The 60,948-nt window shown below is 42.5% G+C and overlaps 3 protein-coding genes across 5 annotated transcripts; 2 read left to right on the forward strand and 1 right to left on the reverse strand.

Annotated features, from left to right (window-relative positions):
- Nucleotides 1-23,833: 23,833 nt before the first annotated feature.
- LOC311139310 (microtubule-associated serine/threonine-protein kinase 1-like) lies at nt 23,834-42,886 on the forward strand (the record flags this gene model as incomplete). Its single annotated transcript, XM_084174190.1, has 25 exons — nt 23,834-23,838; nt 24,020-24,117; nt 24,242-24,317; nt 24,882-24,954; nt 26,229-26,465; nt 26,903-27,112; nt 27,684-27,785; nt 30,952-31,084; nt 31,214-31,281; nt 31,694-31,770; nt 31,942-32,150; nt 32,275-32,413; nt 32,539-32,671; nt 34,864-35,029; nt 35,143-35,244; nt 35,433-35,555; nt 36,094-36,203; nt 38,851-39,011; nt 39,180-39,451; nt 39,536-39,766; nt 39,965-40,194; nt 40,383-40,505; nt 40,610-40,746; nt 40,903-41,090; nt 41,214-42,886. 25 exons carry the CDS (start codon nt 23,834-23,836, stop codon nt 42,884-42,886), a joined length of 5,076 nt encoding a protein of 1,691 aa, XP_084030316.1.
- Nucleotides 42,887-46,527: 3,641 nt separating this feature from the next.
- Nucleotides 46,528-51,715, forward strand: LOC311150007 (cysteine protease atg4da-like). 3 transcript variants are annotated; one of them, XM_084187247.1, is made up of 11 exons: nt 46,528-46,675; nt 47,541-47,788; nt 47,877-47,960; nt 48,091-48,264; nt 48,410-48,686; nt 48,801-48,868; nt 48,968-49,116; nt 49,226-49,304; nt 49,391-49,467; nt 49,733-49,852; nt 50,355-51,715. In XM_084187247.1, exons 2-11 carry the CDS (start codon nt 47,602-47,604, stop codon nt 50,538-50,540), a joined length of 1,401 nt encoding a protein of 466 aa, XP_084043373.1. In that variant the 5' UTR covers nt 46,528-46,675; nt 47,541-47,601; the 3' UTR covers nt 50,541-51,715. The 3 variants fall into 3 exon arrangements, with proteins under 3 accessions (XP_084043373.1, XP_084043371.1, XP_084043372.1); XM_084187245.1 differs by having other exon boundaries at nt 46,537-46,826; nt 47,519-47,788; XM_084187246.1 differs by having other exon boundaries at nt 46,560-46,675; nt 47,519-47,788.
- Nucleotides 51,716-52,084: 369 nt separating this feature from the next.
- Nucleotides 52,085-53,927, reverse strand: LOC311150037 (galactose-3-O-sulfotransferase 2-like; the record flags this gene model as incomplete). The annotated part of the gene is made up of 3 exons (XM_084187281.1): nt 52,085-52,994; nt 53,200-53,517; nt 53,809-53,927. The coding sequence occupies 3 exons, from the start codon at nt 53,925-53,927 to the stop codon at nt 52,085-52,087; spliced, it is 1,347 nt and encodes a 448-aa protein (XP_084043407.1).
- Nucleotides 53,928-60,948: the final 7,021 nt, after the last annotated feature.

Raw genomic sequence — 60,948 nt, forward strand, 5'->3', positions numbered from 1 at the left:
GTAAGGCAAAAAGTTTGTCTTTGAGTTTACCAGCTGTTCTTTAAGATCGTTATCAATGTCATCTATACGTCTGGCGACAGTGTCATTGGCGACAGTGTCATTGGACAGAGGGATAGTTTTTATTTTTGCAGCACTTGCGTCATCCAGCATGACAGAGACCATGTCTAATGCTACAGGCAGTATCAGCTCCTCTGCTATGGAGTGGGGTTTTCTGCACTGAGCAATTTGGTACGCCACCTTATATGATGCTAACAGTGCTCGCTGGTTTACTGAAGTAGCATTCACAAAGCGGGACGATTGTTGGCAATATTCGGCACGTTTTCGCTGAAGAAACTCAAGAGGCTTATCAGCGTGATTGGGGTGTAATGTCTTTAAGTGACGCCTTAATTTATTTGGCTTCATGCTGTCCGCTGCCAACATTTTTAGACACAGTAAACATACCGGTCTTTCCTCGTCTCCCACCGTAGTCACAGTGAAGCCAAGCGCTACATACGCTTCGTCATATTTCCTCGTCTTAGCTTTCGGGAGACTTTGTCTCATTATCTCCGTCTCTCTCCACCTTTCTTTTCATCCCTGTTAGATATGTTTCCATGGTGTCTCTTAAGGGTTTGTTATCTGCACTTCATATCTCCTGCTCTGTGCTGTGTGCTCTTGTTCGGTGCAAAAAAAACCTACTGCCTGCGGCAAAAAAAAGCATGTTCCCCGGGGTCACACGCGCCCCCCCTGGCATCGCTCCGAGCCCCCCCAGGGGGGCGCGCCCCACTATTTGAGAAGGACTGACTTAGTGTATGTAAACTTCTGACTCACTGGAATTGTGATACAGTGAATTATAAGTGAAATAATCTGTCTGTAAAAAAAATGTTGGAAAAATTACTTGTGTCATGCACAAAGTAGATGTCCTAACCGACTTACCAAAACTATAGTTTGTTAACAAGAAATGTGTGGAGTGGTTGAAAAACGAGTTTTAATGACTCCAACCTAAGTGTATGTAAACTTCAGACTTCAACTGTATGTTTTTGAATATACAACTGTACTGTATCACCTACCTGAAACTGCATGACATTCTCCTAGCTTGGATAGAAAGTTGTTGTGCATAAAACCAGTCTATTAATGCCAAAAAATACAGTCAGTCCACCCTCAAAACACTAGCTTACTAGGGATTGTTTCATTATGCAGTATAGCCTTCTATCTAAAGCTATATAGCTTACCTATTGAGCTGCTATTTAAAAATGTTTTATAAAAATTACACATCAAACAATGAGGAAAAATGTAGTTGGAAATATGAGCGCCCAATCGTTGCAAATTTGCTTTTTTTTAAAGATAAAGCAATGGTTAAAAGCCTAGGGAAAAGACTTGCTGGCACGAAAATAGGCATGAATGATCAGTTCCCGAGGGAGATTGCAGGAAGGCGCAAAGTTCTGTATCCAATCTTCAAGGAAAACAGATTAAAAGGGAAACGTGTTGCACTCGTGGTGGATAAACTATATATTGACAACCAAATGTTCAGAGACACAAAGATTACTCCATGGCTATTCTAAAAGTTGTAATAGAGAAGTTGAATAATGGAACACCCAATGCTAGCAATGATAGGGATTGTAATATTAAATAACATTTATAGTAAGTATAGTAATTTATAAAAGGATAAAACGATATAACAAGAAAAGATAACAAGCAGAATAATACATCTTTAAATACAAATAATTAGAACATGGCTTTTTTGGCAGGAGGTTGTTGTTTTGGCGGATGGTTGTTGTGGTTGGTCCTGTGTTCTCTCTGGCGTCCTTTCCCCCTTGCGGCAGATGTGTATGCGGGTGCGTTTGCACGCTCTGCCCATTTCTTCCGCAGTCAACCATGTGGTGTGCATTTTTGTGTTTGAAAAGGTGCGGCGTTAAGTGAGTGAGAGGGGAAATGGTTGCATATCCCAGAGCCGACGGGGGTCTATGAGCAGGGGTAGTGAGAGAGAGCTTTCAATTTTGTGTAGATGAGGGATATACATGTTTAAATATAGTATACATCTAATCTAATGTTTTATTGTCCTATCATGATGGAAAGATCCCTAACCCTATAACCTGGACACCCACCTGAGCGACCCATACACCAAAGAGAAGTTCCCATCTCTTTTATGAACCTGCTGTGAGTATGCAGCCTAAACAGATAAATAAATGCGGTCAGAGACCTACTTGAGCAGCACCGCCCCCTCAAGATTCTGAGCCTGCCTGGCAGGGTTGGTCCTACAAAGCCAGAGCCCCCTGATGGGAGAGCATAATATACAAGGAAATTCTCAAAGCTGCTAATGAGAACCTTGACGACCTTTTACCTAGCCGGTGGGGATTCCGGTGGGGTACGCCCACCCAGGTAGTGGCAGTGCTGGCAACACTGGCTGCAGTAACCCATGGGGAGGGGGTCACACTCGGACAATCAGAAAGGGGGTTTATCATTGTGGCCCAGGTGGCACAAAATAATCAAAGGTCTGACCGCACGGAGATGCTTGGGAAAATGGTTACAACAGGGGATCAGAGTGTTTCAGTGATCAGGAGTCTCAGGTGAAGAGGGTGGATCTGATCTCCATCACCTAGGACTTGACATAGATTAAGTAGATTAATCAAATCTCACATTGTTGTCAATTTCTGCTCAATCTGCATGCTTTCTCAATCAGCTTTAACTGTATGTGCACTCGTAAATCAGGTTCTTTCTTGAGTTGGGCTCTGGGATATAACAGCCGTTGAATATCTGATTTTATGGTGGATTGTGGAGGAGGGGGGTTGAGTGTGTTGGAGTATGTGCGTGTGTGTTTGTCCGGCATCTGTTGTGGGGGGGTGGGGATGTTGGGGGGGAGGGGGGGTGGGGTATGGGATGGACCATGGGAATTATTTGCTAGGATAATAATTGCTTGTCAATAAATTAAATGTAATACAATGGCAATCCGGGTTATATGTTAAAATCCTACGCATGAACTGCCTACATTATTACGCATATTAATTGATAATGATGGAAAATAGGATATGCATAATTTTTTTTAAATAGTTATATATATATACAGTGGGGAGAACAAGTATTTGATACACTGCCGACTTTGCAGGTTTTCCTACTTACAAAGCATGTAGAGGTCTGTAATTGTTATCATAGGTACACTTCAACTGTGAGAGACGGAATCTAAAACAAAAATCCAGAAAATCACATTGTATGATTTTTAAGTAATTAATTTGCATTTTATTGCATGACATAAGTATTTGATACATCAGAAAAGCAGAACTTGATATTTGGTACAGAAACCTTTGTTTGCATTTACAGAGATCATACGTTTCCTGTAGGTCTTGACCAGGTTTGCACACACTGCAGCAGGGATTTTGTCCCACTCCTCCATACAGACCTTCTCCAGATCCTTCAGGTTTCGGGGCTGTCGCTGGGCAATACGGACTTTCAGCTCCCTCCAAAGATTTTCTATTGGGTTCAGGTCTGGAGACTGGCTAGGCCACTCCAGGACCTTGAGATGCTTCTTACGGAGACACTCCTTAGTTGCCCTGGCTGTGTGTTTCGGGTCGTTGTCATGCTGGAAGACCCAGCCACGACCCATCTTCAATGCTCTTACTAAGGGAAGGAGGTTGTTGGCCAAGATCTCGCGATACATGGCCCCATCCATCCTCCCCTTTGCAGAAAAGCATCCCCAAAGAATGATGTTTCCACCTCCATGCTTCACAGTTGGGATGGTGTTCTTGGGGTTGTACTCATCCTTCTTCTTCCTCTAAACACGGCGAGGGGAGTTTAGACTGTAGTGTCGAGTTAACGTTGCTAATTATGCTGCGATGACAAGGAGGACCCGCTGACGCTGTATTTTCATCATAAGGTTTATTCATAACAAAGGGTTACAGCGTCGATTTACAGATACCTGCAGATACCCGGAGAATAATCGCCCCATCTCTAATATGATTATTCTGACCTCTTTTGTCCCAACTGTGGTATATATGCTATGTAATCTGATATGGGTGTTCCCCTACAGACCAATCACCTGTCTCCACACAACAGACTTCCTCTGTTCTATGGTGTTCCTCTAAAACGGCTCCCTCTAAAACAGAATAAACATCCTCTCAGGTTCCACTTGAAAACATTAGCAAAGTCATAATTCTTCATACACTACATATTCCCCCCTTCGAGACAAATTAAGTCTCGAAAACCAAAATAATAGGATTATGACAAGTAACAATTTATCTTATTGAGTATCTTTAACAATAAACCAAAAACACATTTTTCTATGGAGTGTAAATATATTTCTATGAAATATGAACAAATCTTTATGGAGTGTGAGAGCGAAAACCTGTCTGGCAGCCTTCTTTCCAAATATCCATCCATCAATCAAGACAGTAAAATTCTCTCACGGCCCCTCTGCCCCAGGCAACCACTTAAGTACTCCAGATCAATTCATAAATCTCTATCAATGCATTTGAAACTATGATGCAATTAAATACACATGAAAGCCCCAGCAAACAAAATACTATCAAAAATGTCCACACTCAGGCTGGTCGACCCATCGGACCCTACTGTGGATTCTCTCTATCCCTGCCTAGACTCCATAACCCTAAGCTTCCACGAAATAAACAAAAACATCTGAGATCCCCACATGTATCTAATAACAGCAAATATCATTCTACAAAAATTAATACAGAAAGAATATGACACAAATTATGTATTACACATGCAAATATGTCTATATATCATTGCAGACACTGGAATGTAGTCTACTACACTTCATCTCCTTAGCAGTGTCGACTTCCAATGCATCGTCGATGATGGAATCTGAACATTTCCACACCTTCCTTGTTCCATTTCCTCCAGTCCCTTCATATTCTCCTTTCACATTGTCCCTTCATATTGTCCTTGTTTGAGTATTTCAATCTCTACATATTCCCCCAAATGCTTCTGGAAGAAAAGAAAAGACCAAACAGTATCTTTTGCAAAACAACACATTCAAATTAAAACATCAATATCAAATAAAATTATAAAAATGATATATAAAATGAATCACATTCTATTCCCCCCTTTGATTCATAACAAAATACTAAAATCACACTAATTTTGAAACCTCTGAAATCTATCAATACTCCTTTGAGTCTTGACAGAAGGTTAAACCCTCTTATCGTTTCATTTGCAAAACCCTTCAAATTATAGGTAATATTATCTATGTTATCTTCCCCAATTTTACACCATACCATGGAAAAATCCCCACTTCTCTCTTAGACTTATCCTCCAATGATAGGCTTCCCAGACTATGAAACTTCTCTCTTTCAGAATCAGATTTATCTCTTTCCCCTTGCTTCCCCTCTTTTAATTTTAAAAACCTCATATGGAAGCTTCAACTTCAACAAAAACAACATCCTATCCATCCATAGGGTAAGAATATATACTCTCACCACAAACCCCTAAATATCTCTAAAATCCCCAATAGTCACATTATCATTCAAAACTTCTCTCCTTACTAAATTAAACCTCAAAAGTTACATTATATTTATCATTACTAACCTTATGTTCCTGCTTACCCCAAAGTCAACATATAATCATCACCATCTAATATTCCCCTAAACATCCTCTTTCCATCATATGTTTTCTTAGAACAAAAACAGCTTTTAGCCTTCACTGATTTCCCCTCCAATGCTTCATGAAGTGCTGTTAACTGATTTTCCTTCCTATCTAACAAATTCACATAGGTTAATTCATTTAACCAAGAACACTTAAACCTAGGCTTAAACAAATGTTTCGACAACGACATTATTTTATCCGTTAATGATTGTTGCTGATACAACAGCCATGATAAAGCATAAGATTGACACGTACTTGATAGAGGTTTAGCGACGTCTCTAAAATAGAACCCCATGTGCCTGGTGCTGGAATTCTCAACAGACATGGACCCTCAAGATTCCTCACTGATCTTACAGAATGAGTTAACTGCTGGAACCAAAGATTCCTACCTGCCCATCCATCTTTAATTTTCAAAACAGAAGAATCAAACCCATATGCCTTCCATTTAGTTTCTCTCTTCCCTAACGAGCGGTACTGATCAAATATATCTTATTGTCTGTCATTAAAATCAAAGAACTCATCCTGTACCTCCATGATAGTATCCTGCACTATTTCAGATGAATCTGCATCATTCTCTACTACCATCTGCGCTCCTATCTCAACACTATCCTTACTACCATTGACAGCACTCTCCATCCGTATCATAAACTCCTGAGTCACTCTTGCTACATCCTTTAGTTTCAGAAAAGTTGTTGTTGGTGTCTGTGTAATACTTCCTACATTTGTTATTTCCGTCGTACCATTAATCTCTTTCAAAGTTACTATTAAAATAGTTGCTTTAGTTGATGTATTAACACTCTTAACTGTTTCCAGTGGGAAATTTACAGATATCCTCTGTGTAGTATTTACTGTTGGAGTGGCTACTGTAATATACTTCTCCTGAACTCCTTTGGTGACTGTGGAAGCTTCAACAGACTTCAAATCTTCCATCATAAGCGTCACCTTACGAGTTACATAGCCTTTTAACCAATAATTCTTAGCCGGAACAAACTTTAATGCTTGCACTAAATAAGTACACATATACAGTGGGGGAAAAAAGTATTTAGTCAGTCACCAATTGTGCAAGTTCTCCCACTTAAAAAGATGAGAGAGGCCTGTAATTTTCATCATAGGTACACGTCAACTATGACAGACAAAATGAGGAAAAAAATCCTGAAAATCACACTGTAGGATTTTTTATGAATTTATTTGCAAATTATGGTGGAAAATAAGTATTTGGTCAATAACAAAAGTTTCTCAACACTTTGTTATATACCCTTTGTTGGCAATGACACAGGTCAAACGTTTTCTGTAAGTCTTCACAAGGTTTTCACACACTGTTGCTGGTATTTTGGCCCATTCCTCCATGCAGATCTCCTCTAGAGCAGTGATGTTTTGGGGCTGTCGCTGGGCAACACGGACTTTCAACTCCCTCCAAAGATTTTCTATGGGGTTGAGATCTGGAGACTGGCTAGGCCACTCCAGGACCTTGAAATGCTTCTTACGAAGGCACTCCTTCATTGTCTGTGCGGTGTGTTTGGGATCATTGTCATGCTGAAAGACCCAGCCACGTTTCATCTTCAATGCCCTTGCTGATGGAAGGAGGTTTTCACTCAAAATCTCACGATACATGGCCCCATTCATTCTTTCCTTTACACGGATCAGTCGTCCTGGTCTCTTTGCAGAAAAACAGCCCCAAAGCATGATGTTTCCACCCCCATGCTTCACAGTAGGTATGGTGTTCTTTGGATGCAACTCAGCATTCTTTGTCCTCCGAACATGACGAGTTGAGTTTTTACCAAAAAGTTCTATTTTGGTTTCATCTGACCATATGACATTCTCCCAATCCTCTTCTGGATCATCCAAATGCACTCTAGCAAACTTCAGACGGGCCTGGACATGTACTGGCTTAAGCAGGGGGACACGTCTTGCACTGCAGGATTTGAGTCCCTGGCGGCGTAGTGTGTTACTGATGGTAGGCTTTGTTACTTTGGTCCCAGCTCTCTGCAGGTCATTCACTAGGTCCCCCCGTGTGGTTCTGGGATTTTTGCTCACCGTTCTTGTGATCATTTTGACCCCACGGGGTGAGATCTTGCGTGGAGCCCCAGATCGAGGGAGATTATCAGTGGTCTTGTATGTCTTCCATTTCCTTATAATTGCTCCCACAGTTGATTTCTTCAAACCAAGCTGCTTACCTATTGCAGATTCAGTCTTCCCAGCCTGTGCAGGTCTACAATTTTGTTTCTGGTGTCCTTTGACAGCTCTTTGGTCTTGGCCATAGTGGAGTTTGGAGTGTAACTGTTTGAGGTTGTGGACAGGTGTCTTTTATACTGATAACAAGTTCAAACAGGTGCCATTAATACAGGTAACGAGTGGAGGACAGAGGAGCCTCTTAAAGAAGAAGTTACAGGTCTGTGAGAGCCAGAAATCTTGCTTGTTTGTAGGTGACCAAATACTTATTTTCCACCATAATTTGCAAATAAATTCATTAAAAATATTACAATGTGATTTTCTGGATATTTTTTTCTCAATTTGTCTGTCATAGTTGACGTGTACCTATGATGAAAATTACAGGCCTCTCTCATCTTTTTAAGTGGGAGAACTTGCACAATTGGTGGCTGACTAAATACTTTTTTCCCCCATTGTATTCTCCCTGATCTTTCCATGTAACATTACGCAAAATAAGTGAGCAATCACTCATAACCCTCTTCCACTCCATATCGTTGTACAAAATATACTTCCTTTGACTAGGTGAAACAGCTTCTACTTCTGGTCCTGATAACAACACTTCTTCTCCATAATTGTCTCTCCATGTGGGAGGAACGTCACCACCCCCACTCCATCTCTCACATCTACAAGGAAGATGAGCTGTATCACCCATCCTAACCCTAATAACAGTCTTTCCCTCTAAAATTGGTGCTGGAGCTATCGGCTCCCTTGTAATCAAATATGATATATTTATGGCTTTAATAACTGTCAATGTTGAAGGAGTTAAATTGCTTCTCACTGTTGTTATAATAGGCTGAAGTGTTGATGTCATTGTTGTTACTTCATCCATTCTCCCTAAGGCTTTGAACTCTTGACTTGTATTTCCATCTATCACCACTAGTGTCACTACATTAACTCTCAGTCCTAACTCTAATCCCTCACTTTCAAACTGTTGATTATAAAAAATACACGTATAATCACCTTGATCTTCCTGCTGGGAATTGTAAATATAGATACCGCAATCACCCTCAATCTTCATTCTTCTCTCATCATTCAGCAACGCATACTTTCTCAATGCAACTGCTCCTAACAGATCTAAACTCCTATCATATCTATCTTCCCACTTAACTCTAAATTTCCTTCACCACTGTTCTCTCTCTCTTACTACTAACATTGAAGCTTAGCTAACTGTCCTAGAGTTCCTTCAACTCTAGTTTTCTTAACTTTTTTAATCTGACTTTTTCTCCTAACTTTTAAAAACCCATTCCACTGATTCATTCACAAAATCCTTTCCCACTAATTTTAAAATGTGTGATCGGGAAGTCCCCACCTGCTTCTGACTTCTTTACACACAGACTTGGCAAACGACTGAGCATCTTTTAGCCTAATTTGACATCTTATGCACCTCTTGGTGTAGGAATGTAACCAAGAATAACAGTCACGCCCTTTTAACATTATTTTTCAGACAGATTGTCCCATAGTCCTTTGTTTTCACTTCAATTGTTGGATATTTTCCCTAATTGGTGCTACCAGCTGACACCCCCCTTCGGATCTTCTAGGCACTCCTAGAATCCTTGCTCCTTTAAGGGTTCACCTGTCCTCCAGATGATCTTCACTTGCTCCTGTATCTTCCTCTGAAATTCCCTCTTTCCAGAAATTATCTATGGATATGAACCAACTTGTACCACTAGTTGTGGCTGACACAATTGCATTTGACCTTGTTCAGTTGAAGCTGTGGCAGTGATTGTTGATTTGGTGCACACTGATTCTTCATAACCAAAGCTTTTCTTCTCCTTCTTATTCTCCCCCCAGTTGTATTTCATCAAGTTTTCTGAGAGTTTCTTGGTCCTGTTCTTTCTTGTTGTTGACATATCGGTATTCTTCAAAAGCTTATATTCTAAGTTCTGTCCTCGAAATATCATCTTCCATCATCTTCTTACTTTTGCTCTCTTTCCTTTCCTCAGTGTATACTTTTTCTTCTCCTCCAATTCTTGGGATCCTTTTCTCAGCAGTTTTTTCTTCTCTTCTGTATCTTTAGCTTCTTGAGTTGTTGTTCCAGTCCTCGTTGTCTCTTCTAAATTATTCCCCTTATCCAGGCATAATACACATCAGTCTATATCTCTTTCTATTTCTTCTTTACTAATCATTGTAGAATAAAATCCTCTTGAACATGAAGCACCTTTAATCTCCAAATCTTCATCGCTGTCTTCATCTTTGCTTTCCTCAGAGATCGAATCTCTAGTATCCTTCTTCCTCCTTCAACTTCCATCAGAGATCAAATCTCTAGTATCCTTCTTCTTTCCTCTCATGCCAACTTTCTTCTAATCACAGAGTCATATCCACCCATGATCTCTTCTCAATCACTCTGATCATCATCATCATCTTCATCTTCTTCAAGTTCCATCTTCCTTAACCTCACTCTTCTCTTCCAGACATCTCATTTTCTTCCTTACTTTTTTTGAGTTTTGGATTCATCTTTATGGTCCTTTCTGCTTATCCTCTCTCTATTATTCGTTCATCTTCATCATGTTGATGACATCAGGGTTAAGAGTCCCTTCCACTGGCCATGGTTGTTCAATGTCAGGCCAACGTTTGTTCCATTTTCCAGATAACCTTGCAATACCATTAACTAGAGGATTACTATTTTGTACTATATCAACAGGTGTAATTACCTTCATAGTCTTGATGTCCTTTTTCCCCATAACAACTGTTTTATATTCCTTTATTGTGAATTATTTTATTATTTTAGACTATATAGCTTATAGTTTTTTCTTCTTCTAATTAATTAAACAATTAATCAATAAAATTATGAATAATAATAAATATATTTTTAATTTTTTTTAATTTTAATTTTACCAATTTATTAATTAGTGGCTATCTTACCACCTCCGATCAGGAAAAGTACAGGAAAGTAGACAACTTCAGAGCAATCCAAAAAATAAAAGACCTATAATCCAGCAACACTACAGTACTCATAAACCAATTGCTTAATAAGCACCCAATGACCTCAATTTTACAGAATAATGTCAGTACTCGATTCCCAACACAACTCTAATCAAACCCACTCATGCACAAAAACTCCAATACGCAATTACATCAATTGATCAGTCTGTTGCCAAGTCCCTGTCAAATTGTCATAACATCAAATATCCTGTATGGGAAGGTAGGTTTTGTAAATATAACAGTACTGGCCTTGATTTTGACTCTTGACTTTTGATCCGTTGCAGCAGACTCTGTCGCGTCACACCCTGTCGCATGATGTACACGTCAGCACTTCCGCTCTCTCTCTCTCTCTCCTCGTTCCTCTTATCGTCTCTCATATGACAGAATAACAAAGAAACAGACAATAACTTAGTAGTTTATGCAGTCACTGAGTTATTACAAACATTCAATATTCCTCTAGTCACATTCGCGCTAAGAATTAACTCAGGAATCGTATAAATAGCTCAATAACATATTTTTATTTTATTAATTTATTTAATTATTTTTATTTTTTATCCGTCAACATCTCTCTCTCATTTATCAATTCGATAGGTCTCAAGAAAACAGTTTACTCTTCAAACAACCGCCGATTTAACAACCAGAATACACCATTAGCCTAACTCTTCTCCTCTCTCTTCGTTCGTCTGTATCTCCCCGCAGAGGAGTGTGGGCACATTTGCCCTACGTCACTCTAGACTCATAAAATCACGCGCATGCGCAGTACATTCATCACCACGATTTCACAGTGGGAAGGAGCTCTCTCCCAGCTCTCTCCACGCCAGACAACAGAAAGTTAACAGTCCCGCTATACCTCCTCTCTTTTACCCCTCATAGACAAACAATAACACTTAACAGAGCTCACAAACCATAGGGCACAAATCCTACTATTCTAAAGACAGTTCTGGAGGCTCGATCCATTCCAATGGACCCCCAAGGTAAAAATACAGCACGCAGCACGCATCATTTAGCTTGTAGCATGTATAATTTAGCATGTAGCATGAAGCATTTAGCATGTAGCATTTTTACCTCCGCCGCGTCGTAAAATTCCTTTGTTCCTTAATTTTTGCTACCACGAGGTCCGCCGGAAATCCAATGAGCGGTTACATCAAACCGTAGATTCGCAGCGGTTCTAAGTTATACACATATACCTTGGCCTTATTCCTCTCAATCTATTCTTCTTGAACTTTTATTCAAGCAAAATATCCCTATAGACACTCCCCCCTTTTTGCGTTGTTTACCAGCGCAAACAAATTTAGAACGGACTCCTATCCCACAGCACATCAGCAACGCACACACGCAAGTTCTTTAACGGTGCATTCTTTCAACGCACACACACAGACACACGAACTGACCAGAGCCCAAAGTAGCAAGAAAACTCACCCTTATCTGCCTCTGGAGCCAGAGTCAGCTCGGCGCCCATGAATGGAACGCTGAGGAAAAACGCAATTCCTTCCAAATCCTCGCCGCCATTTTGTAGTGTCGAGTTAACGTTGCTAATTATGCTGCGATGACAAGGAGGACCCGCTGACGCTGTATTTTCATCATAAGGTTTATTCATAACAAAGGGTTACAGCGTCGATTTACAGATACCTGCAGATACCCGGAGAATAATCGCCCCATCTCTAATATGATTATTCTGACCTCTTTTGTCCCAACTGTGGTATATATGCTATGTAATCTGATATGGGTGTTCCCCTACAGACCAATCACCTGTCTCCACACAACAGACTTCCTCTGTTCTATGGTGTTCCTCTAAAACGGCTCCCTCTAAAACAGAATAAACATCCTCTCAGGTTCCACTTGAAAACATTAGCAAAGTCATAATTCTTCATACACTACAAGACCAAAAAGCTCTAGTTTTGTCTCATCAGACCACATGACCTTCTCCCATTCCTCCTCTGGATCATCCAGATGGTCATTGGCAAACTTCAGATGGGCCTGGACATGCGCTGGCTTGAGCAGGGGGACCTTGCGTGCGCTGCAGGATTTTAATCCATGACGGCGTAGTGTGTTACTAATGGTTTTCTTTGAGACTGTGGTCCCAGCTCTCTTCAGGTCATTGACCAGGTCCTGCCGTGTAGTTCTGGGCTGATCCCTCACCTTCCTCATGATCATTGATGCCCTACGAGGTGAGATCTTGCATGGAGCCCCAGACCGAGGGTGATTGACCGTCATCTTGAACTTCTTCCATTTTCTAATAATTGCGCCAACAGTTGTTGCCTTCTCACCAAGCTGCTTGCCTATTGTCCTGTAGCCCATCCCAGCCTTGTGCAGGTCTACAATTTTATCCCTGATGTCCTTACACAGCTCTCTTGTCTTGGCCATTGTGGAGAGGTTGGAGTCTGTTTGATTGAGTGTGTGGACAGGTGTCTTTTATACAGGTAACGAGTTCAAACAGGTGCAGTTAATACAGGTAATGAGTGGAGAACAGGAGGGCGTCTTAAAGAAAAACTAACAGGGCTGTGAGAGCCAGAATTCTTACTGGTTGGTAGGTGATCAAATACTTATGTCATGCAATAAAAGGCTAATTAATTATTTTAAAATCATACAATGTGACTTTCTGGATTTTTGTCTTAGATTCCGTCTCTCACAGTTGAAGTGTACCTATGATAAAAATTACAGACTTCTACGTGCTTTGTAAGTAGGAAAACCTGCAAAATTGGCAGTGTATCAAATACTTGTTCTCCCCACTGTATATATATATATAGAGAGGTGACAGCATTGGAAATGCTTTTGGCGGTTAATCTGCTTCTGTTTTGTGGGTGGCACTGTGTGCTCTTTTTGATGGATGGGTCCTGGCCTCTCGGGGCCTTAGGGATCCGGAGGGACGTGGGTGGGATGCTGATCACTGGGATGACAGCTCAACTTGGGATGGGGAGGGGCTTTAGCAGGGGAATTAGTGGAGAACAATTGAAGGGTTACTCCGTAGCAATGCAAATATCACGGTACAGCTATATGGACACTCAATCATTACGGTATTTTTTATTGGTACATTTACAAATATATATAATGATAAATAGACTTGAAACTTGTATCTCATTATGGTGTATGGTGAAATAAGTATAGCCAGTTATAATTGTAATGGCTTAGCTGATAATAACAAAAGAATAACAATATTTACATGGCTCAAAGAGAAGGAATATAATATCTATTGTATACAGGAAACTCATTCAACAATTCGAGATGAAGTTGTGTGGAAAATGGAATGGGGGGGGGGGGGGGGGGGGGGGGGAATATACTTCTCCCATGGGCAAAGAAATTCAAAAGGGGTGATGATATTAATTAATAGTAATTTCGATCCAAATGTGCAAATTGTCAAAATAGATACGCAAGGTAGATGGATTATTTTAAATATGTTATTGGACCATAAACAGAAATGGCTCATTAACCTTTACGGACCAAATAATGATGATCCACAATTCTTTGACAATATATATAATAAATTATCAACCCTGCAAGCAATTCAAGACAATATTATTATGGTGGGGGATTATAATACTGTTTTAAATAGCTCAATGGACCGTAAAGGAAATCACACCACAAACAATCACCCACATGCTCTTAAGGAAATTGTGAATGTCATGGATACATTAGAACTAGTAGATATATGGAGGCTTAAATATACTGATCTAGTGAGATATACATGGCGGAGACTGAATCAAGCTAGTCGTCTTGACTTCTTTCTTATCTCATTCTCGTTGGCTACAAAAGTAAAAAAAAAAAGTGTTGATAGGGGACAGAATGCGGTCGGACCATCATATAATTGGCATATACATTACTCTTACTGAATTTCCATGTGGGCGAGGATATTGGACATTTAATCAAAGCCTATTGGATGATAATTTATTTATAATTAGAACAAAGGAATTTATAACTGACTTTTTCCGACATAACATAGGTACAGCAAATCCCCTTATTGTATGGGACACCTTTAAATGTGCCTTTAGAGGCCATGCAATTCAGTACTCATCTCAAAAACAAAAGCAATTTAGGTCAAAAGAGTTTATACTAACAAAGGAAATAGAAAGTCTAACAGAACAGATAGATGGCAATAAAAACTGTAACATAGAGGCACAGAATAAATTAGAGGAAAAACAAAAAGAAATGGAGAAACTTATTCAAGAAAGATCAAGTGTAATATATTATAAAAATAAAGCAAACTGGATGGAATATGGGGAAAAATGCACAAAATTATTTTTTAATCTTCAACATAGGAATGCTACCAAAAATAACTTAATGAAACTGGTTACAATTGACGGAGTCACCCATAATTCACCAAATGATATTTTGAAGGAGGAAACAAAGTATTTTAAGCATATGTTTTCTTTTCAGTCGCCTCCATCTCCTCTAACTGAAGCTAATTGTAGAGATTTTTTTCTATTGATAATGTCAAATTAACAGCCACACAGAAAGACTCTTGTGAAGGTGAAATTACAGAGGAGGAACTTCTGGATGCAATTAAAGACTTTAAGTCCGGGAAAACTCCAGGGTTGGATGGCATACCAATCGAGGTATACCAAACCTTTTTTGATATACTAAGAGGACCGTTATTAGCATGTTTTAACCACTCCTATGTAAATGGTAGATTATCTGACACTCAAGAAGAGGGTCTGATCTCATTATTACTGAAACAGGATACAAGTGGAAAATATAAAGATCCAGTCCATTTACAAAATTGGAGGCCCCTTACACTTCAGTGTTGTGATGCAAAAATCCTAGCAAAATGTATAGCGCATAGAATTAAAAAGGTATTGTCGGATATTATTCATTCTAATCAGACAGGTTTTTTACATGGAAGATACATTGGAGATAATATAAGGCAAGTATTGGAAACAATAGAACACTATGGAAAATATGGGAAACCAGGCCTGCTATTCATAGCAGACTTCGAAAAGGCATTTGATAAAGTTCGACTGGAATTTATATATAAATGCCTGGAGCATTTCAATTTTGGAGAATCTCTTATAAAATGGGTCAAAATCATGTATAGTAACCCTAGGTGTAAAATAGTAAATAATGGCTATTTCTCAGAAAGTTTTAAACTATCAAGAGGAGTGAAACAAGGTTGTCCACTATCGGCATATCTATTTATTGTGGCCATCGAGATGTTAGCTATTAAAATCAGATCCAATAATAATATCAGGGGATTAGAAATACAGGGCTTAAACAAAGGTTTAAACAAAGGTGTCATTGTACGCAGATGATTCATGTTTTCTTTTAGATCCACAACTAGAATCCCTCCACAGCCTCATAGAGGATCTAGATACATTTTCTAACCTCTCTGGATTAAAACCAAATTATGACAAATGTACTATATTACGTATTGGATCACTAAAAAATACAATTTTTACATTACCATGTAGTTTCCCAATAAAATGGTCTGATGGTGATGTGGATATACTCGGAATACATATCCCAAAGGAAATAAATGATCTCACTTCAATAAATTTTAATAGAAAGTTAGCAAAAATAGATAAGATCTTACTACCATGGAAAGGAAAATACCTGTCAATTTGTGGAAAAATCACCCTGATTAACTCTTTAGTATTATCCCAGTTTACCTATTTGCTTATGGTCTTGCCTACGCCTAGTAAACAGTTTTTTAAATTATATGAGAAAAATATATTCAATGTTATTTGGAATGGCAAGCCAGACAAAATTAAAAGAGCATATTTATATAATGAATATGAATTCGGAGGACAGAAATTATTAAATATTAAAGCATTAGACCTATCACTAAAAGCTTCAGTCATACAAAAGTTATACTTAAATCCGAACTGGTTCTCAAGCAAATTAGTAAGATTGTCTCACCCACTGTTCAAGAAAGGCCTTTTTCCCTTTATTCAGATTACAACCTCTCACTTTCAGTTATTTGAAAAGGAAATAATCTCCCAAATGTCACTATTTCTAAAACAAGCCATAGAAAGTTGGTTGCAATTTCAATTTAATCCTCCAGAAACGACAGAACAAATAATGCAACAAATATTGTGGTTAAATTCAAATATACTAATTGACAAAAAACCTTTATTTTTTGACAGAATGTTTAAAAAAGGTATAATCTTCGTAAATGATATCATTGGTAGGACTGGTGGAGTTATGTCGCACATGCAGCTAACAAAAACATATGGAAATGTCTGCTCTACCCAAAATTACAACCAAATAATTGCAGCCTTACCGCAAAAGTGGAAGAGGAAAGTTGAAGGGGGAGAAGGTAAGGAACTTGTCTGTCGGCCTTGCATTAAAGAACATAATTGGTTAAGGAAAACTGTGATAAATAAAAAAGTATATCAGTTTCACTTAAGGACCAAAGGATTGACAGCCGTCCCATATAGATTGCAAAATAGTTGGGAAGAGATCTTTGACGTACCGATCCCATGGCATAGTGTTTATGAACTGACACGCAAAACGACACCGGATTCAAAAATTAGAATCTTTCAATTTAAATTATTATATAAAATTCTTGCTACCAATAGAATGTTATTTATATGGGGGATACAATCTTCCCAGCTCTGCAGATTTTGCTGTGAAGAGATAGAATCATTAGATCATTTGTTTTGGTTCTGTCCATTTGTAGCTTGTTTTTGGACACAGGTCCAGGAATGGCTAAAGGATTGCAATATTTACCTGGCACTAACCTTGCAGATAGCATTACTGGGTGATCTGAAAAGTCATAGTCAATCAATCAATAATATAATAATACTTTTAGCAAAAATGTTTATTTTTAATTCACAATCTGTAGAAGCAATGAGAATAGAAAGGTTCAGAACTTTTGTAAAACATCACAGTATGGTTGAAATATATATGGCAAATAGAAATCCTATATGGATGGTGTTAAGAGATAGATGGGAGGTATTGAATAGAGTTGAAGGATGGGACTAATAACAAATAACAACAAATAATAACAAAGATAGCTAATAATGTAAGCATACTGTGTCCATAATAAGTATATAGGTTGTATGTTGGGAGCTTTTGGGAAAGAGCACAGTTAGAAAGATATGGCATTTAGAAGCAAACCGGATGGACATCATGAAAATGATCGGAGAGGTTTAGAGTAGAAGAAGTTCAGGAGCAAAAAAATAAATAAATGGATATGTATATGTGTGTATATGTATGTGTATATATATATATATATATATATATATATATATATATATGTATGTATATGTATGTATGTATGTATATATGTATATGTGTATATATATATATATATATATATATATATATGGATATAGAATTATTGTAAAATTAACTCTGTCCATAAGGTGTAGATAGTAATTATAGACCGGAAGTAGAGGCCTGGGCGTTGTTGTTCACTAATTTACTCCAAGTAGGGAAAGGATGGTGGGGTTGAAAAGTAATAAAGGGGAATATATATATATAAAAAAAACAAAAAAACATGGGGGATTGGAAGTGATGCAGACAATTACATTGATAGAAGATACAATCTATCTGCAATATTAAGCTGATCCATCCCCCCCAAAGAAAAAAAAAAAAAAAAAAAAAAAAAAAAAAGTATTGAGAAACTTTTGTTATTGACCAAATACTTATTTTCCACCATAATTTGCTAATAAATTCATAAGAAATCCTACAATGTGATTTTCTGGAATTTTTTTCCTCATTTTGTCTGTCATAGTTGACGTGTACCTATGATGAAAATTGCAGGCCTCTCTCATCTTTTTAAGTGGGAGAACTTGCACAATTGGTGGCTGACTAAATACTTTTTTTCCCCACTGTATGTTTTCTTTTCAGTCGCCTCCATCTCCTGTAACTGAAGCTAATTGTAGTGATTTTTTTTCTATTGATAATGTCAAATTAACAGCCATACAGAAAGACTCATGTGAAGGTGAAATTACAGAGGAGGAACTTCTGTATGCAATTAAAGACTTTAAGTCTGGGAAAACTCCAGGGTTGGATGGCATACCAGTCGAGGTATACCAAACCTTTTTTGATATACTAAGAGGACCGTTATTAGCATGTTTTAACCACTCCTATGTAAATGGTAGATTATCTGACACTCAAGAAGAAGGTCTGATCTCATTATTACTGAAACAGGATACAAGTGGAAAATATAAAGATCCAGTCCATTTAAAAAATTGGAGGCCCCTTACACTTCAGTGTTGTGATGCAAAAATTCTAGCAAAATGTATAGCGCATAGAATTAAAAAGGTATTGTCGGATATTATTCATTCTAATTAGACAGGTTTTTTTTACATGGAAGATACATTGGAGATAATATAAGGCAAGTATTGGAAACAATAGAAAACTATGGAAAATATGGGAAACCAGGCCTGCTATTAATAGCAGACTTCGAAAAGGCATTTGATAAAGTACGACTGGGGTTTATATATAAATGCCTGGAGCATTTCAATTTTGGAGAATCTCTTATAAAATGGGTCAAAATCATGTATAGTAACCCTAGGTGTAAAATAGTAAATAATGGCTATTTCTCAGAAAGTTTTAAACTGTCAAGAGGAGTGAAACAAGGTTGTCCACTATCGGCATATCTATTTATTGTGGCCATCGAGATGTTAGCTATTAAAATCAGATCCAATAATAATATCAGAGGATTAGAAATCCAGGGCTTAAAAACAAAGGTGTCATTGTACGCTGATGATTCATGTTTTATTTTAAATCCACAACTAGAATCCCTCCACAGCCTCATAGAGGATCTAGATACATTTTCTAACCTCTTTGGATTACAACCAAATTATGACAAATGTACTATATTACGTATTGGAGCACTAAAAAATAAAATATTTACATTACCATGTAGTTTACCAATAAAATGGTCTGATGGTGATGTGGATATCCTCGGAATACATATCCCAAAGGAAATAAATGATCTCACTTCAATACATTTTAATAGAAAGTTAGCAAAAATAGATAAGATCTTACTACCATGGAAAGGAAAATACCTGTCAATTTGTGGAAAAATCACCCTGATTAACTCTTTAGTATTATCCCAGTTTACCTATTTGCTTATGGTCTTGCCTACGCCTAGCAAACAGTTTTTTAAATTATATGAGAAAAAAAAAAATCAATTTTATTTGGAACGGCAAGCCAGACAAAATTAAAAGGGCCTATTTATATAATGAATATGAATTCGGAGGACAGAAATTATTAAATATTAAAGCATTAGACCTATCACTAAAAGCTTCAGTCATACACAAGTTATACTTAAATCCGAACTGGTTCTCAAGCAAATTAGTAAGATTGTCTCACCCAATGTTCAAGAAAGGCCTTTTTCCCTTTATTCAGATTACAACAACTCATTTTCAGTTATTTGAAAAGGAAATAATCTCCCAAATATCACTATTTCTAAAACAAGCCATAGAAAGTTGGTTGCAATTTCAATTTAATCCTCCAGAAACGACAGAACAAATAATGCAACAAATATTGTGGTTAAATTCAAATATACTAATTGACAAAAAACCTTTATTTTTTGACAGAATGTTTAAAAAAGGTATAATCTTCGTAAATGATATCATCGGTAGGACTGGTGGAGTTATGTCGCACATGCAGCTAACAAAAACATATGGAAATGTCTGCTCTACCCAAAATTACAACCAAATAATTGCAGCCTTACCGCAAAAGTGGAAGAGGAAAGTGGAAGGGGGAGAAAGTAAGGAACTTGTCTGTCGGCCTTGCATTAAAGAACATAATTGGTTAAGGAAAACTGTGATAAATAAAAAAGTATATCAGTTTCACTTAAGGACCAAAGGATTGACAGCCGTCCCATATAGATTGCAAAATAGTTGGGAAGAGATTTTTGACGTACCGATCCCATGGCATAGCGTTTATGAACTGACACGCAAAACGACACCGGATTCAAAAATTAGAATCTTTCAATTTAAATTATCTTGCTACCAATAGAATGTTATTTATATGGGGGATACAATCTTCCCAGCTCTGCAGATTTTGCTGTGAAGAGACAGAATCATTAGATCATTTGTTTTGGTTCTGTCCATTTGTAGCTTGTTTTTGGACACAGGTCCAGGAATGGCTAAAGGATTGCAATATTTACCTGGAGCTAACCTTGCAGATAGCATTACTGGGTGATCTGAAAAGTCAGTCAATCGATCAATAATATAATAATACTTTTAGCAATAATGTAAGCATACTGTGTCCATAATAAGTATATAGGTTGTATGTTGGGAGCTTTTGGGAAAGAGCACAGTTAGAAAGATATGGCATATAGAAGCAAACCGGATGGACATCATGAAAATGATCGGGAGGTTGAGAGTAGAAGAAGTTCAGGAGCAAAAACAAAAAAAAACTAATAAAATAGAATTATTGTAAAATTGACTGTGTCCATAAGGTGTAGATAGTAAGTATAGGCTGGAAGTAGAGGCCTGGGCATTGTTGTTCACTAATTTACCCCAAGTAGGGAAAGGATGGCGGGGTTGGAAAGTAATAAAGGGGAGTATATATATATAAAAAACATGGGGGATTGGAAGTTATGCAGACAATTACATTGATAGAAGTTACAATCTATCTGCAATATTAAGCTGATCTACCCCCCAAATTTTAAAATAAAAAATAAAACAAATGTCGTTGGCTTGAGGATAAATTCTGCCACTATTTATTGTTGAACTCAACGGGTTTTGTCTGGCTAATAGCCTACACAAATGGGCTGCAATATTCAAGGTAAATTAAATCCAACTTGAGAGACTCCCCTAGTCTCCTAAAGAGCTCCTTGCTGCTTCTCTCAACCTGGTCTAAGAGCATTTTGTATTATTCTGTACATAAACCCACGACATTTAGTATGATATGTTACAAATTACAATTCGTATTATATGTTATGAATTTTTAAAACGTATGATATGTTACGAATTCTAGCTAGGTGGATAACGTTAGCTAGCCTAGGGGTTAGGGTAAGGGGTTATGGTTAAGTTTATGGTTAAGTTTAGGAGTTAGGTTAAAGGGTTAAGGTTAGGGTTAGGGTTAGGGGAAGGGTTAGCGAACATGCTAAGTAGTTGCAAAGTAGCAAAAAAGTAGTGAGTAGTTGAAAAGTTGCTAATTAGCTACAATGCTAAAGTTGTTCGTGATGAGATTCAAACTCGCAACCTTCGTGTTATATGCCCACTCATCTCTTTCAATAACATGTTGAAGGAGAAGGAGTGGCTCAATTAAAGATGTTGCAGAACTGCTGTATTTTAAGCACCATTCCCTTCTACCCAGTTTCCTGGATGTTGCTAGGGCAATCAAGCTATTTTTACCAACCCTGTAAAAAAAAATCTTCCCACGCTACAGAGGGCTACATTGGTCCGCTAATAGAGGACTAGTAAAAGACCCAGTGCACCACTTTTGTGGAAAAAAAGTTTATTTTTTATTAATTCATATTAGTTATTTATTCAATTTTTTTAGGGGGTGCTGCAGCACCCTCAGCACCCCTACATCCCGCGGCTATGGCAACAGGTGTGTCTGTATAGCCTCTCCCCTGTGTGACAGAGGTAGGATGTGGAAAAACAGCAGGACTCTTCCCGCATTCATGTGCTAGACAGAACTACTGTAGGAAACTCTGACTTTTCCGACTTGCTAACTGGTTGTAGTTATACACGTGCCGCATTCAACAAATCCGCAAGTCAGACATTTTCGAGTTTCCTATTTCCGACTAGCATATGAACGCACCGTCTCTCCTCCTTTCCTGGACAGTAAAGCCAAGCCACAGTGACTGACTAGCAGTGCATACAGTACTAAAGAGGACTGGTGATGGAGCTATCTGAGTGTGTTTCAAATGGATCTGAGCTGTGGGCTATTAGAGTGTCATTTAAGAGGCATCGTGCCATTACTGAGAACACCTGTGTGTGACTCAGAGTCAGCATGTGTAGCAGGACATGGCGGAGAGTGTGTGGAGTGGAGGTTCCAATTAGGATTGAGGTTCTCCCATGGATTTGAGAGGATCCTGTTGACTACCCATTCACCCTCTCTCTCTCTCTCTCTCTCTCTCCCCCTCCTCCCTACTCTTCAACCTTATCTTGCATGAGAGGAGACGGCTGGGGATTGATGGCAAAGGAAATTGAATTTTCTTTATCGCCTTGGTCCTCCTGCAGTGAGCCCTGCATAAGCACGTGTCAACACACACACACACATACACACTAAACCACAGACAAACACACAAATACTTGCAGTAACACACTTGGAAAATAGGGGTAGGGTTGTAGAGAATCGAAGGAACATGAATGTAATAAGAAATCTTAGGTGCTGGCTTAAGGCCGGTAGCAACCACTACAGAATGTCCGTCAGAACAAGGATGAGGCGGATGTCCAGGTTAAGGGGAGTTTAATGGAAGAAGATGTCCACATTCACACACACATCACACACACATCTGACCGCTCATGGTTCAGATAACTGAGAATCATGTCCAGTGAGAACTGACATTAACTACATGGTCCTGAAAGGAAAGAGGAGAAAGAAAACTCAGGCTATAGCACTGCTATAATATGAATGACATGGCTGTATAAGCTAGCACAGGTAAGTATATAACAGCAAGGGCTATACACTACAGCAGGCATAAAGCCTAGTCACATGGCAATAGACTAAACAGCCTATTGGACTTGTACACATGAAACTCAGGCAAATGTGCTCAAGTAAACATTACAGTAATGTTGAAATGTATAGATAATATAATTACAATGAGCATGAGTGATATATATATATATATATATATATATATATAATAGTAAATAGCCTAGCACCATAAATGAGCAATGCTCATAAATGGCTAATCGCGAACAGTCATGCTAAAATGCTCATGCATTCCAATGCAAACTGCTAACGGTAGTGCTAACGCTAGCGGGAGCATGAGCTAGCTAACAAGCTCAACACACGGTAATTATACACAATAGACCACAAAACTTAGCTCCACATAATATGACACAGATCTCAAGGCACTTACATTTAGTTGCATGCACAATTAAATATCAGACATACAGGGATTCAGTCCACAGGAGGAAAAGTTCAGCAGGAGGGTAAACTGTGGAAGTACTCATCAGGATGGGGAAAGCACGTTTCTGACCACACAGTGTGCTGGGGTCATAGACTAAGTGAAACTGAAGTCCCGGGAATCAAGGCCACTGATAGGCTGAAGGAGATGTGGTGAGACTAAGCTGCCCAACTAGAACTAACCAGAAGGGATGGCTAGAATCAGCTGACTGAAGCTGGCCGTTTTAACAACACTCTCTCTTTTATGTACCACACTAAACCTTCACATAAGGTCTCCTACTAATACATAATTGTTTATAAAACTCCCTCTATTTCTCTTTCTCTGTGTTTCCAGTTGTCGTACCAGTAACAGGAAGAGTCTGATCCTGACCACCACCTCCCCCACTCTGCCCCACCGCCCACACTCTCCTCTGCCCCTCCCTGGACACCTCGGTACGTACTACAGCCAAGTCTCTCAGACTACAAACATATTACTGTAAACACGTCATTATACAGTACCTCTCCTTCCCTCTCACGCTCTGTCTGTTTCTCTATTCCCATTCCTTTATGTTTCCAGGAAGTAGCCCTCTGGACAGCCCACGCAACTTTTCTTCCAGCACCCCGGCACACTTCTCATTCGCCTCCTCCAGAAGGTAACAGCTCCCTGACACTGTGTGTGTATGCATGCGTGTTTATGCATGTGTGTGTGTGTGTGTGTGAGAGAGAGGGAGGGAGAGGTGAATACCTGTTAGATGCAGGTCTAGCACCTCCCAGTGAGAATGATCACATCTCTCAGAGTCAGTGGTGAGAGGAAGCCAAAGAGCCTGGGCAGGAGGTCTGTGTATGTGTGTATGTATACACAACAACATACACATGTGAGGTCCAATCCAGTCATCCCTTCTCTTCCCAGTCAGTCAGTCAGTCAGTCAGTCAGAGTTAGAAGAGCAGAGGCAGGAGCAGCAATAGCTTCCTGTGCTCACTGCTCTCATTTATCAAATCCCTCTCCCTGTCTGTCACTGCGGCATGCTGCAGCTCCATAGAAACACAATGGCCAGGCCACTCCACTCAGACTTCGGCTTCTCTATTCCCTCTCTCTTCGGATGGCTCCTATGACTAATACAATACGGTGGATCAGTTGTGTTATACAGAATGTGGATGTTGGGCATAAGTCTGATGCTCTCAGATTTAATACTGTACATTGTTTTTCTCCTCTGAAGGGCGGATGGTCGACGATGGTCCCTGGCATCTCTGCCCTCCTCTGGATATGGCACCAACACGCCCAGCTCCACGGTATCACAGATTTGACCCTGCTTCTACTACCCTGCTTTATCGCATCTCGTGCATCAATGGCATTATCCTAAAAAGCTCTTAGTCTTTTCTTCAAAACGTGCTTTCTTCCACTTTATCTTTCTCCTTTGTCTGACTTACCTCACTTTCTCTGTCTCCCTTTCTCTTTCTCACACTATGGCACACTCTTACGGTCTCTGTCATTGCCTCAGGGTCTTCTTCAGTTTCTCTCTCTCATTCACACACTCATAGACACACACACATACCAGCACACACCTCATCTCTACCCATATTTTCTCTCTTTGATTCTCCTCCCTCAGGTCTCGCTCTCTCTCTCTGTTTTTCTCATTTATGTAACAGAACATCAGAGGCCTGGGGACTGCTCTCGTCTGGCCAGGGAGAGAGGGAGGAACAGAGGAGGGTAGCTAGATAAGTACCAGACCGGTGGGATGAGAGAGGAGAGTAGAATAGAGGAGAAAATAGATAGTGCAAGTACACGCTGTTCAATGCTCAATTCACCACAGGCTCTATTTAGCTAAATACCCCCATTGGAAATAATATGTCAACAAACGACACATATGTATCTGAATGAGCCCAGACATGGAACTTAGTATGGAGCAGGCAGAGCTGCTTAGTACCAGTCCCACTACAGAGTTCCCTCCTCTCCCCTGGACTGAGTCTGATCATGGATATCTCTATGGTGGAGACAGATCCATTTGGGAGTGAAAACAATGCTTTTTCAATACCCTGGCAGACATATACAGAAAGCAGCATCGATAAATAACAGAACATTTATAACCATGAAATGCTGTGACAGAGATAATCTTCCCCCTCCTTCCATCCACCCTTGTCCTGATTGTTTTAAGCAGGGATGCCAATTGGGATTGATTTGGGATTGATCCTGTGGTTAGCGGTGAATGTCAAGTCCCATTGCTTTGACTCAGCAGGTAAATGAGTCTGTGTCTGAAAGAGACAAATTAATGTAGCAGCCCCTTGTACTGGGCTCACTTCATTAGTGTCTCTCTCTGTCTCTCAGAGGTGAGACAGATGGACGAGGTTAACTGTCCCCACTCCCCGGTATAGCCACTACCAGAGCCGCCAGAGCACATAACTAGCTATGGTTCTGGCCAATACAATAACTGGATTTCATGTATGAGAGAACATCACTTTTTTTTGCTGGTTTTTGATGTTCTAACTTTCATTCTCTTTTGTCTTCTGTCTAACTCCTCCACTCTTCCTCCCTTCTCTTTCTCCTCCCTCTCTTCCTCCCCCTCCAGTCCTCCAGCTCGTCTCAGGAGCGGCTGCACCAGCTGCCCTTCCAGCCCACCATGGACGAGCTGCACTTCCTGTCCAAGCACTTCGGCAGCACCGAGAGCATCGCCGACGACGACGGGGGCCGCTGCTCACCCCATATGCGCCCGCGCTCCCGCAGCCTCAGTCCTGGACGCTCCCCCTCCTGCTATGACAATGAGATCGTCATGATGAACCATGTGTACAAGGAGCGCTTCCCCAAGGTAAGACATGACACATGCACAGACGCACATGCACACACACATACGCGCACACACACCACACACACACAAAACATAATTTTCTCTCACACTTTCAAGTGCAAGTAAGGATAAGGATTGATTAGAGCAGACTGGTATCAAAAGGAAGCAGGTTATAATGTTTGCTCAGTGTGGTACGTAATGTCAGAGATAAAAAAAAAAAGAAGTTTGAAGTTTGATGTTTCAGAGGGGAAATTAGGCAAAGGCTGTCACCCTCTGATTTGTATGTCAGAAGTTCTGTCTACTTTTAAATGGGTGTAAGTGAGAATGATGGAAATACCACGGGGCAATGGAGCAGAACTTAACTATTTCAGTTTTGATTGTAAAATATGAAATAGGTAAAAGGTGAACTCTCCTAACTCTGTTTCCTGTCTCTCCCTCTCTCCTCCCCCCTCTCCCAGGCCACGGCTCAGATGGAGGAGCATCTAGCAGAGTTCATCAATGCCTTCTCCCCTGAGAGCGTGCTGCCGCTGGCCGACGGGGTCATCAGCTTCATCCACCATCAGATAGCAGAGCTGTCCAGAGACTGCCTGTCCAAGGCTCGCGAGGGCCTCATCACCACCGTCTACTTCTTTGAGCTGCAGGAGAACCTGGAGAAGCTGCTCAATGATGTGAGTCACAGAAACGCTGCAAGTATAGGCTAAGATGTCATGATAGGTGCCAATGCAGGCCAGTTCTGGGGTTACTGAGCTGCCCAGAAGCCAGTCTTATGTTGCAGTGTATTACATCAGCATAGCCCTGAGTGGAATTGTTGCATGTGAGCTACATTGTCTTCATATCAGGCTCTCCTCAGGTCTGGGTGGCCTAGCTGCAGGCTGCTGAGAGGCACATTTAGTTCCTATCATCTCATTTCAAATCGCAGCACTACGCCTTTCATTAGGATAAGAACGAGGAAAGGAGTAAAATAAGGCTATTGTGTAATAGTGCGTGTGATTTGTCTGAGCAGATAGAAGATATCAAGGAACTTCATCTGCACTCCCGGTTTGACGAGTTGATTAAATCGGTCTGATTATTCTGGATTGCCAGTATTCTGTTTGATTGGATTCGTTTTGCCTGGAATATGACTGTTCTCACATCCCACGTTGCTCCAAAGCTTGGATTTATTTAGTTTTTTTCTGTCTTTCTCTCCCTCTACATTTCCCTCTCTCGCTCTCTTCGTCCATCTATTTCTCTCTCTCTCAGGCGTATGAGCGATCAGAGAGCTCAGAGGTGGCCTTCGTCACAGAGCTGGTGAAGAAGCTCCTCATCATCATCTCTCGCCCAGCAAGGCTGCTGGAGTGCCTGGTGAGAATAGAACACATAACTCTCTTAACACAGTCACGGTCATGGTAATGGTCACCGGCGTGTTCACAGTCACATTCACGGTCCATGGCCCCACTAAGTATTTAACAGAGCATATCCCTGGCCTGGACCAAATACAAATTAATTTCCTTAAATAAATATGAGCACAAACACTCATTTGCGGTTCCATTATAAACATTTAAACAGGAGGGTTTATTACACAGTAGGGGCAAAAATACTGAGCTCCAACTAAGCACCTCGATAAAAGGCCCAATCTGCCTGGCTAGTGACTACATTTGCATTTAGATTAAAATTAAATTTGCCTCGCTACAATATTACAAATACCAGCGGCCCCCTGAAGTGCTGTCTGAGTCTCACAGACCATGACTGTGTCATTTAAAGTTTGAGCCTGTGTGTGTAGCCCAGACTGACTCAGGGTCTCTGGCAGAGCAGTAATCCTGTCCTCTGGGTGAACGCAGCCGGCAGGCCTCATAAACCAGGTTTCCATTCAACCTTTATATGCGAGTAAAGTACATTTTGGATAGAAAAATGTAATGACAGGACTGATGGAAACAGATTTTTTTTTTTTTTACTTTCCAAATGTCGACAAAACAACATATGCTTGACAAGGTGGGATCTTTTTGTGTCTGTAAAATTAATTATGCGAGAAATGACGGTGGAAAGGCTTTTATGCTCAAATATTGAAATAATAACCCATCATATCGACGTAAACTTGGAGTCACGTGATGACATGTTGTGTAGTCCTCCCACTACTACTCTTCGGGGAAGCATGCAGTTTATTAGGCTACAAATTAAATAATTGATGATGAACTTCACAGGGAGGTGAAAGTGCAAGGTGATGAGCTTGATGCTTATTCTGGTGACATGATCATCGATGCTTGACTGCCGTTTGACAAATAAAAATAATCTCGCTCTTTTGTCCATAATAATCTCATCAACTCAACTCTGGACCTCGAAGCCAGTTCCACTGCGTTTTTTCATTGTTCCCCTCTAATCAGAGACTGATTTAGACCTGGGACACCATGTGGGTGCATTTAATCAGTTAAAATAGAAAACCAGCAGGCTCCAGACCTCGTAGGTTAACAGTTGAATACCCATGATGTAGACCTATACGTGTGTTCTAGCCAACAGCGCAGATACAGTACTGTGCCAATACCAGAGTGGGCACACTGCTATATAACGATTTTTTTGTGACAAAACCATCAGTGAAGTTAAAAATGTGATGGAAACCCATTAAATGTAAAACATGTATTCGGTGCATGCATAGCTGCGGGAAGTAGGGGTGCTGAGGGTGCTGGGGCACCCCCTGAAAAAACAGAATACAAAAATAATATTGTTGTTTTATTTATTTGAAAAATATATATTCACAAAAGTAGTGCACTGGGCCTTTACTAGTCCTGTATTAGCCGACCAATATAGCTGTCTGAAGCGCGGGCAAAACAATTATACTGAACAAAAATATAAATGCAACATGCAACAATTTCATTTTTACTGAGTTACAGTTTATATAAGGAAACCAGTCAATTTAAATAAATAAATTAGGCCCTAATCTATGGATTTCACATGACTTGGCAGGGGTGCAGCCATGGGTGGGCCTGGGAGGGCATAGGCCCACCCACTTGGCAGTTAGGCCCAGCCACTGGGGAGCCAGGCCCAGCCAATCAGAATTAGTTTTTCCCCACAAAAGGGCTTTATTACAGACAGAAATACTCCTCAATTTCATCAGCTGTCCGGGTGGCTGGTCTGAGATGATCCCGCAGGTGAAGAAGCCAGATGTGGAGGTCCTGGGCTGGCATGGTTACACGTGGTCTGCGGTTGTGAGGCCGGTTGGACGTACTGCTTAATCTTTTCATATCATATCTGAGCCACTATGGTTTCTTTGTCTAGCTTCTTTCCTGTCTATCCCCATGTCTGCTTGGTCTCCTTTTCATGTCATATCGGAACCCCCTCTTTATCCAAACAGCCACCCTCCCTTGACCTGGAGCCACTATGGTTTCTTCTTGTGGCTATGTGTATCGGGTCATAGCACACAAACAAGTGAAAACATTAGTTCCATTACTACCCATATCTCCACACAGCTGCGCCCTTGGAAGATAGTAAAAGACCGGATTAACTGAAAAACTGTGGTCACTCTGAGGCTCTTTGTCCTGACCGTGTGACCAGGTTACTCAGAAGCAACAAGAAATGGAAACAATACAGGTCTATCTGTTCCTGAAGTTTATCTCCATCCCATGTCCTTGACTACACGCCAGACCAGCTGCAGGGAGCTAGAGGGAACCATCCTGTCACGTTCGTTTAAGGACGGGTCTGACCAAGGCGCAGCGTGAAATGCGTACATGTTTATTTCACCGATAAACATAAACCAAAACAACAAACGAAACGTGAAGTCCTAAGGCTACACACAAAACAAGCCTACACACGGAACAAGATCCCACAACTAACGAGTGCCAATAGGCTGCCTAAGTATGATCCCCAATCAGAGACAACGAGCGACAGCTGTCTCTGATTGGGAATCACACCCGGCCAAACATAGACATACAATCCTAGAATGACAACATAGAAAACACAACATAGAACACCACACCCTGACTCAACATACCAGAGTCCCATAAGTCAGGGCGTGACACATCCTTTTTCAGAAGCACAGCATTTGCACTAAAGAAATGTCTCTACTATTGTTAAGCATATTATAATATATGTAATGGAAAAATACCTATAGAGCCATTTCATCATAGCTCTGTTTTAACTCTTTAATTTGTTCTTAATCCATAGGCATATAGGGCATATAGGAATTTCATTCTACAACATGCATAATTCATATAATTGGTTTCTTATGTTGTCTGCCCTTAAGTGAGACAGAGTAGTTAACTAAAAATATCCAATACACCCTTGTCAGGTGGATGGATTATATTGGTAAAGAGAAATGCTCACTAACAGGAATGTAAACAAATTTCTGCACACAATTTGAGAGAAATAAGCTTTTTGTGCATATGGAAAATGTCTGGGATATTTTATTTCAGCTCATGAAACATGGGACCAGCACTTTACATGTCGCGTTTATATTTTGGTTCAGGATAGTTCTATCTTGATAAAAGTAGGGTTATACCTGTGTCAAACTGAATGTGGTCCCCCTCTTCCTGTCCCCCAGGAGTTTAATCCAGAGGAGTTCTACCACCTGATGGAGGCAGCAGAGGACCACGCCAAGGAGGGACACCTGATGAAGACGGACATCCCTCGCTACATTATCAGCCAGCTGGGACTGACCAGAGACCCTATAGAGGGTGAGCGAGAGAATGAGTCTGAGAGAAAAATAGAAAAAGGAAACCTTGACTTGTGTTGACTACTGTTGCTCTGTCACTCTATGTATTGCTGAAATGGAGCTCATATTTACTCCCTCTGTCTGTCCTCAGAAATGGTTAATCTGGACAGCTACGACAGTGAGGGACCTCTCACCCCGGAAACAGACGACTCAACAGAGGTGAGAACCTTGTCCCTACTCCACCTCTCCCCAGCCCACCCACCATCAACCCCCCTCTCTCTCTGTCCCTTTGGGTTAAGTCAAACTGTAGTCCAAGGCCCTACTGGCTGTAATAAATATGACTGCTTCCTCTACTAATTACTTGGCACAGTGGACATTAATCTACGCAATTGAGTCAATTTGCTTTAATTAGAGTCTGAAGTCAAAAGCAGGATATCCTCTAGTGCTTTGTATGCCTGCAATCAGCCATCTTCAACCATTAGGACAGGTGCCAAAATTCAGCTAAGTGGATAAGAAGTCAGGAAGACAAGGGTAGCACTGGGGGAACATAGAGAAGACGTCACTCCTGTGGGCCTGGTGTTGGAGGTCTGGCCAGTCTTGTCTTACCCTGCTGTCATGTTCTCTCCCTCAGGGCAAGATGAGAGCCATGAAGCCACCCGTAGAGGCTGACTTCCAGACCATTAAGCTGATCAGCAATGGAGCCTACGGGTGAGTGTGGGTGTGGGTGTGTTCATGCATATGAATGTTACATTAGTACATGTATATGAGCCATCTTGTTGATGTCCATTGAATGGTTTTAACAGAAAACACTGGATTTACTCAGTAAAATGTGTAAAAAATCTGATTATTAACTGTGTGTATGCATGTGTGTGTCTCCAGGGCTGTTTACCTGGTCCGTCACCTGGAGACCCGTCAGCGTTTCGCCATGAAGAAGATCAACAAGCAGAACCTGATATTGAGGAACCAGATCCAGCAGGCCTTTGTAGAGAGAGACATCCTGACCTTCGCTGAGAACCCCTTCGTTGTCTCCATGTTCTGCTCCTTCGAGACCCGCAGACACCTCTGTATGGTCATGGAGTATGTAGAGGGTAAGTTAACACAATAATATACTGGACACCATTACTTGTCTGTTTAGGACAAGAGCAGCATTTAGGACATTGCTGGTGATGGGAATGCTAGCAGTCAGTCTGATCACGTATTATCTGTTGCCAGGGGGAGACTGTGCCACCCTGCTGAAAAACATTGGGGCATTGCCTGTGGAGATGGCGCGCATGTACTTTGCAGAGACCGTCCTGGCGCTGGAGTACATCCACAACTATGGCATTGTGCACCGCGACCTCAAACCAGACAAGTAAGACCTCACTTGTGTTGGCATTGAACAATTATCAGATGGGACTCATTGGGGTGAACTCAAAGTTTGATTATATTACAAACATGAAGAGTGTTTCAGGTAACCTTTGATCTGTCTGTCCCCAGTCTTCTGATCACTTCCATGGGGCACATCAAACTGACTGACTTCGGCCTGTCTAAGATGGGTCTGATGAGCCTCACCACCAACCTGTACGAGGGACACATCGAGAAGGACACCAGGGAGTTCCTAGACAAACAGGTGTGCACTGTATATAGAGCAGAGAAACCTATAACCACCACAGTATACACAACGACTTTGCAGTAATATACACTGCTCAAAAAAATAAAGGGAACACTAAAATAACACATCCTAGATCTGAATGAATGAAATAATCTTATTAAATACTTTTTTCTTTACATAGTTGAATGTGCTGACAACAAAATCACACAAAAATGATCAATGGAAATCAAATTTATCAACCCATGGAGGTCTGGATTTGGAGTCACCCTCAAAATTAAAGTGGAAAACCACACTACAGGCTGATCCAACTTTGATGTAATGTCCTTAAAACAAGTCAAAATGAGGCTCAGTAGTGTGTGTGGCCTCCACGTGCCTGTATGACCTCCCTACAATGCCTGGGCATGCTCCTGATGAGGTGGCGGATGGTCTCCTGAGGGATCTCCTCCCAGACCTGGACTAAAGCACCCGCCAACTCCTGGACAGTCTGTGGTGCAACGTGGCATTGGTGGATGGAGCGAGACATGATGTCCCAGATGTGCTCAATTGGATTCAGGTCTGGGGAACGGGCGGGCCAGTCCATAGCATCAATGCCTTCCTCTTGCAGGAACTGCTGACACACTCCAGCCACATGAGGTCTAGCATTGTCTTGCATTAGGAGGAACCCAGGGCCAACCGCACCAGCATATGGTCTCACAAGGGGTCTGAGGATCTCATCTCGGTACCTAATGGCAGTCAGGCTACCTCTGGCGAGCACATGGAGGGCTGTGCGGCCCCCCAAAGAAATGCCACCCCACACCATGACTGACCCACCACCAAACCGGTCATGCTGGAGGATGTTGCAGGCAGCAGAACGTTCTCCACGGCGTCTCCAGACTCTGTCACATCTGTCACATGTGCTCAGTGTGAACCTGCTTTCATCTGTGAAGAGCACAGAGCACCAGTGGCGAATTTGCCAATCTTGGTGTTCTCTGGCAAATGCCAAACGTCCTGCACGGTGTTGGGCTGTAAGCACAACCCACATCTGTGGACGTCGGGCTCTCATACCACCCTCATGGAGTCTGTTTCTGACCGTTTGAGCAGACACATGCACATTTGTGGCCTGCTGGAGGTCATTTTGCAGGGCTCTGGCAGTGCTCCTCCTGCTCCTCCTTGCACAAAGGCGGAGGTAGCAGTCCTGCTGCTGGGTTGTTGCCCTCCTACGGCCTCCTCCACGTCTCCTGATGTACTGGCCTGTCTCCTGGTAGCGCCTCCATGCTCTGGACTCTACGCTGACAGACACAGCAAACCTTCTTGCCACAGCTCGCATTGATGTGCCATCCTGGATGAGCTGCACTACCTGAGCCACTTGTGTGGGTTGTAGACTCCGTCTCATGCTACCACTAGAGTGAAAGCACCGCCAGCATTCAAAAGTGACCAAAACATCAGCCAGGAAGCATAGGAACTGAGAAGTGGTCTGTGGTCACCACCTGCAAAACCAGTCCTTTATTGGGGGTGTCTTGCTAATTGCCTATAATTTCCACCTGATGTCTATTCCATTTGCACAACAGCATGTGAAATGTATTGTCAATCAGTGTTGCTTCCTAAGTGGACAGTTTGATTTCACAGAAGTGTGATTGACTTGGAGTTACATTGTGTTGTTTAAGTGTTCCCTTTATTTTTTTGAGCTGTGTATTTTAATTTCTACATTTTCCATAACCATTCAGACAGAAAGAAACTATACCTAATCACTTTTTGATTTATTTATTTCTAGACAAATTAATTAATAAATGCTGAATTTATAAATATGTGCATATAGTTGTCAAAGCATAAAGAAATGAAATGATCAACATCTAACAAAATGATAACCAAATATTCCTCAGTTATTATAATCAGCTGTCTTTTCAGATTTTTTGTTTTTTCCCACCCTTTGAATGGTACTGCTTCAATTAAATCCCCAATTATTTATTGGCTCGGCTTTCTCACAGCCACAGATCTGTTAGCATTTGATGAATACCCATCTGCACATGAAAACACAACGTCCAGAGCTTTCATATTTCATCCTGGCATTCTCGCATTGATCCCCTCAGTTTGGCAGAAACGTGTATTGGCCACACGTGTCTCCCACTCACATTCTGAGTGAGACTGGCCTTAGCATCTCACCAATAGTGTTTTATCCATAGATATGAATATAGAACCTCTCATAGGAGCTCTGTGGTTCTGTCCTCCATCAGGTGTGTGGCACGCCAGAGTACATTGCCCCGGAGGTGATCCTGAGACAGGGCTATGGGAAGCCAGTGGACTGGTGGGCTATGGGCATCATCCTCTATGAGTTTCTGGTGGGCTGTGTGCCTTTCTTTGGAGACACACCTGAGGAGCTCTTTGGACAGGTCATCACAGGTGAGAGGTTGGGGGTTAGTGGGTTCTTTGAGCAGCATCTTGCAGCCATTTTGAAGCCATATTTCTCACTTCTACATTGTCCAATGCAACTTATCTCTGTCTGTCTCTTGTAGATGACATAGTGTGGCCAGAAGGTGATGAGGCTCTTCCTACTGATGCTCAGCATCTGATCTCTACTCTACTTCAGACCAACCCACTGGTCCGACTGGGCACAGGTCTGCATACACGTCCATGTTGACAACATGCTTAACATCAAACGTATGCTGTAACAGAGATGGACCAAACTGCCTATTCATAGTGAAAATATAGATTCACTCAACAACACACATCTTATCTCTCTCTCCCTCTCTCTCTCTCCCCCTCCCCCTCTCCCTTTCATTCTCTCTCTCTCTCGCTGCCCCAGGCGGTGCATTTGAGGTGAAGCAGCACTCGTTCTTCACTGAACTGGACTGGAACAGTCTGCTGAGACAGAAGGCTGAGTTCATCCCCCACCTAGAGTCAGAGGAGGATACCAGCTACTTTGACAGTGAGTCTCTCTCTAACTGCACTGCCCCCTGGCTACATGGAGGGGAACTGTGCTGACTCGTTGCATTCTTAATGTATAGAATCACCATAAGGCAGTGGTATTTAAAATAATTCAGCGGGGACACCATTCTCTTCTCCAGAATTTCTGGGGACCCCATTTTTTTGCAACCATTTTTCGTGACCCCAGCCCACTCCACCCCTAATCTAATGACAAAACCTTCATCGGTAAATGTTGATTTTTAAATTAACAAATAACCTTCAATAACATTTGAATCTCTTATCTAAGAAACCAATACATATACTCAATAAAATTGTATTACTCAAAAGGGTTTGTTTATGTCCCATACAACAATATTTACTCTTAATTTTTTGTTCCTAAAACAATTACTGCAGTTCGGTCGCAACCCCGACATTGAATACCACTGGCATAAGGGATAGAGATAAGAACTAGCTGTGTTTGGAGCTTTGATGCACTTGTCCATGCTATTTGTCTGTTTGCATTTGTATGTGTGTAACACCCTGTCCTACTCCGTCCCCAGCCCGCTCGGACCGCTACCACCACGTCCACTCTTATGATGAGGACGACACCAATGATGATGAACCTGTCGAGATCCGCCGTTTCTCCTCCTGCTCCCCTCGCTTCAGCAAGGTCAAACTCTACACTTACTCATCCTTAAACGTACCTTAAAACTTCAATTAAACGCTGTCTCAAATAGCCGCCTGTCCCTTTTAATAGCCGGCCATCGGCACACATTTCAGCAAATAAACGGCTGTTTCAAATAAACGCTGGGTCTAAATGAGTTGTTTACAACATTACCATGAATTGTTTACGAGGTTTAATGTTTGATATGTTACATTAAATAATTCAGTAATGACTCGAAAAAAGGATGGCAATCATCAGTTTTTATCGCCAGTAAGAAACTGCTAGCCATTGGCTACTAACAGATGAGAACTGCTAGCTAACTGACAAGCACAAAAACAGTCAACAACTTCGGGAGTACAGACCCCCCAGAAATCAGCTGATCGCTCTAGTGGCGAACGTAAGAACTGCCGAACAAATGCACAGTCAAAATGGAGAATAATTATTCTGTCAATGGTTTTAATTTTTTGTTTTTTATTAGAGGCATACTAAGACAAAAGAAACGTGGCACAGTGTGTAAATGATAACACATTAGTGCAGGAAATGAAGAAATTGATTAAAATGCTGGAAGTGAATGCTGGAATTAAACAATTAACTATATACAGTGAGGGAAAAAAGTTTTTGATCCCCTGCTGATTTTGTACGTTTGCCCACTGACAAAGAAATGATCAGTCTATAATTTTAATGGTAGGTTTATTTGAACAGTGAGAGACAGAATAACAACAACAAAATCCAGAAAAACGCATGTCAAATGTTATAAATTGATTTGCATTTTAATGAGGGAAATAAGTATTTGACCCCCTCTCAATCAGAAAGATTTCTGGCTCCCAGGTGTCTTTTATACAGGTAACGAGCTGAGATTAGGAGCACACTCTTAAAAGGAGTGCTCCTAATCTCAGCTTGTTACCTGTATAAAAGACACCTGTCCACAGAAGCAATCAATCAATCAGATTCCAAACTCTCCACCATGGCCAAGACCAAAGAGCTCTCCAAGGATATCAGGGACAATATTGTAGACTTACACAAGGCTGGAATGGGCTACAAGACCATCGGCAAGCAGCTTGGTGAGAAGGTGACAACAGTTGGTGTGATTATTTGCAAATGGAAGAAACACAAAATAACTGTCAATCTCTCAAGGCAGCTGGGACCATAGTCACCAAGAAAACAATTGGTAACACACTACGCCGTGAAGGACTGAAATCCTGCAGCGCCAGCAAGGTCCCCCTGCTCAAGAAAGCACATATACAGGGCCGTCTGAAGTTTGCCAATGAACATCTGAATGATTCAGAGGAGAACTGGGTAAAAGTGTTGTGGTCAGATGAGACCAAAATGGAGCTCTTTGGCATCAACTCAACTCGCCATGTTTGGAGGAGGAGGAATGCTGTCTATGACCCAAAGAACACCATCCCCACCGTCAAACATGAGGTGAAAACATTATGCTTTGGGGGTGTTTTTCTGCTAAGGGGACAGGACAACTTCACCGCATCAAAGGGACGATGGACGGGGCCATGTACCGTCAAATCTTGGGTGAGAACCTTCCCTCAGCCAGGGCATTGAAAATGGGTCGTGGATGGGTATTCCAGCATGACAATGACCCAAAACACACGGCCAAGGCAACAAAGGAGTGGCACAAGAAGAAGCACATTAAGGTCCTGGAGTGGCCTAGCCAGTCTCCAGACCTTAATCCCATAGAAAATCTGTGGAGGGAGCTGAAGGTTCGAGTTGCCAAACGTCAGCCTCGAAACCTTAATGACTTGGAGAAGATCTGCAAAGAGGAGTGGAACAAAATCCCTCCTGAGATGTGTGCAAACCTGGTGGTCAACTACAAGAAACATCTGACCTCTGTGATTGCCAAAAAGGGGTTTTCCACCAAGTACTAAGTCATGTTTTGCATAGGGGTCAAATACTTATTTCCCTCATTAAAATGCAAATCAATTTATAACATTTTTTACATTCGTTTTTCTGGATTTTTTTGTTGTAATCTGTCTCTCACTGTTCAAGTAAACCTACCATTAAAATTATAGACTGATCATGTCTTTGTCAGTGGGCAAACGTACAAAATAAGCAGGGGATCAAATGCTTTTTTCCCTCACTGTAAATAAGCAAAAGCTGTCTGCATTAAGGAAATAGACACCTGACTCAAATAGAAGCCTGTCTCTAATAAGCACCTGTTGTGTTCAGTGATTCAAGCAAATAAATGCCCGGGCTATTAATTGAAGTTTACGGTAAAACCTATACTTCGGCCTAATCAGTTCTTCTGTCTCACCTCCCTTCTCCAACACTCCTTGCTGAACTAGATGAACTTGATGCCCCTCATTGTACCAGTCTAGGCCAAGTAAACGTGTCTTCTCTAAAGCCTGTCAATAAATCTCATAATCCTTTACACACACTGTGTTAACTGAGTCAACTGACTTTATGTGACTATCACACATGGTAGACTAAGTCATGAAAGAACCTATTTCGTAACCTTGGATTTTATTGACACATGCCTCAGATATATGTCTCTTTCTGCTCAGATCTCCCCTTCTTGACTAAACTCTGAAAGCTAATTGTGCCAATGAACCCATTTTAAAACAAAGAATCATGGGAAAATTAGTAATTTTTCCCTCTGTGGGTGCTGAAAGCTTATGCACCCTCTCTCTGTTGGGAACTACAGGTGTACAGCAGCATGGAGCACCTGTCCCAGCTGGAGCACAAGCCCCCGACAGTGACCCGGCGGGAGCACAAGGGACCCAGGGAGGACTGGGTGGCAAAGAGAGAGAGCCTGGGCAGCCTGACCTTGAGAGATAAGAGCTGGAGGACAGGATCTCCTGAGATGTGAGTATGACCATTACTGTGCTCTGACTAGTACTAGTGCCTTACCTTGCTTAACAAGTAGGAAACGTGACATTTTTGGTCCTCATTATCAAGGCTCTCATTATCATTAGTCATTGTTTGTTTTCATAAATACAATAAATCAATTCTGTGCTGTGTTGTTGTGTGTAGGAAGCGACTGTCGTGCTCAGAGTCCTCCTTCACTGAGAGTGACTCCAGTCCTCCATCTGGGGCCCGGCGACGCTTTTCTGCCCTCATGGACACTCACCGCTTCGCCTCCCCACTAGAGGCCGACCCTGACCTGCCCGTGCCCACCCGACAGCCCCCGGTCAAGGCCAGGGGCACCTCTCTGGAGGGGGCCATGGGCACCACATCCATGGGCACCACATCCAGCCAGGGGGATTTTAGGAAGGAAAGGGAGGGTAACGGGTTGACTGCTGGAGGTGAGGGCATTTGCCATTGGATAATGGATGAATCCTGGCTTGACCTACATTATATTATTCCTCCATCTTTCTGCTCTGCTCCAGACAAACTGCTGAGGCCAGCAGATGTACCAGTGGGAGCCATCCCCAGCCCCAGCAGTACTGTGACTGCTGGGGCCACAGAGCCCCAGGGGTCCCGGGCCACCAACGAACTGGTCCTGAGGAGGGTCCGCCACAGCCAGCTCTCAGCTGAGGGAGAGAAATGCAACTCGCGACCCGTGACCAAGGTCATCAAGTCTGCCTCCACCACAGCCCTGTCTGTCATCATACCTACAGGTGAGGAGCTGGAAGGCAAGAGAGTGTGAGGAGAGTGGGGCAGTCTGTTGCTAATGACAATATTAATGTTAAACAGTAAAACAGACTTGTTTGGAAAATAGTATATTTCTTATAGACTGTATATTGCTTTGACCTTCAATTGACTTATTCAGATGTTTTTTCTCACACTTTATTCCTGTGATTCTCCCCCCTCCTCAGTGGAGCAGCATGGTACGTCCCCTCTGGCCAGCCCCATGTCTCCTCGATCCATCTCCTCCGACCTGTCGTCTCGAGACTCCTCCCCCAGCCGAGACTACTCACCCACGGTCAACGTGCTGCGTTCGCCCATCACCATCCACCGCTCTGGGAAGAAATACGGTTTCACCCTCCTAGCCATTCGAGTCTACATGGGAGACAGTGATGTCTACAGCGTACACCACATGGTCTGGGTGAGACAACGAAAGAGATGCTATGTTCTCTGTTCGTTTATATGGAGAAAGCAGTGTTAAGTAAACATTACTCTATTGAAGAAGTTCTGTATCATAACAAAGCAGTGCTATAATTGCAGTGGAAAAACAGAGACTTGTCCAATAGCATGATGACTTGTTTGATTGATGTTGATCTGTATCAATCACAGCATGTGGAGGACGGAGGCCCTGCCCAGCAGGTGGGACTCTGTGCTGGTGACCTCATCACTCACGTGAACGGGGAGTCTGTCCACGGGCTGGTGCACACTGAGGTGGTGGAGCTCATTCTGAAGGTGAGAGGAGAGGAAAGAAACCAGGTGTGTTTTTCTCCTAGAGTATAGAATACAGGTGAAGCCTAACATACACTGTACGTTTTTTGTTTCCGTTGTTTCTCCAGAGTGGAAACAAAGTGACAGTGACCACCACGCCCTTTGAAAACACCTCCATCAAGATTGGTCCTGCCCGCAAGTCCAGCTACAAGTCTAAGATGGCACGGCGCAACAAGAAGACAGGGGCCAAGGAGGGACAAGAAAGGTATAAGTGGGTTTCTCTGCACAGCAGCTGTGTCGGCTACACTAGGATTTCAGATGAGCGCTGTACAAATCAATGTCAGTGACTCTGTTTTTCGAACTCTCTCTCTCTCCTCTCATCCTCCCACCTCTCTCTGTTCCCTTCCCTTCTCACTCTAAGTAAGAAGCGCAGCTCGTTGTTCAGGAAGATCACCAAGCAGTCGAACCTGCTCCACACCAGCCGCAGCCTGTCCTCTCTGAACCGCTCTCTCTCATCAGGGGACAGCCTCCCAGGCTCCCCCACCCACAGCCTCTCTTCCCGCTCCCCCACACAGAGCTACCGCTCCACCCCCGACTCCACCTACCTGGGTCAGTATGAAGGGCATTACTCTACCTACATTACTGTACAACACTCCTCTTAGCATCTGCACACTCACATAACAAAATAATACAGTTTGAATGATTGCTGTATGTCTCCTCTTCACTCCTCAGGCAACTCTTCTCAGAGCAGCTCTCCAGTCTCCAGCACCCCTAACTCCCCGGCTGCTTCCCAACACATGAGACCCAGCTCCCTGCACGGCCTCTCCCCCAAGCTGCACCGCCAGTACCGCTCAGCCCGCTGCAAGTCAGCTGGCAACATCCCCCTGTCCCCCCTGGCCCACACACCCTCCCCCACCACCTCCTCCCCCCCACCCCCGTCTGGCCACATGGTGGGTAGTTCCAACACCACCCAGGCCTTCCCAGTCAAGCTCCACTCCTCTCCCCCTGTGGCCCGTCCCAGGCCCAAAAGCGCAGAGCCCCCCCGCTCACCCTTGCTACAGCGGGTTCAGTCGTCAGAGAAACTGGGCGCGCCCATCCTGCCCTCCTCTTCATCTTCATCGTCATCTTCCTCGCCCCTTGCAGGGGGGGTGTCGATGCGTAAGCACAGCCTGGAGGTGTCACATGGGGACTACAGGAGGGAGTCTTTCAACTGCGAGCACAGCCTGCAGAGTCTGCTAGAGATGGAGGGAGAGAACGGGCCCGTTCCCCCCTCTCCCTCGTCTTCCTCCTCCCCCTCTCCCCCCACGGTTGGAGAGACAGGGTGCCTGAAGCCTGCAAGGAGGCCGGGGAGGCAGGAGTCGCCCCTGAGCCGGGACACACTGCTGACAGGGAGGGAGAGAGCTGCCCAGACTACAGCATCTGACCCTCACACTGACAGCACACCTGTTAAAGTGGAGCCCAAGACCAGCGCTGGTGAGACAGCTAAGACATTAACCCCTTTTGAGACTCTGAAGAGAAAAGCCTCCCCAGTACCAGGTGAGGCCCAGCCTAGCCCAGCGTCAACCCCCTCCACTCCAGGGGCCAAGTCCAGCCCAGCAGACAAACCTCTAAGCTCCAGTGCTCCAAGCTCTGAGACAGCCAGTGGAGGCCCTAAACCCACTGAGAAGGCCCCAGACCAGGCCACAACCCAGAGTCCGCTCTCCCAGGAGCGTAAACACCAGGCTGTCCAGACAGACACCACCCCAGTAAGCAAAAGCCAGGAGAAGAGTGAGGAGAAAGGGAGTGTGGGCCCAGACAAAGCCACTACACAGAGGGCGGGAGCTACAGAGGTGGCCAAGCCAAGTAAAGACACACAGATGAAAGAGGCCACTTTGAAAGGAAGGATGGGGGGCATTGACAAAGCCACTGAGACCAGGGTTAAAGGACCTGCTCCTCCAGTCCCAACCCAAGCACCAGCCCCAACCCCAGCCCCATCCCCTCTTGCCATAGGCCCAGGTCCAGCTTCAACAAAATCCAGAGCAGACAAGGTTTCAGTTCCGTCGAGTAGCTACCGAGAGGCCAGGGAGGAGAGGAGTCACCTGGAGGTGGTGGAGGAGAACCCCATGTCCCCCTCCTCCACCGCTGCCTCCCCCTGCTCCAGCAAGTCACGCCCTGTCTCCCCTGGTGACAAGGCAAGCTTTGTGACTCAGCTGACCAGTGTGGCCAAAAACGTGCTGGGGCCTATGAAGATGGGATCCCAGGAAGGGCCCAAGGGCGTTGAGGAGAAACGGGGAAGTTCAGCAGGAAAGTCTGAGGCTCCGTCTGGAGGTAGTCGACGGGGGACCCAGGGGACATCTCCAAGTCCTGTCGGCTCAGCTCAGCCTGAAAAGGCAAACACAAGGAATTCAGGTAAGCACCACTTCTGATCTGCGAGCGAGGGACAAACCTGGGATCTCCCAGAAAATACTTTATGATCGGAATATCATGCCACCATATCAGGCACAGAATGGGGCACCCTCAAAAAAGGGACAAAAACATGTACGCCTAAAAAACACACACCAAATATATAGAAAATACAGACCTGTAGATAAAACAAGAATATGTGGAGGAATGTGCTTTAATGCTGTTCTCAAATGTGTGTTGTATGTACAGTTGAAGTCGGAAGTTTATATACACCTTAGCTAAATACATTTAAACTCAGTTTTTCACAATTCCTGACATTTAATCCTAGTAAATCCTAGTCCTTAAGCTATTTTGCCACAACTTTGGAAGTATGCTTGGGGTCATTGTCCAATTGTAAGACCCATTTGCGACCAACCTTTAACTTCCTGACTGATGTCTTGAGATGTTGCTTCAATATATCCACATCATTTTCCTTCCTCATGATGCCATCTATTTTGTGAAGTGCACAAGACCCTCCTGCAGCAAAGCACCAGCACAGCATGATGCTGCCACCCCCATGCTTCACGGTTGGGATGGGGTTCTTCGGCTTGCAAGCAACCAACTTTTTCCTCCAAACATAACGATGGTCATTATGGCCAAACAGTTCTATTTTTGTTTCATCAGACCAGAGGACATTTCTCCAAAAAGTACGATCTTTGTCCCCATGTGCAGTTGCAAACCGTAGTCTGGCTTTTTCATGGCGGTTTTGGAGCAGTGGCTTCTTCCTTGCTGAGCGGCCTTTCTGGTTATGTCGATATAGGACTAGTTTTACTGTGGATATAGATACTTTTGTACCTGTTTCCTCCAGCATCTTCACAAGGTCCTTTGCTGTTGTTCTGGGATTGGTTTGCACTTTTCGCACCAAAGTACGTTCATCTCTAGGAGACAGAACGCGTCTCCTTCCTGAGCGGTATGACGGCTGCGTGGTCCCATGGTGTTTATACTTGCGTACTATTGTTTGTACAGATGAACGTGGTACCTTCAGGCGTTTGGAAATTGCTCCCAAGGATGAACCAGACTTGTGGAGGTCTACCATTTTTTTCTGAGGTCTTGGCTGATTTCTTTTGATTTTCCCATGATGTCAAGCAAAGAGGCACTGAGTTTGAAGGTAGGCCTTGAAATACATCCACAGGTACACCTCCAATTGAGTCAAATGATGTCAATTAGCCAATCAGAAGCTTCTAATGCCATGACATCATTTTCTGGAATTTTCCAGGCTGTTTAAAGGCACAGTCAACCTAGTGTATTTAAACTTCTGATCCACTGGAATTGTGATACAGTGAATTATAAGTGAAATAATCTGTCTGTAAACAATTGTTGGAAGAATTACTTGTGTCGTGCCAAAACTATAGTTTGTTAACAAGAAATTTGTGGAGTGGTTGAAAAACCTAAGTGTATGTAAACATCCGACTTCAACTGTATGTACTGTATGTGTAATGTATATAGTAAAAGCGTGTCTTCTTGCATGTTCCAAATTGTACATGAGAGATGAAAGAGAATATTTAAAGAGATGAGGAAAAAAATCCAACAGACCTGATGGTAGTGAACACTGTGAACATCATGTCAACAGCCCCCACACATTCCCAATGTAAACAGCATGCCTATAGGCAGGCTTCTGTCACAGTCTGTCACCACGAGGAGGATTACCCATGTCCGTCAACTCCAGTGCCATCTTTTCACTCAGTTAAAATACAAAAATAGCACCTTGTTCTTTTTCTCACACAGTACCTGGAAAAAATATTGAGAGAAGAATTGTTGCATTGGTGTAACATGCATTGGTGTAACAAATTGAGATGTGTTGCTAACTGAACTAAGATGATGACCTGCTTGCTAAATGTGGAACTTGGAATTGTATTGTTTAAAGGAGAGCTGAATGAATTTGTTTGAGTGTTTTAAGGGCTGAGTCCTGGTTGGATTTAGGTAGACTATCTGAACTTGCACAGGGACACTATGCAATGGGCTTTTTAGGTATTTTCCTGTGTGTCCCCTACTTAATAAGTTTACAATGTACCCATGAACGGATGTTAGGGAGGTAAAGGTTTGCAATAAGCCAAGCAAGCAGATATATTGTTTTACGAATTGTCTCCATTGACTCCATCCACTGGGCACACACTGGTTGAATCAATGCTGTTTCCACGTAATTTCAATGAAATTACATTGAACCAACATGGAATAGACGTTGAATTGACGTCTGTGCCCAGTGGGCATTGTGAATTGTGCAATTATTTAGGTTCTGAAATGAATACAGTGCTAATGAATTGAACTAAAGAAGAGGAACCCATATGTCTCTGTGTGTGAATTAAGTGTGGTCAGGTGATGAAATAGATACTATAAAATGGGAGTATTGTTTGAGACTTACTCGTACTCTGGCAACATAGGCTAGAACTCTCCCTTTTCAATGTATGCAAAATTAGCGTTGTATAATGTAATGTGTGAAGAAAAGTGCTTGTTTACAGTGATGTGTAATTATATGCAAGTTCTATGTAGAATTCCTAGTCAGATCTGAGAGCCCGCGTAGACCTAGGCAGCACTCTCATCAGTGACATAACTGAATATGTTCATGCCCATACCTGTATCAGACTGCCATCTTGTGGTCATCACAAGACTGTCCTGAACATAGTATTTGAGGTCAAAATGTCATTCACACATAATCAGTTCACAATTTGATGACACAAGATTAGATTTTATCCCACATATTACCTTCATATCTTCATGATTTTCTATTTTAACCACTATTCCATTCATATAGCTACTAGAAACTTGTTTGTTTGTCTAAATACAGTTTGAAAAAACGTTTTGTGTGTATTATGACCGATAAAGAGAGACGTATGATACTGATACAGTGCTCTTAGGAGATGACAAACAGCTCATATTTAGATGAATGCTAGTTAAAAGCTTGTGTTGTGTATGAGCGGATGTGCGTGGAAATTGCACTTTATTTTGTGTCAAATGTATTTATCTATTTATTTTTATTTATTATATTTGATTATTTGTCAATTGCTCTCAAATGGTTTACTTGTGCATTGTTCTTTGAATTGTTATTTATATCTCTAAATTGTAAATCTACAAATGAATTTACCAAATCTGTGTGGTTGTCCTATTTTGTGCAGTTCTACTTCTGTCATTCCATAAGAGTTGCAATACACCATGGCCTCTGTCCATGTTGACTTATGTGTGAGTTTAGACTTTTTTATGACACTTCTCTCAGTTCATTGTTGTCCATGTCATTTTATTCCCTAGGCACTGTTATGAAACCAATGCAAAAAAGCCTAAAGTGTAATAAAATCCTGAAAGAGAATCCTTCAATTATCATGTGCCTGTTTGTGTTCTTGTTGTGAGCCATAACTTTGACCGAAAACTTCTAAATGGATTTCAGAAGGGTCTATAGCGCGGCCACGTTCAGCCAAACTTTGTCCAACCTTGCAGATAGACATTTCATGAATAGAGCCTACATGATTCCTTATTCTATATGTCAGAGGCATGTTTGTTCTACGTAGCATATATCTGAAGGTTCCAAAACGTTGCGTCATGCTGAACGAGCCGCAAAGATGGAGTAAATCAATGGAGTAAATGAAACTTTGGTCCTTTATTGACCAATCACGAATCACGATGCCGATTGCCAAGTAGACAAACAGGAAGTCAGGCCGCTAGCTAATCACTTCAGTAAATCTGGGATTACTTGTTCTTAAAAGTCAGCTCCAATTCAGACACGTTTTTTGTTGACAGTAGTTTGTTTGTAAGTGAAACAAACAAGATGACATGTGTAAATAAAGGTAAAGGACAAATTATCGACCAGCTATAAAGAGCTCTGGAGAGAAGAACAGCTAACGTTAGCTTGTTTACAGAATATAAGAAGACATGGACGTCGTTGGCTAGCTAGATAACGTTAGCTCGCTGTCAATTAGCTATTAGTTCACTAGCTATGTAAGTTATCTAGCAAATAGCTAGCGTGCATTGAGTTAGTTTAAGATTTGAAAGCAATATACAATATTTTTGTTAGCAATAGTTTTCCAATGTAACGTTAGAACACATTCAGCCAGCAAGAAGTTCGTCATTGGCAAATGAATGCCAACGTGCTTGCCATTGGCATTATGTTGGAAAAAATGTTGACGATTCATCTGTAATGTTAAGAGACATGTAACTAGCTACCTCAATCCTAGGCGTGTCACCTGTAATGTTAGCTGGTTGTCAACACAAATATTATTACTTACGTTAAACAATTCAGGTGCTGATTTATCACACAGTTTATCACAGATTGTTAGCTCGCTACTGATATAGGCTAACCAGCTATAAAATCTTTCAATGTATATTAAACAGTTGGATGCTAGTTACAAAGGCAGATATAGTTATGTGTGAGTAACTGCATTTTCAGTGTCTGCTTAAAAGAAAGTGCTGCTCCACCATTATTTGCCAGAAGATACTGACCCTACCGTTACGCTTGTTTAAACTGAGCTACACTGGGGTCAGAACATAATCATGGTTACATTAAGACACTGTGGAGCCAGCGCGAGAAATGGCTTGAAAAACGTACTACTATGTTCCGTGCAATCAATATCTCTCAGCTTACATCAGAGCTTTGCCCCTGAGGTAATCAATGTTTCTTCTTGGCTGAATAGTCATTGCTGTGTCCACTCTCAGGTTGCTATGGCAATAAGGAAATGACCTCCAGACTCCAGACAGTTGTTCAAGCCCAGTAGTCATGAATCCCAGTTCTCCCTGTGAGGGCCAGAGCCCTGAGGGTGACCCTCCAGAAGATTGGTTCCACCTCTCCACCGTGTCTCTGGGAACTCAGGGCTCTTATGGAAGCCAGGATGACCCAGAGGAACCTGAGGAGAGAGGCAGACTCAAGTCCAAGTTGGTGTCAGCATGGAACAATGTCAAATATGGTATGTGTGCCTAGAACCTTTTTGACCTAACAGTGACCAGTCACTTACTGTTTGTCATTTTATAGTTTGTTTTCCTTTCCTCATCCAGGCTGGTCATTCAAGTCAAAGGCCAGCTTCAGCAAAACCTCTCCTCTGACCATGCTTGGACAGTCTTATTTGCTCAGTCATGGAGGTGAGAGATGTCCTGTTGGTTGGGTAACTCCACCCTTTTAAAAAGACTCACACCTAATTGTAAACTGGTATGTAACTGTATTTGAGACAATTCTATATTCAAGGCCAGTGTCTGTCCTGTGTTTTGTCAGTGGAGAGGGAGTCCTTTCGCCGGGCCTTTGCCACTCTGCTGTGGCTGACGTACAGGCGGGGCTTCCCACAGCTGGATGGTTCTTCTCTGACCACAGACAGTGGCTGGGGCTGCATGCTGCGCAGTGGACAGATGCTGCTGGCACAGGGGCTGCTGCTACACCTGCTGCCGCCAGGTAAAATAAAAAACACACTTGTGCATGTGGGACACACACACATACATACAGATACATGTTTCCAGCAGCATCTCAAAGTATCTCCTGAGTAACACACTACTACAGTTTATCACTACTTAGCCTTGTCCCTCTCTATTGTTGCCAGGCTGGACCTGGCTCTCTGCCCACCATGTGTCCAAAGATGACATGGAGGTACAGGAGTCTCGCTCCTTGGGTCCAGAGGTGACTAAGAAGGGAAGGAGGAAGAGCATAGCGTCCTTCCTGGAGAGCCGGACTGAGGTCACTCACAGACGGGTGGTGTCCTGGTTTGGGGACCATCCCATCGCCCCGTTCGGGCTGCACCAGCTGGTGGAACAGGGCACAAGCTCAGGGAAGAAGGCGGGGGACTGGTACGGCCCCTCCATCGTAGCACACATACTTCGGTGAGAACTTAGAAGAAGCTAAACCTGCCCCCCCCCCCCCCCCCCCCCCCCCAGGCATCTGCATTCAGGACAATACATCTTCCCTTAGTGATGTGGGGTATCTGTTTGTTTTAGTAAGGCTGTTGAAGCAGCATCAGCAGAGGTGTCCAATCTGACAGTGTATGTAGCACAGGACTGCACTGGTGAGTGTTCCCTTGTTATCTCATTCTCACTATTTGGCAGGATGCCCATCAGACTATAGTAATAGATGGTATCATTATGTGGTTCCTGTCCCTGTGTAGTGTACATAGATGACGTGGTGAGAATGTGTGAGCGACCTCTATCTGAGGGCTCCAAAGGACCCAGTCCAGCCTGGAAGTCTGTCATCATCCTGGTCCCTGTGCGTCTGGGAGGAGAAGTCCTCAACCCCACCTACATCAAATGTGTCAAAGTATGTGTCAAGTCAGAGTAACATGCTAGAGACATGCACACAGACACTGACAACCACAAAACACAGTGAGAGATTGGTAAATCATGCTTGTGTTTTTATCTATCCATAGAACCTCCTGAGGTTAGAATGCTGCATTGGAATCATCGGCGGCAAGCCCAAGCACTCTCTGTTCTTCGTTGGGCATCAAGGTAGGTGTATGGTCTTCCTGTTGTCATTCTGTATTTTTACAGTCCTTGTACCCTCACTCTGACCATGCTCATGTTTCCTGTGCTAGACGAACAGCTGTTGTATTTGGACCCCCACTACAGCCAGTCCACAGTGGATATCACACAGGATAACTTCCCCTTAGAGGTAATGGAAGGTGCTCTCTTCCTGTTTTGGCTGTCTGTGTTTGCAAACCCTATACATTATTCTATATCCATGACACTAGCCCAGCTTCTAGACCGAGATTGTATCTCGGTCTAGCAGTATAACACTAAGCCACTTATTTACCAACCTGTCTGTGCTTGTTTGGCAACACTTTCGTGTTACAATCAAGATAAAATCTCGGTCGAGAAACTGGGCTACACTGACGCCACAATCTCTCGCCTTAATGGGGCCTTGTTCTCCCCTGCAGTCGTTTCACTGTAAGTGTCCCAGGAAGATGGCCATCAGTCGCATGGACCCCAGCTGCACTATAGGCTTGTATGCCAAGAGCCAGAAGGACTTTGAGTTACTGTGCTCAGCTGTTAGCACGGTATGTGGGGCACACACACACAGGCACTATTGCTGCTACTATTTATTATTATTTATCTGAGCTATACTGTATATTATTTTTGTGTATATATTTTCAAACATTAAAATTGTTCATTTGTTACTACTTTGTATTACTTATTGTGTATTATTATTTGTATAAATGGGTCAATACCCTGTTGAGGAAAGCTTGCAAGTAATGCGTGCATGTGACCAATAAACTTTGATTTTATTTGTGGTGTCCTGGTCAGGGGAATAGGCTGGCTATAGATTTGAACCCTGGACAAGATGCTGTTGTTTACTCTTGAGTGATCAAATATGCATATATGAAGAGTACGCTGTATAACTGGTGCAGGACATGTTTTAGTTGCAAGGAGCCATGTACATTATTGCTTTTACAGTATGTCGTAATACAGTCATGCCCATTGGTTAATGGTTACATTGAGATGAGGGGAAATATAAGAGCTCTCCTAGAGATGGTTCTCTCATCTCTTTCTCTTCCCCAGGCTCTCTCGTCATCAACAGAAAAGTACCCCATCTTCACCATTGCAGAGGGTCAGGGACAGGATGGGTGGCAGGAGGATGAGAGCGATGCACCCCCAAACTCTATCACCCACATCCTGACAAAGGACAAGGAGAGGCTGAGAAGGACCAATACCAGCAACAGCATGGATGAGTTTGTGTTATTGTGAACTAACGTAGCAGGCGTAAAAGTTCTAAGCTAGGTTGAATTAGCTGTATCCCTGAAAACCAGAACATCCGGTTGTTGGCAACTCCGCTAAGGGTGCTGTGAACAGACTGACTTAATGTGCCCTGAGTGGTCAGCAGGGAACATAATTCATATACCGACTCATACACATAGTTACTGAACTGAGCTTTATCAGTGGCAACTACTGACAAGGGGGGACATGCTCCAGATTTAACCTTTATCCCCAACCTCCACAGGCAATAACTAGGCTTGGTGAGGTGTTGCTGAATAGAACAGGCCAATGACACTATTCTCGTGTATTTATTCGTTTTAGATAATTATTTATTGTTTTAAGGTGACGTTGTGATGAATGTAACAGAAGGTTTTTAAATGAAGGTTTTTGTATAATTGTTTTTAATTTTAAGGTTCTGATATTAGTATGGTTTTGAGGTTCTTATGTTAAATATCCTGCCTTCAACTTCATTGTTTACTATTCTACATGAGGGATCCTACATGAAGTCATGTCATGGGTGACTCTATGCCCAGCTGAAAGACACTGACTGACCCTATTTCATCATTGTGTAGATAGGCTGCTCATCCCATAGTCCTCTCCACTACAACCTTTTGTTGAAATACTTTGTCCTGCATTAGACTCGACAATCTGGGCTCTGAGCTGCTGTTTGACGTCATGTGACAGGATGTCTGCTCTGTGAATGGATTAGGAAATTGGATTCCTTAGACCTTGGGACGTGCACATGGAACTGGTGAATGGAATCAATTTGTTTTAGAGATGTGTGTATTGGTTTTATATGTGGTTGAGTGGGGAGAGTATAAAATATTAATCTTAAAATATGCATCAGTCAATTTAAGAGGCACATTCTGGGCAATATGGGGTTGCTTTTGCCCTGTGTTTTTTTTCCCGGAATGAATGTTTTTTTTACATGGAAAGTGAGTGGCACAATGCATTCAATAAAAGCTATCAATAAAATAAAAAAATCACCCTACTTCATCAGATGGATTTAGTTTAGGCCATACAAATTTGAATTACATGTTTAACAGATACCCTGCTGTGCTTCTACATCTGCATTGCTTGCTGTTTGGGGTTTTAGGCTGGGTTTCTGTATAAGCACTTTGTGACCTGCTAATGTAAAAAGGGCTTTATAAATACATTTGTTTGATACCCCTCTTGTTTTCTGCCCACCCAAAAAATCTGAAAAATTGTACTGAAAAATGTAAAGATTATAGCTAAAATAATGGCCTCAAGCTTCTAGTAAAGAGATACGCCACTTCCTTTCGGATTATGGCTGAACTATTCCTCTTTTAGCCTCCCCAAGGCTATCTATTGATTAGGTCACTAAGAGTTGAATTAAGGTCGCTATAGTATTTTAACAAGAAGGTCCACATAAAAAAAATCTGTTAAACATTTGGAAAGATACTCTATGGAAAGAGACCCTCTAACAATGTTTGTATTTTTTGTTTATTGGAAAAATACATCAAAAGCAGAGGAATTCTGAGCAGTGTAGAATCTAAAATGGAAAGTGCTGCACATTAGTCTGTAGGTATGGACCTCATGTCATGGCCATACTGCTGGAAATAGAGGTGAGAGTGGTACTGTAGCTCAGGCAGCACTAGTCGCACACAAAGCCCCTCTTCCTGCAGAGTCAGGTTCCCTCGTACCTCGTATCCCAGGATGGTGACTGTGTCGGTCTGCCAGGGCCTGACCAGGTCCTCCAGCTCACCAGGGGGCACCCCTCCCCTGGCCACACACTTCTGTCTGAGCCTCTGTGTGGAGGCCCTCAGCAGGGCCACCTCCCTGTTCAGTCTCCCCAGGCCATACTGCTCAGCTTTCTCCCAGAACACCTGCAGAAATAAGTTGTAGAGCAGCACGTCCAGACTGTTCCAGGCCCGGAGCCTGGCCTTGGTGTCCTCCTCCAGCGGGGTGACGTCCGAGGGAGCGCGGACGTTCAGGTGCACATAGGCCAGCTCCTCAGGCTCCAGCTGCAGCAGAGCCCCCAGGAGAACCAGAGACTCATCAAAGTGCTCAGCGATCATCACCAGCTGGAAGGCCTCCTCCAGCTGAGCCAGCTCCATGGGCCAGGACGCGTTCCACTCCTGGCTGCTGAGGCCCAGGTCAAAGCTCATAGGGTTCCTGGCTAGGCCATTCCCCGGTTCTGTAGGGTCCCAGTAGGACTCTGGGGCCTCCAGGAAGACCGAGAGGGCTGACTTCCTGTTAGCCGTGTCAGCTGCCTTTTTGGATAGAGTGAAGGCGGGTACAGTGGAAGTATAGTAGCTGAAAACAGACTCAAAGGTCCGTAGAGGATCACGCAGAAGGGTGATGTAGATGGTGTTCCTGGGCATCACCTGTCTCAGCTGTCCCAGGTCCAGCCGCATGTGGCTGCAGAGCATGTCGAACTGAGAGGAACCCGGTGGCAGCTCATCCACAAAGTCTGCTCGGAACCTGGAGCCATAAGGAAGGTAAAACCCATGTTAAAGTAGTGAAAGTTATCTGTAGTTAATATCCACCAAACGGAGGGGCTCCAAATGTACCACAGACCTGACAGTAAATTTGATTGATAATCTGAACATTGCAATAGAACAGATCTACTCATCAGATGAATAAAGGTAACCGTATCTTACAGGAGACAGTAGTCGTGTGCCCATACCTATCTGGGTAGCTGAACTGGTATGCGTAATAGGGGAAGGCGAAAGTGAGGCTCTCCTTCTCCCCAAGGCGGAACATCAGATTCTGGACAGTGCTGCTTCCAGTCTTGTGTGTTTTGAGGAAAGCTACGGGCGGAGGGCTCCTCCTTGTCCTCATAAAGGTGTACCCATTGAGGTCTCTTTGATGCTGCAGATCGGGGGTCTGAACCTCCTTCCTCCTGTTAGGGGCAGTGTGGGATGGGATGGGTGTGTTAGGAGGAGCATCGTCAGAAAGTGCTCCCCTCTCCTCCACCTTATGGCCCTTGTGCCCAGAATAGTGGCTTTCGAAAAAGGAAAGAGAGAGGATTTCAACTGACATCTAGGTAAACATAGTCTCTACAGAACTTTTGCAGCTTAGCTGTATGCCATGACAAAATACTCCTCATTAATCAATTCTGTATTTAAAAGGTTTTTTAATCCGTAAATGCATTTACATAAATATATGTTGTGTTTCTCTGGTACATTGTTACAATAACCACTGAGCTAAATCTATTAGTTTTACCACCAGCTACAGCTACAGACAGTACATAATGGTGGGGAGAGACTAGAGAGACAGACAGAAAGTCCCTTACCTTGGATGCTGCAATGACTGAGTAGCCAGGAGCATGAGTAACAAGGTGACACACAAAGCCATCAGGAGACCCATCACACGGTGTCTCCAAAGTTGGGTGGACAACCAGCGGAGGGTCATCTCCTTTCCGTGGCCCACCCGAAACACTTTCCTCTGGAACCTTCTTCCCTCCCAGCATGGTAAATAGGCTCTGGGACTTTGAAGGTGAGACTGGGTTCCGGAGCTTAAAGAAACTGAGAGATACCTGACCTCACCCTCTAAGCTGGCTCAGCGAGATGTCACGCAGCCAGCCAGCAACTCTCCAGCCAAGAACTCATGATGATTGAGTTTTTGACTAACAAGATTTGAGACTGTCTATTCTATAGCTTTGCTGCTGTAAACAGTCGCGTACGATGCAACTGCAATATGACAAGGCTAATGTCCTATTCACATGTTAAGAGAAGCAATCACTGTTTCTGTATATTAGGGATGCCAAATACTAAAAGCTAAACTGGACAAAAAAACAAGAGACAAGGACATTAAGGAAAATAAATAAATACAATAAATTAGATAAAATTAAAATAAATAAGAACAGAAAATTCCCCAACACAAAGAATAGTAAAACCACCTAGACCTAAAACAACAATGAAAATGTATTATAAGATTGTGTGATATGAATGTGTGTGATATGACTGTGGCAAACACATTGACAGTGCTATTCATTGAAATGGACTGGGTCTGATGTTGGAGGGGACGTTGCTTTCCTCATCGACCCTTAGCGCGCATTATCATTCAATTGGTTAAAATGCTACATGTCAAGATACTATTGGCTCATACTAAAACGATAAACGCCTAACCCTTACCCAACTGTGAGCAGGCCATGTTCATTACGAAAACGTTGCGGAAATGCCATGACTAGAGCAGACATGAGTCCTTATTCGATACACTAAAGAGGTAGCTATGTTTGTTCTACATAATACATTTATATCTGAACGTTAGCCAACGTTTTGTCCTGCTGAACGCAGCCCAGTTCCAGTGGCGCACGACTCCAGGATTTTTAGACTCGACTCCGACTCCTGTGATTGTAGTCGAAAGGAGTCGACTCTTGCTCGACTCCCAAAACACGCATAAACGGATGCGCACACACACATACACACCACCTCATTATTGCAGAGTCCTACTAGGAAGACTACATTTTAGAGGACTGACATGAGCATAATGCTTACCATTTGCATATATAAGGACTATTTTGTTTGAATATAGAAGGTGATGTGTAAGAACTATAATATTTCAGTGATATTTCTGCTGTGTGCAGCCTTGACGGAGCCCATGGGATGAGGCGGCGCACTCTATGCTGATAAGCCTATTATTTGACATGTTATAGCCCTATTCGGACGGGTATTACTAGAGACGTTGGTTTTGTAATTATTATCCAAGTATGTGCGTTATTCCAGAGGAATATACATATATTTTTTTAAATTATTGAATGGACTCTTATGACGGAAACCTGGAGGTTGTTATTGTAGGCGTGAAGATATTTCAATGTCATGTCTAGACGATAATAGGCTACACTGATAACTCGTGCTTGGCTGACAAATCTGTATAGGTCTCCCCATAATATTTAAATTGATGAAGTGTGATCATAATCATTATTTTTGCGATCCATCCATGGTAGACATCCTTCCTAATAACAATGCCCCACATCCTGCTGATTTGAGCTGCTGAACCGTTTTTGCACTTGACTGTGTTTATGGATGAGAAAGTGAACTTGCCATTTCCAAAAAGTTAGGCGGGGATCCTGCTTTGCGATCTATTGCCTAGGACAGGGCTCTTCAACCCTGTTCGCGGAGAGCTACCATCCTGTAGGTTTTCACTCCAAAAACCTACAGGAAGGTAGCTCTCCAGGAACAGGGTTGGAGAGCCCTGACCTAGGACATCAACAGCCAGCCAGGGTTGAATTAAATAAGCTTTAAGCAAGCATTTTTATTGCACATTTAGGCCTAATTGAACTGACGCATTTGGCGATGTTCAACTTCAATTCACTGGCACTATGAAGAACAGTTTAGCCATACTCACTGTCTGCCTAATATATACTTTAATATACTTTTGGTGAATTGACGAGGCATAGCTAGATACAGATTACCAAAATATAGCCTATGCGCAGGGTTCTAACAGTCTTTCTCCTTGCCCCTATCTTCTCTCTACCTCGACTGCTCCTCTTTCTCTTCGCTATGAAAAACGCTAGTGTGTGTTTGGTCTTCGGTCTGTTGCATGTAGAGTAGAGTAGCTCAGCCTACTCATTGATAGCCCGTACTTTAGCGAATTTGCGCGAGACATTGCAAGCCAAGAAATTGCGAAATACAGCATTGCAATAGCCTACATATTTTGATTACCGATGCACAGTTCTGCCTGGTGGCCAACATGCCTACCTATGCCTGGCTGTGCCCCTCCCCTCCCATCTCAATTCAATTTAAGGGGCTTTATTGGCATGGGAAACATATGTTTACATTGCCAAAGCAAGTGAAATAGATAATAAACAAAAGTGAAATAAACAATACAAAATTAACAGTAAACATTACATTCACAAAAGTTCCAAAATAATAAAGACATTTCAAATGTCATATTATGTCTATATAGTGTTGTAATGATGTGCAAATAGTTAAAGTACAAAAGGGAAAATAAATAAACATAAATATAGGTTGTATTTACAATGGTGTTTGTTCTTCACTGGTTGCCCTTTTCTTGTGGCAACAGGTCACAAATATTGCTGCTGTGATTGCACACTGTGGTATTTCACCCAATAGATATGGGAGTTTATCAACATTTTTGTTTTCGAATTCTTTGTGGGTCTTTGTAATCTGAGGGAAATATGTGTCTCTAATATGGTCATACATTTGGCAGGAAGTTAGGAAGTGCAGCTCAGTTTCCACCTTATTTTGTGGGCAGTGTGCACATAGCCTGTTTTCTCTTGAGAGCCAGGTCTGCCTTCGTCGGCCTTTCTCAATAGCAAGGCTATGCTCACTGAGTCTGTACATAGTCAAAGATGTCCTTAATTTTGGGTCAGTCACAGTGGTCAGGTATTCTGCCACTGTGTACTCTCTGTTTAGGGCCAAATAGCGTTCTAGTTTGCTCTGTTTTTTTTGTAAATTCTTTCCAATATGTCAAGTAATTCTGTTTTTGTTTTCTCATGATTTGGTCGGGTCTACTTGTGTTGCTGTCCTCTCTCTCTCCCACCCTCGCTCTTTCTTTGCTGTGAAAGAAGCCAGAGTTTGTGTTCTCTAAGTAGACTACGGAAAATAGTTTCCTCCGTTGCAAAAAAAATACTGATTCTTAGGAGTCGAAGCTTGACACACAGAAATGGGAGTCGACGGGCAAAGAGTCGAGGAATCGATTACTTTGGAGTCGACTCCCACCTACAACCAGTTCTCACCGTGGTTCTATCTAGTCCCTATGCATTTCATTTCAATAACCTGTATTTTCATATATTTTTTTACTGTAAAGCGGACTGGTACATATTCCAATCTACAAAACAGCACCTTTGGTTGTGGTTATTAAACGTGGCAATACAGCTAGTGTTGATACCGGTAAATGTTTTTTTGACACTGCACATTTTATTCAGATAGAAAAATGTATGTAAACGGAGCTCAATTGCTTTCATTGTTACTGTCAATGACTACTATCAACATGGATCCCTCACGATCTTGTTTTACTACATGTAATAGTATTGTTCTATAATAACTTGTACACCCATCCCCCACGTCGACATACTTCGAAAGGACCTACCCGCGAAGGGTGATTTCAATGTAAGTCAGATTCAACTGTTTTCTTTTTTAGACTTCGTCGATGTTATCCTTATTCAGATTATTGAGACGTCATTTCATTTTCTAATACCTTTTGGTTATCGTTGGGTTGGAAGGCACGGGAGTCAGGACCGACATTATTAGTCTGTCTGCAGACAGTGGCGGCAGAGTAAAATTAATAAATGTTGTTTTTGGTAAATGTATCTAGTTAACTAGAGCGGGGATGCGGGTTGGATCAATCAACTGAAATTATTTGTAAACTTTTTTACTCTCGCCGAATCTCTAAAGTCAGCAAAATAACCAAATTCTCAGCATACATTTTGTTACGACAGCATGGTCGGCTAGCAGAGACCGTACCATCAGCCAACTGTCTGGCATTATTTGTTTATTCGCAATTATTATGTAGAAAACAATGTTTGAAATGTAGCCCATCACATGGTGAATGGTTTCTGACCTCAAACAAATATAGCGTGCTACTATGTTGTAAACGGAGCTAACGGAGGTTGTTTTGCTGCTAGCTAGCTTTCTAGCCAAGTCAAGCTATGCTAGCTAACTATACATCACATTAGGTGCCTCACGAGCAGTAATACTGTCGATCTCTGCGAGTTTTGAAAGTGTTAACAGCATCGAAGACCGATAAGGAGTTACCAGTATCTTTGGTGGGGGATAATGTTTTGGGTGATCAAACTTGAATTGTGTGTCGCAGTGGGGAATGGCGTCCCTTGAGGGCAAGAACGAGATGTATGTCAGAAGGAAGTGCAGTATTATCATAAGGAGACATACACATGGATTACGGAGGATGAAAAGAGAGGCAGAGGTCTTTGAAGAGAGGGAGGAAGAGGGTGAGTTTGAATTGGTTAAAAATGGAGGAAAAAGGGAGATGGTTTGTTGAAGAAGAATGGTAGAAAGTGTGAGCTGTACACCGGATCGAAGACAGGAGAGGAAGATAAATTAAAGTGAATGAGGCCAGGCAAGGTATCGGAGTTGGTAGGTGTGGTGAAGTTCTCGGAGCCTGAGGATTGTACCGAGAGTCAGAATAAAGATGAGTCTGTGACGGTAGGAGTGACCTTTGGAAAAACGGTACAGCCTTTTGGCTGATCCATTTGTGGTTTCAGGGTGAGTGAAAATGGAGTTAGGTGCTGTGGAATTGGTTAAGGTAACCCAAAGTGGTCTTGTGATAATTGTTTCTGTTGGTCAGATGGAGCAGGCGCTCCGCGTCAAACGACTGGGGACGGGATATGTGAATTGTTTAGGGCGCCATTGAAAGGAGTAATTACAGGGTAGTGGTGAAAGTGGACCAACTGAAGCCAGGGGAAGATTCCCGGTGTTTGTGATGCTCTTCGTTTGGTGCAACACATACAGGATGGCTTGAGTGGAGAAATAGAAGAGTTGTTGTGTTCTTTTGAGTTTTGATGTTCAATCTTTGCCTGACAAAGTGATGTTAGGATATATCAGTTATCCAGTACAAGCTTTTATACCTAATACATTACGTTGTTACAGGTGTGTCAAGCTTATTGGCATGCGGCAGCAGTGTGTAGGAGGGAGGTTCCTAGGTGTGCAGAAGTGCATGAGACAAAGGTATGTGGAGCATTAGGGAAAGAAGTGGTATGTGTTAATTGTAGGGGTGCCCATGGAGCTGGGGATCAGAAATGTCTGGTGAGAGAGGCAGGTTGAGGATACCAGGGTTAGAGTAGTGCAGAAGTTGTCATATGCTGATGCAGTGCAGAAAGTAGAGGAAGATGGGTCAAGGGGGAGGGAAATCCTCATTCTTCTTTTGATGAGGTTTAAAGGCGGTTGGAATCCAATAAATGTTGCATTACCACCACCTACTAGACTGGAGTGTAACTCCCTTATACTTTGCTTGAAAATAATAATAATAATAATAATACAAAAATCAACAAATACCCTACCATCTAACCCTACACTCACTAAAAACCCACCACCCTACTCCACTATTTAAATCTTTCTAGTCCTACCTCAGGCCAACAGCCTGCAAGGACAGGACACCACCACTCAACACACCCTGTAGGCCTAACTCTTCTGATGTCCAGTGTGGTACACCCAAATACCTCTCTGCAGCTGCCACCACAACCTCAATTGTATGCGGCTTACGTTCCATCCCTGCAGTACAGTTGATAACCATTACCTTACTGAAGCATATATCATGTATTGGCCTATCCCTCTGTACTGGTACAGATCTACTACTCACACCACTCCACTCAGGATCCCTCCCCTTTGTCCCATCTTCTTCTCGATTCCTTTCCAACAATGCAGAGAGAAAAATATAAAAATAATAACACAAGGAATAGCCTAAATACACAATGAGTAACGATAACTTGGCTATATACACTGGGTACCAGTACTGAGTCAATGTGCAGGGGTACGAGGAAATTGAGGTAGATAGCTATGTACATATAGGTAGGGGTAAAGTGACTAGGCAACATAATAGATAATAAGCAGCAGTATATGTGATGAGTCAAAAGAGTTAGTGTTAAAGGGGGTCAATACAGATAGTCTGTGTAGCTATTTGGTTAACTATTTAGCAGTCTTATGGCTTGGGGGTAGAAGCTGTTAAAGGTCCGGTTGGTTCCAGACTTGGTGCGTTGGTACCGCTTGCCGTGCGGTAGCAGAAAGAACACTCTATGACTTGGGTGGCTGGAGTCTTTGACCATTTTTAGTGCCTTCCTCTGACCCCGCTTGTTAGAGGTCCTGGAATGCCGGGAGGTCGGCCCCAGTGATGTACTGCTGGGCCGTACGCACTACCCTATGTAGCACCTTGCATTTGGATGCCAAGCGGTGATGCAGCCAGTCAATATGCTCTCAATGGTGCAGCTGTATAACTTTTTGAGGATCTGAGGGCCTTTGCCAAATCTTTTCAGCCTCCTGAGGGGGAAAAGGCGTGTAGGTGTGTGTGGACCATTATTTAATGGAGTTGTGCGCGGCCACGCAGTCGTGGCTGAACAGGGAGTACAGGATGGGACTACCACACACCCCTGAGGGGCCCAGTGTTGAGGGTCAGCGTGGCGGATGTGTTGTTGCCTACCCTCACACTTTTGTCTTAAGTTGAGAATGTTTGGGCTAATAACTTGACAAAATGAACCACCTTGTGACTGAAGCAAATAAACTAACTCAGGAGGTGGATGGGCTGTGCTTTCAGGTTCTACCAGTCTAGTGTCTTATTTTCCCTGTGCAGCTCATGATCCGTTGTTTACACTCTGCTAATGCTCTACTGAGCAGCCTCTGCAGAGAAAGCTTATCTCTGTTTAGCTACAGTTTCAGCTTGGCTCATCTTATCTCAACGTTCATGTACATTTTCCTACGCTGAGCATGGATGTTTGTGTGTTTGGATAGGGTGGCCTTCT

Source organism: Coregonus lavaretus (assembly GCF_964263955.1).
Source record: "Coregonus lavaretus genome assembly, chromosome: 2".
NCBI classification, from domain to species: Eukaryota; Metazoa; Chordata; class Actinopteri; order Salmoniformes; family Salmonidae; genus Coregonus; species Coregonus lavaretus.

What these genes read in the sequence shown, in the direction of transcription:
- LOC311150007 (XM_084187247.1), top strand. Translation starts at nt 47,602, where the DNA reads ATGAATCCCAGTTCTCCCTGTGAGGGCCAGAGCCCTGAGGGTGACCCT. An exon ending in ATCGTAGCACACATACTTCG is followed by an intron (nt 48,687 to 48,800) that starts GTGAGAACTTAG and finishes TGTTTGTTTTAG; the next exon opens with TAAGGCTGTTGAAGCAGCAT. An exon ending in AGGATAACTTCCCCTTAGAG is followed by an intron (nt 49,468 to 49,732) that starts GTAATGGAAGGT and finishes TCTCCCCTGCAG; the next exon opens with TCGTTTCACTGTAAGTGTCC.